The sequence below is a fragment of the Cervus elaphus genome, chromosome 33 (genome assembly GCF_910594005.1).
Source record: "Cervus elaphus chromosome 33, mCerEla1.1, whole genome shotgun sequence".
NCBI lineage: Eukaryota > Metazoa > Chordata > Mammalia > Artiodactyla > Cervidae > Cervus > Cervus elaphus.
In genome coordinates this window covers 78,038,606-78,110,694 of record NC_057847.1, presented here as the reverse complement: position 1 = coordinate 78,110,694, position 72,089 = coordinate 78,038,606, and positions in this window count along the sequence as shown.

Below are 72,089 nucleotides of genomic sequence, written 5' to 3'. Positions count from 1 at the left end.
GTGTCTGACTCTTAGCGACCCCATGGACTGCAACCTACCAGGCTCCTCCGTCCATGGGATTTCCAGGCAAGAGTACTGGAGTGGGGTGCCTGCCTTTGCCTTCTCTGAGAGTAGGACTTATTGATAGTCTATTTTGTATATTGTAGTGAAATGCAGTACTTGGATGCAGTCTCAAAAGTGACAGAATGATCTCTGGTCGTTTCCAAGGCAAACTATTCAATATTACAGTAATCCAAGCCTATGCCCTAACCAGTAACACTGAAGAAGCTGAAGTTGAATGGTTCTATGAAGTCCTACAAGATCTTTTAGAACTAACACCCAAAAAAGATGTCCTTTTCATTATAGGGGACTGGAATGCAAAAGTAGGAAGTCAAGAAACACCTGGAGTAACTGGCAAATTTGGCCTTGGAGTAGGGAACGAAGCAGGGCAAAGGCTAATAGAGTTTTGCCAAGAGAATGCACTGGTCATAGCAAACACCCTCTTCCAGAAACTCAAGAGAAGTCTCTACACATGGACATCACCAGACGGTCAACACCGAAATCAGACTGATTGTATTCTTTGCAGCCAAAGATGGAGAAGCTCTATACAGTCAGTAAAAACAAAACCAGGAGCTGACTGTGGCTCAGATCATGACCTCCATATTGCCAAATTCAGACTTCAATTGAAGAAAGTAGGTAAAACCACTAGACAATTCAGGTATGACCTAAATCAAATCCCTTATGACTATACAGTGGAAGTGAGAAATAGATTTAAGGGACTAGATCTGATAAACAGAGTGCTTGATGAACTATGGACAGAGGTTCATGACATAGTACAGGAGACAGGGATCAAGACCATCCCCATGGAAAAGAAATGCAAAAAGGCAAAATGGTTGTCTGAGGAGGCCTTACAAATAGCTGTGAAAAGAAGAGAAGGGAAAAGCAAAGGGAAAAAGGAAAGATATACCCATTTAAATGCAGAGTTCCACAGAATAGCAAGAAGAGAAAAGAAAGGCTTCCTCAGAAATCAATGCAAAGAAATAGAGGAAAACAACAGAATGGAAAAGACTAGAGATCTCTTCAAGAAAATTAGAGATACCAAGGGAACATTTCAGGCAAAGATGGGCTCAATAAAGGATGGAAATGGTAGGGACCTAGCAGAAGCAGAAGATATTAAGAAGAGGTGGCAAGAATACACGGAAGAACTGGACAAAAAAGATCTTCACGACCCAGATAATCACGATGGTGTGATCACTCACCTAGAACCAGACATCCTGGAATGTGAAGTCAAGTGGGCCTTAGGAAGCATCACTAAGAACATAGTAGAGGTGATGGAATTCCAGTTGAGCTATTTCAAATCCTGAAAGATGATGCTGTGAAAGTCTTGCACTCAATATGCCAGCAAATTTGGAAAACTCAGCAGTGGCCACAGGACTGAAAAAGGTTCATTTTCATTCCAATCTCAAAGAAAGGCAATGCCAAAGAATGCTCAAACTACCGCACTCCTCTCACATGCTAGTAAAGTAATGTTCAAAATTCTCCAAGCCAGGCCTCAGCAATACATGAACTGTGAACTTCCATATGTTCAAGCTGGTTTTCGAAAAAGCAGAGGAACCAGAGATCAAATTGCCAACATCTGCTGGATCATCCAAAAAGCAAGAGAGTTCCAGAAAAAAGATCTATTTCTGCTTTATTGATTATGCCAAAGCCTTTGACTGTGTGGATCACAATAAACTGTGGAAAATTCTGAAAGAGATGGGAATACCAGACCACCTGACCTGCCTCTTGAGAAACCTATATGCAGGTTATGAAGCAACAGTTAGAACTGGACATGGAACAACAGACTAGTTCCAAATAAGAAGAGGAGTACATCAAGGCTGTATATTATCACCCTGCTTATTTGACTTATATGCAGAGTACATCATGAGAAACACTGGGCTGGAAGAAGCACAAGCTGGAATCAAGATTGCCAGGAGAAACATCAATAACCTCAGATATGCAGATGACACCACCCTTATGGCAGAAAGTGAAGAGGAACTAAAAAGCCTCTTGATGAAAGTGAAAGAGGAGAGTGAAAGAGTTGGCTTAAAGCTCAACATTCAGAAAACTAAGATCATGGCATCTGGTCCCATCACTTCATGGGAAATAGATGGGGAAACAGTGGAAAAAGTGGCTTTATTATTTTTTTTTTTTTTTGAGCTCCAAAATCACTACAGGTGGTGATTGCAACCATGAAATTAAAAGACACTTACTCCTTGGAAGGAAAGTTATGACCAACCTAGATATCATATCAAAAAGCAGAGACATTACTTTGTCAACAAGGTCCGTCTAGTCAAGGCTATGTTTTTTCCAGTGGTCGTGTATGGATGTGAGAGTTGGACTATAAAGAGAGCTGAGCACAGAAGAATTGATGCTTTTGAACTGTGATGTTGGAGAAGACTCTTGAGAGTCCCTTGGACTGCAAGGAGATCCAACCAGTCCATCCTAAAGGAGATCAGTCCTGGGTATTCATTGGAAGGACTGATGCTGAAGCTGAAACTCCAATACTTTGGCCACCTCATGGGAAGAGCTGACTCATTGGAAAAGACCCTGATGCTGGGAGGGATTGGGGGCAGGAGGAGAAGGGGACGACAGAGGATGAGATGGCTGGATGGCATCACCGACTCGATGGACATGAGTTTGAGTAAACTCTGGGAGTTGGTGATGGACAGGGAGGCTTGGTGTGCTGTGATTCATGGGGCCACAAAGAGTTGGACACAACTGAGCGACTGACTTGAACTGAGTGTGGATATGTTAATCCGAAACTGCTAATTTATCCCTCCCACACCCCCTTTTCCCTTTGAAACCCATAAGTTTGTTTTCTATGTCTATAAGTCTATTTCTGTTTTGTAAATAACTTCATTTGTTCATTTTTTTAAGATCCTACATATGAATTATATCACGTTTGTCTTTGTCTGATTTACTTCACTTACTATGATAATTCCCAGATCAATCCATGTTGTTTTGGATGGCATTATTTCATTCTGTTTTATGATGATACATATTACATGGATGATAATATTACATCCGTATACCACTTTTTCTTTATCTGTTCTTCTGTCTATGGACATTGAGTTTGCTTCCATGCCTTGGTGATTGCTAAAAGTGCTGCTATAAACACTGAAGTGAATGTGCCTGTCTTTTTGAATTAGAGTTGTCTCTGGGTAAATACCCAGGAGGATGATTGCCAGATCATAGATAGTCTTACTTTTACTTTTAATGGACCCTCCATACTGTTTCCATAGTGGTTGCCAATGTGACTTTTAAACACAGGTTTAAAGTATAAAGCGAAAAAGAACTACAGTGCCTCTTGATGAAAGAGGAGAGTGACAAAGTTGGCTTAAAACTCAGCATAGAGGAAACTAAGATCATGGCATCTGGTCCCATTATTTCATTGCAATTAGATGGGGAGACAGTGGAAACAGTGAGAGGCTTTACTTTTCTGGGCTCCAAAATCACTACAGATGGTGACTGCAGTCACGAAATTAAAAGACACTTGCTCTTTGGAAGAAAAGCTATGACCAAAATAGGCAGCATATTAAAAAGCAGAGACATTACTTTGCCAACAAAGGTCCATCTAGTCAAAGCTGTGGTTTTTCCAGTAGTCATGTATGGATGTGAGAGTTGGGCTATAAAGAAAGCTGAGTGCCGAAGAATTGATGCTTTTGAACTGTGGTGTTGGAGAAGACTCTTGAGAGTCCCTTGGACTTCAAGGAGATCCAACCAGCCCATCCTAAAGGAAATCAGTCCTGAATATTCACTGGAAGGACTGATGCTGAAACTGAAACTCCAATACTTTGACCACCTGATGGGAAGAAATGACTCATTTGAAAAGATCCTGAGGCTGGGAAAGGTTGAAGGCAGGAAGAGAAGGGGATGAAAGAGGATGAGATATTTGCATGGCATCACCAAGTTTTTGGACATGAGTTTGAGTAAGCTCTGGGAGTTGGTGATGGACAGGGAAACCTGACATGCCATAGTCCATGGGGTCGCAAAGAGTTGGACACAACCGAGTGGCTGAACAGAACTGAATAACATCATTTCTTGGTTCACAACTTTCCAAGATATGGCTTCTCACCTGCTCTTAGTTTTATTCTCTCCTCTATACCTTTACTCTCATCCCTGCCTTGGCTTATGCTATTTTTGCCATTCTGCACTCCTGATGTTCCCCCATGTGCTAGGGATATACCTACCCTAGCCTGCTCACTTAACTGTTTCTCTGCCTGCAATGCTCTTTCCTTGAAGCCATAAAGCTATCATTCCCAGCTGCAATAACAGTTTAGATGTGATGTTCTAAAATAAACCAACTTTGACTACCTCATTTAGTATGACAACCTGTCCCCCCATTATCACTCAGAATTCCCAATCCACCTAAGCTTGATTTTTGCCGTTGTTTATCACCTTTGAAAAGTGTAAAATACCTGAATTTTTAATATTTTGTTTATTGGCTATCTGCTATAAAACAACATAAGACCCACAAGGAAAGAGTGATTTATTTATGTATTTTTTTTTTTACTGATGTCATGTTCATTGAGAAATGCCTGGAAAATAGTAGGTGCTCAATGAGTATTTTTGCATAAATAGAAATTATTGAATTTCAGTGTGATTAAAGGACAGCCCAGTGATGCTTTATCCACTTTCATTCTACAAACCAAACTGACATCAACTCATTAATAATTATTTGGATATACGTGGTGATCATGTATAGTGCCAGTGCGGAATATAAGTTACATGTTGGAGCAAAAGTAAAATTTGAAGAAATAAGAAAGGAAGGTTATACTTTTCAGTAACGGGAACAAATTTATGAAATGGGCAGAGGTTGAAAAAAATAAGGCGTATCAAACATGGTGGAATTTGCCTATAATGTAAAGTACACAATATACAGAAATTGGAATATTTCCTTTCATTTGTATCAGTTATTTTTATTTTTTTTTAACATTCATAGTGAAGAAATTGGACTTAACCCAGGTTGTGATTAGCAGATGTCTAAGGTGGTCCTGGTGGAACTGGGGAATCATGGAGAGGAGGTAGAGGGGTAATCAACCAGAAGTCCATTTACAAACAAGTGTCCTGCAACAAAGTTCCAAGTTGGAGTGCGATCTATAAACAGACTCAAAAATCAAAGAGGAGTGATGGTCTTGAGGAGCATCCTTTTTCTTGCTCAATGTGTCTCCCATGTCAACATAACTATAATTATGTCTGGGTCTCATCTAGGGTAACGGGACACAAAGTAAAACTAAAATTACCAGTCTGTCAATATTATTTAAAGAGAAGTAAGAACCACTCATGGATCCTTCCAACAGAGTGTAGCACATTCACTCATACATTATACACGCACAGTCTCGTCTACCTATTTTAGCTACACATGACAACTAGCACAGGTGAGAGGGATGATGCCCAGCAGAGGGAAATTTTGCGGTTGTCATTGGGCTGTCATGTTTTGTGGGGCTAATGTGGAATGTAAGCAGCATGTTGGAGGGTATGTAAAGTTTGAAGATTATTCATCAGATATAGGGGGTACCCAAGTGGGAAATGGTAGCATCAAATACATATCGTGATACTCAATGTTTGAGACAAGGTCACGTCTGATGAATTCCTCTGTGTCAGGTAAGGCAGTGGTGAAGCCTGTGTAGGAGAGGTGGTGCTTTGCAGGTGTGCCCCACCCAGTTCATGTCCAGAAAACAGTAACGAGAAACATATTAATCCTCACTGGAACCCATCCAAGGAGTAGTGATTCAAGGGGAAAATGGAGATTTGATTGTTAAAGGGATGTTGGCTTATAATACACAGCTCAGTAACTCCAAACAAATCAAGGATCATTGTAAGGGACTGAAGTTGTTTAGAAGCAAAGGGGGTCATTAGTAATATTTGGATTAGAATTTTTTTTAAGTGACCATAAACACAAAATAAAAACAGAAAGGCTCTTTAATATGAAGAGTTAAATAAAAAAATGAGCAAGCAGACTGCATATTGGAAGACTAGAAGGTTAACATATTGCAAATGGGTGCAACTCACTCATAACAAAGTAAATAGATTTTAGTTTGACAAAGAAAACAAAATTCAGCAAGATGTAATAGAGAAAAAAGTTCTTATGATTAAAAAATTAGAAAAATATAAAATAAGCACAAAAAAGAAAACAGAAGTAACAGTACTGATATCTCAACAGCAGTGATATATCAACAGTATTGATAACAGTAATAGAATTAAGACTAGAGAGTTAAAAAAGTTAAAGATGGACATTTCATAATGGTTAAGTCTAAAACTGACCATAAAGAAATACCAGGTATTCATATTCATGTATCCAATTAACACAGCAACAGTTTTTATAAAAAAAAATTTTTCTTGAGAACCAAAAATCAAAACTCATATAAGACTTTAAAACATCTCTATCAACCTAATACAGACTCAAAGCTCAAAACGAAAATGTATAGAAAATATACACCACATAATCAATAAAGTAGATTTTATAGATTTTAACTCTGGTAACATCAAACACATCACTTTTTCTGATTGTGATAAAATTTACATATTCTCTTGTAAACATCAGCTCTCTTTCTGTTTAATGTAAATGCTATTTAGAACTACAAAATATTGCTAGTGTTGTATTACTTAGCATTTAGAGTCCTATTCATATTGAAACTTATTTTACAAGCTTTAATTGGAATAATATTAGATATTAAGGCATTCTTGCACTTTCTGAAAGGTACTCGTCCAGAGATGTTTGTGTTGAAGAGGATAACTTAATATTTTTCAACTTTATTGGTATATTTTGGAAAGCTCTATTTTATTTCAAATATGTTGTGCTCATTCTAAAAAGGAGAGAAATGCTTTTTCTTTTTGGTGATTCCTTCATCAGGCAATTGTTGTTCTGTGGCTAAGTCATATCCAACTCTTTGGGATCCCATGGACTGCAGCATGCCAGGTTTCCCTGTCCTTCACTATTTCCTGGAGTCTGCTCAAACTCATGTCCATTGAGTCAGAGATAACACCCAACCATCTCATTCTCGGTTGCCCCGTTCTCCTCCTGCCCTTAATTTTTCCCAGCATCAGAGTCCTTTCCAATGAGTAGGCTCTTCATATCAGATGGCCAAAGGATTGGAGCTTCAGCTTCAACATCAGTCCTTCCCATGTATACCACTGCTAAATCACGTCAGTCGTGTCCGACTCTGTGCGACCCCATAGATGGCGGCCCATTAGGCTCCCCCGTCCCTGGGATTCTCCAGGCAAGAACACTGGAGTGGTTTGCCATTTCCTTCTCCAGTGCATGAAAGTGAAAAATGAAAGTGAAGTCGCTCAGTCGTGTCCGACTCTTAGCGACCCCACGGACTGTTAGCCTACCAGGCTCCTCTGTCCATGGGATTTTCCAGGCAAGAGTACTGGAGTGGGGTGCCATTTCCTTCTCCAGGGGATCTTCCTGACCCAGGGATCGAACCCTGGTCTCCCGCATTGCAGACAGACGCTTTACCGTCCGAGCCAGCAGGGAAGCCCCGTATTCTCATCTATAATCAGGGTGACTTTCCTTTAGGATTGTGATTTGATCTCTGTGCTGTCTAAGGGACTGGCAAGTATATTCTCCAGAATCAAACATCTCCAGTTTGAAAGCATCAATTCTTCAGCACTCAGCCTTCTTTTATGGTCCAACTCACATCCATATATGACGGCTGGAAAAACTATAGTTTTCACCCTATGGGCCTTTGTTGGCAAAGTGATGTTTCTGCTTTTTATATGCTGTCTAGGTTTGTCAATAGTTCTCCTTCCAGGGTGCAAGTGTCTTTTAATTTCTTGGCTTCAGTTACAATCCGCAGTGATATTGGAATTTAGTGATTTTGGAATCAAGCACTTAAAACCTGTTATTTCTGTTTAAGAAGCACCAGAGTTTGAATCCAGATCAGAATGACTCTCCTCCTAAGGCTCCACAATAGCATATTATCTTTGGATTCTTTGACTATTAAGCCAAACTCAAGTAAATCATCGATAGGTATAATTTTTCTGACATAGTTGTTGTTTTGATAATATCAGTAAGAATAGCATACTAACTGATATGGGGGAGTGGAAGGTACAAACAATTGGGTATAAGATAGGCTCAAGAATGTACTGTATAGCACAAGGAATATAGCTATTTTGTAATGACTGCAAATGTTAACTAGAATAGGTTACAACTTGCAGTTGCCTTTTATTCAAGGCCACATATGTGCCAGAAGAAAGTAGCTCTTTTGCCCCTCACCTGTTTGCCCATGTCTGTTGCCCTTTAATCTTAAAAGCACCTAATTATAGGAATGAAATCACAAGGCCATTTGACCTAACTGCTGATTTATGCTCTCTTGAATGCACACCATGCCTTGCTTAATCTGTTTTTCTAGATAAAAAGAAGAATGAAGAATTAAACAGTTAAAGAATAACCAGCTCTCTACCCCTACCACCCCCCTTAGCAATTCTGTAGGGGGATCACAAGGGCAAAATTACATCTGAAAAGAGATTCAACTAGTCTGCACACAATGGAAAATAATGCAGACAGAAATTAATTCCCTGACTCAATGATTCAGAGATTCTTCTCTCTCTCTTTTTTTTCCTTTTTAAAAACTGTCATTGCTGAGCAGAAACTTGGGAGTTGGTCTCAGGACAGAAGCCCACCTTCCCTCCAGATTGCTGGCGTTTCTCATTAAAGCGCCTTTCCTTTCCACTGGTACTTCCCTCTCAGTCACTTGCTTTGGAGCGGCAAGCCACTGAACCTGAGTGTGGTACTGAGTTCAGTACCACCAGTACCTTCCCATACTTCTGTGCCTTCCAACACTAGAAAAACCCCGTGGGATATTGATGTAGGATCCTTTTACTGAGAAATAAAAACTAAACTGATAAGTAACATCTAAAAGTACTTCTTTAAACCTGGCACCATTTTTTTTTTTTTAATGATATGTAAATGAAGGGTGATTGTCAGGGCCAGAATATAAGACTGGTTCTTTTTAGATACAAAAGCCATGCTTTTTGTCTCACGGGACAGCCTTGCAGGTTTCCATATCTGCCCTACTTATCATCTGCTTGCTTTGATCATGAAATGATATTGCCCTTCCTGATGGACTGTGTCCGTATTTTCTAAAGTTGGCCAGCACAGTTCTTCCCATCTCACATACTCTTCTGAAAACTTGTCGGTGCCACACTTGGCTATGGAATCTAATAGTCTTTAACAGAACGCAGTGGGAGTATCAGTGGGTGACTTTTGAGGCCAGGTTATAAAACCCACTTCAGCTTTCCCTTTGCTGGCTGGAACACGTGCTAGCCCTCTGAGAGTGAATGTAGGCGGTTCAGCACCACCCCTGCTGCTCCGGGGTCAAGGAGCCTGACGATCCACCCCGGTAGGCTGCCTCCAGCTGCGACAGCCCCGGCCACCATCTGACCGGCCGTAGCTCAAACCCTGAGTGACAGCAGCCAGGCAGAGTCCTGACCCACCCAGACTGTCAGCCTTTGTTGCTTTAAACTGAAAGTTTTAATGTGGATTTATTTTCAACAATAATTACTGGAATAGAAACTCATGGCAAGGGCTCCCCTGTACGCAGGCAAAACCTCGTACAATACCTGTTTTTGTATGTAATGGTTTATTAGAATAGCTATACCCGTTTATTTATATATTTCCTGACTTATTCAGTGCTAAACATCAGAGTTTAGTAATTTCAACAGAGACCATCTAGCTTGCAAATTCAAAAATATTTTCTATCTACTCTTTTACAGAAGATGTTTGTCAATCCCTAGCCAATGGAGTTCTACATTTTTTCATACTCTTGGACATGCACAGAGCACGATCTAGCCTCTCAATCTTAATTTGCTAGCCTATTATATAATTTTTTAAGTTGCCACATCTTATTTAGGTTGTAATTGTGATGCCTTTTTGGTTAGCATGAAACGATTCATTTTTCTCCATGCGGCATGAGGGATCTTAGGTCAACAACCAGGGATCAAACCCAAGTCCCTTGCATTGAAAGAGTTAAGTCTTAGCAGCTAGAATATCAGGGAAGTCCCTTGTAGAATATTTTTTAAATGACATCTTTATTTTTCTCTTTATACCCATACCCTCGTGTGGGTCCCACCCACACTGATTCTGAGTTGCTTTATGTGATTTTCTTCACCCAGTTGGTCTTTAGCAAGCATGATACAAACAGAAATTTGAAAAGTGATTAAACATTGGCACTTGTGATTTCTCAGTACTGGAAACACCTGTATGAACCTCCTAAAAATGCTTGGGCTCACTTCCTAGAGGATCAGAGACCGTGCCCCGGTTGTAGTGAGGATTTCAACTGTCTCGACGTCCCAATTGTCCAGACCTACACCTGAAAACTCAAACATGTTAATGAGTCCATGTTAGAGTATCCAACCCTTAAAGCAAGTCCACAGTCATGACACATGTTAATACCCACTGTTTACAGATAGAGGATTTTGAGGTTCTTTGATGCACAGCAAAAGCTATTAAAGTCTACTTTGATATTCTCTGCTCATACTCTTTTCATACAGTGGCAAGCAAATTCAGGGCAATCATTAGTCTCAAAAGTAACACAGGTTAGGACTTCCCTCGTGGCTCAGATGTAAGGAGTCCACCTGTCAACACAGAATATGTGAGTTCGATCCATGGGTCAGGAAGATCACCTGGAGACGGGCATGGCAACCTACTTCAGTATTCTTACCTGGGAAATCCCATGGACAGAGGAGTCTGGTAGGTTACAGTCTATGGGGTCACAAGAGTCAGACGTGACTCGGTGACTAAACAACAACATAGGTTAAAAAGATACAAGAGTCTAACAAAAAATTATCAAACTATACAGTGATTCATTATTCTTTAATAAGAATTAGGAGTCTGGGTAGAGAACACTAATGTTTTACATCTCCAATCTTTTAGTTTGGTTTTAATTACAAAATCCTGGAAGAGAGGGCTTTGGCTCTGGCTTGGTGTGATCTAACTTGGGTTCTCATTGACTGGAAGAGACAAGAGAAAAATATGAAAAGAATCAGGAAGAGATGGCGATAATCAGATTCAATGAATATTAGAATAAAATTTTAAGGAGCAAATAATTTTAAAACCACCTGAGTTCAGTCAGTCCATGATAGGTGAGTTAGCATTAGAATCTAGGGCATCCAAACAAGTCTATAGCTTGGTGAAAATTCTCTCCTCCTCACTGCCTATGCTTTTTTGTGTTTTTGTTTTTTACCTTCATAGAAGGATATTTATACACACACACATACACACACACACACATATATATATATTTATTTATATATATGCTGATACCACACACCTGAATAAAATAATCCTTCAGCAAATTTCATTTTCTAGCATTTCATTTCCCAGTGGTAATGCCAAATAAAATGTAGATAAAAACGTTAAGTGTAGCTACCTGCTGCTTTAGCACTGGGCAAGATTCCATCTGTGGGCATTCTAATAAGCTCAAAATGAGTGCTTTGTCTGAGGCTGTACAATCAGAGGATAATTTAGAACAAAAAGTAAAGGTCAGGCATTTAATGCTGCTATGAGTGACCTTTTCACTGCCAAGTCTTTGTGAAAGCAGCAATGGTATTAGCAAGTTTAGATGCATCTTTTAAAAGAAGTGGCACAATTTCCTCTAGGAACCTTGTTTCCACTTTGGAAGGACTCCCATGGGGATGGAATTCTGCTGAAAATAGTCACAGGAAAGCAAAATCCTCCTAGTCCTCTTGAGAGATTCTGTGAGGATGGAAAAGCTAAAAACCAGAGCCAACAACTTCCGTGCTAAATATTAATGCTGAGCATTCAGGTACTGACTTTGAAGCTTGAGTCCAGCAAGAACTTCTCTTTCCTCCTCGGAAAGAAGGTGGGGTCTGCCAGAGGTCAGCTATGTTATTAGCCTTCAGTCCATAAACTACCTAACTGGCTATTACGCTCCTTTTATTACATGACCTTCAGCTGCAGAAAGAAAACTTCCTCTTTAACCCCAATTCCCAAGGTCACAAGAAATAAAATTAGCATCTTGTAATAGTGGTTGGACTAAGCTCTTTTCGCATAATGAATGTTTAATAAATGATATTTGAATTAAATAAATTAACTTCCATTTTAGAGAAGGCTCTGTGGATTAACACTTTGAAGAAAATAATGTGAAAAACTGGGCTTCAGTTCAGCAAATGGTACAGAACACGCACTGTGGATCCTCAGAAGCATCAGGCTCTTTTACTCCCCACGTCTCTTCACAGAAAGCTCCACGCACAAAGTCCCTAGTTCACCAGTTTAGCAATGACACAGTATATTCACTACAATTCCTCAGTTTTTTCACTATTTTCTTTCACAGTGGAGCCTTGTTAGTTATCTATTTTAAATATAGTCCTGTGTACATATCAGTCTCAAACTTCCAATCTATCCCTCCCCCAGGTAACCATAAGTTCATTCACTAAAACTGCGAGTTACTCTATTATTGTTGTTATTATTTTTGCTTCCCTGAGGCTCATCAGAGACCCACTGTTTTCCCATATCCAAAGGACATAACTATGTTTTCAATTCAGCCCATTTTTTCAATACCATTTGATAATACTGATTTTTTTTTTAATCTGGATGTACCCACATCCTGACTTAGTGAACCCCTTTCTCAGTCTTGACCTCTGGCTCCATCCCCCACCGCCCTGGGCTCTGGCTTTGGAGTTAGGGGTAGGTTGGCTCCCCACCTCCACTTTCCGTCTTCTCCGGAATGATCTCTGGGCTTCCTTTGCTTTCTTTAGCACAGAGATCTATCTTGAACCCAGAAGCCACTATGAGTACATACTTGGCCTTCATTCATTCAGGAAACATGAGGGAAAGTATATGTTTCTCCAGATGTTAAATCAAGAAGCAAAGGTGCCTTCTGGAATTGTAGAAATGAGCTGCCAGAAAGAGTTGAAAGCAGAGAGCTGATTGGAGGTTGACTCTGGGAAACAAGAGGAGGTGAAGTAGTAATTCTTTCTTTTCTTTATAGACTCCTCTGTTCTAGATGATTTTGAAAATGTCACTCATGGACCATCTCATGACAATCAACATGGTTAGTTGTAAAAAGATGTATCTTCAAGACCCTAAACCAGGCTAATCAAATCAGAAATTCGGGGTTATTGCATGACATGGTAGATAATGCTTAGAACTATAATTTTAAATATTAATTTGGCATCATATCCTAGGGATTTTTGTGGGTTTTTATTTTGTTAATTTTCATATCTAGTTTTTGAATTTTGCTTTTGCACTGAAACAGCCAATATTTGTTTCTTTTTAATCTGTGTATTTTTGTTGATTTTGTTGTTTTAAAATATTTAAATTTTTATGTTGAACTATGACCAGAATCTGAGACATTTGTATATTGTTAACAGGTTTTTATTTATTTTTTTTTTTGTATTTTAAATGTTTAATGTCTTAAAATTCAATCTGTTTATTTGAATATAAGGTTATTTTGTTTGGCATAGATTTTATGTTATAGCATTGATATTATACTTTAAGAATTTCCATTTCTTAGTAATTTCATGTAGTATTTCTCTATTAAAGATATTAAAATCTGATAAAAGTATATAAAATTTCTCATTTACAAGTATGAGGTTTTTTCAATCTAACCTTATAATTCTAACAGGTTTTACTTTATATATTTCACTATCATATTCTTGAGTGCAAAAAGGCCCATGACTATTATATCATTTTTAGAGATCTTACCTTTCATAATTATAAAATATTTCTCCTTGTCCTTTTTAAATGGTTTTCACCTCAAGAACTACTTTCTATGTTATTAATATTGCCATATCTGCTTTCTTTTCTTTCTTAAAGTTTTTAATAGCCCCCAAACCTACGTCTATCTGTCCAGTTCAGCCTTTATATATGCCATTTGCTTTTAATGTGTCCGTTGTAATAAGCATACATGTACATGTTAACTCTCAGAATCTGAGATTCCAAGTTATTTAAACTATATTTCTTTCTCCTGTAAAAACTGATGTATTTGTTCTATTTTCACCCAACATCTGTTTTTTTTTTTTTGTTCTGTTTTGTTTACAGTCCATTAATATTTCTTGGTGGGTCTTATTTTTTCCACTCTGATAATTATTGATTTTAATATGTTTTATCTGATTCTTTATTTATTTATGAGTATTTCTATTTCATTATATTGATGATGAAATTTATGAAGTATTTAAAACATTTGTCCTTATAAAAGATATTTGGGAATCCTTTTGCTGATATAGCCTCCTTTCTGACCCTTATTATCCTCTATCCACTGAATGTCTTTGATGGGGGGGGGGAGTGTTGCTGTTTTAATTTAATTTTAGACATCTTTATTATTGTAAATAAATATAATGCAACATTTTATTTATTTAAATCTTACTTTAAGCAAAATAATCTTTTGCATTAAAGTCTATTTTTGTTTGGACAATGAAGTAATCTCATTAATTTCTTAATATGTTTTTGTTTACATATTTCCTTGATATTTTTCTAAACAATTGTACTTTTCCACCATGCGTGTTTAGTAGGGGCTAGCTTATACAGTTGCTTACCTTGGTCCATCCTCTTGAACTTTGGATCCTTCTTCAATGCCCAGTGATATTTTCTTGTCTGATATAAACCACAAGTCAGAAGAAAAGAATGTTTGCAAGGACAGTAAATCAAAATGGTTAAGAACTCAAACTTCAGGGTTAGGCTCCTGGAGTTACTATACATAAAATATTTAGAACATTATATAATAAGAGATGTAGCAGTAATAACTAGTGTTATATACTTCTCTTTTGTAACAGCTTTATTGAGATAAAAGTTGTATTTAATGCAATTCAGTTCAGTTCAGTTGCTCAGTCCTACTGTTTGCGACCCCATGGGCTGCAGCATGCCAGGCGTACCTGTCCATCACCAACTCCTGGAGCTTGCTCAAACTCACGTCCATAGAGTAGGTGATGCCATCCAACCATCTTACCTTCTGTCATCCTCTTCTCCTCCTGCCTTCAATCTTTCCCAGTATTGGGGTCTTCTCCAATGAGTCAGTTCTTCGCATCAGGTGGCAAAGTATCAGATCTTCCAATGAATATTCAGGAAAGATTTCTTTAGGACTGTCTGGTTTGATCTCCTTGCAGTCCAAGGGAATCTCAGGAATCTTCTCCAACATCACAATTTAAAAGCATCAATTCTTTGGAGCTCAGCTTTCTTTATAGTCCAACCCTCACATCCATACATGACTATTGGAAAGACTATAACTCTGACTAGATGAACCTTCATTGGCAAAGTAATATCTCTGTTTTTAATATGCTGTCTAGGTTGGTCATAGAAATATATATATATATATATATTTTTTTAATTAATTGATTTTTGTCTTCCCTGATGGCTGAGCTGGTAAAGCATCTACCTACAATGCAGGAGACCTGGGTTCAGTCTCTGGGTCAGAAAGATCCCTTAGAGAAGGAAATGGCAACCGACCCCAGCATTCTTGCCTGGAGAATCCCGCAGATGGAAGAGCCTAGTAGGCTACAGTCCATGTCCTAGTAGGCAAACAGTAGGACACGACTGAGCGGCCTCACTTTCATTTTACTTTTCAAATGATTTTTAGTACATTCGTGAGTTATTTTACCTTTATCACTATCAATAAGAAATCCTGTAACTCTTAGCTATGACCCCCTCCCCTCTCATTCAAACTCCGTAGCCCTAAGCATACCATTAATTTACTCTTTTCCTATTGAATTGCTTATTTGGGCCATTTAGTATAAATAGGATTATGTAATATGTGGTTATTTATGACTGGCATCTTTAAATTAGCCTAACGTTTTCAAGTTTTGACCATGTTTTAATGTATATTAGCATATCACTTCTTGCTGAATAATATTCTGTTGCTTAGAAATACTACATTTGTTTATCTATTCATCAGTTATGTATATTTGGGCTGTTTTCAATTTTGGGGTATTATGAATAAAATTGTTATGAATGTTCATATACAGGTTTCTTTTTTGTGAGCATCTATTTTTCATTTCTCTAGTATATAGACCTAGAAGTGGAACTGCTGGGTCAAATGGTTACTCTAGGTTTAACTTCTGGAAGAACTGAAAAACTATTCTCTAAAGTGGTTGCATCATTTTACTTGCCATCAGCACTGTAAAAATGTTCACATTTCTCGATACTCTCATCAACTTCTGTTAATAACTGATTTTCTTGGTTATAACCACCCTAATGTGTGTGTGTTTTAAAATGTAAGTTTTGGTATTAGAATGTAGGTGAGGTGAACAGATCAGGAGATGACTGTTGTTGAAAAGAGTTTGTTTTTCACAGTTCCCATGAGGAGGAGGTGCACTTGGCCATGCAGGCCATATGTGGAAGCACGAGGTTTGGTTTTCACAGGAAAGAGAAGGCAAGGATTGGCCCCTGAGAATGATTTCAGAGGACCCTGAACTTCCTGGGGGGCACTAGTGATAAAGAATTTACCTGCAATGCTGGCGGAGACATAATGAGACTTGGGTTCTAGGTCAGGAAGGTCCCAGGTCAGGAAGATCCCTTGGAGAAGGGAATGGCAACCCATTCCAGTATTCTTACCTGGAGAATCCTATGGACAGAGTAAGACTTAGCATGTTAACACCAAATTATAGGGCTCTCCCTAGTTATCTGTTATCCTACCCTGGAATAATTAGGACATGTGATAGTGCATTCTGGCCTCTAAGAGCCAGATAGAAGAGTTGGCTATTGTGTAAACTCTGGATTGGTTGGTTTGCATATGAAAGGCACAATTACAGGAGAGTCTTTTTTTTTTTTTTTTTTTTTTTTTAATCTGTAAGAATTAGCCTCTCCTGGGAGGATTAGTCCCTCCCAGGTCGACAGACCCTCAGGTGCCAGAACACTGAGAACCCAGAAAAGAATTTGCTCAGATGCACGTATCTAAAGAACTGTCGCTCCACATTTTGTTCATGTGTCCTTTTTTCATACTACCAGCTGCTACAGGCCTCCTTGCATGATTTCAAATTCCATGGACAGGTCGAACACATCTAGAGGGTATAAGGCAATGGTTATACTGAAACCATTCAGTAATAATCTGCATTATGAAAGATGTTAGATGTATGAATCATTGGTCTTTAAGACATTGGACCTGTTCTTATTTTCACAGTCTCAGTCTGTCCTGAAGCCTGTTTTTGACTTCCTTGGTAGACTGAGGGATGAGGAGGCTCTCTTAAGTTTCTCTCTTTCCCCGTCTCTCGCTCACACACACACAGAAATGGACGCACACACACAGTTTAAAGAACCTTAAACATGGCAAAATCCGTGTCTTTGTAGAGCACTGAAGGGTCAAGAACATGCTAAGATACACACAAATACTATATCTTGTGGAAATTTAAAAATGTTAAAAATGTACAAGTTGTCAAAAAGAGTCAATGCCTGATATTAGGTTACTGTTCATCTTAGTTATATGTCATTAATATAACAACAAATAACGTTATTGTTATTAAATATCACCAATAAATATAAACAATAAATAAATATTTATTGTTAATAAATAAAGTCTTTCAAACTTTGTAAGGATAGATAATAGTAAATAAATTATTTCAAAATATGAATATGTAGAACTCCATTTATTTTGTAGTCTTATTTTAATTCCTATAACAAATCTAATACAGATGACCCCCCCGAAAATCTTATAACTAATGCTTTTTCTCAATAAGATGAAATGAGTAAAATATAAGTTGAATTCATTGGTGACACACCATGTCCAACACAGTTTAAGCCAGCCATGCAAACATGGTTTAATACTAAGAATGGTGACATTATATCCCATCAATACCCCAAATGTTTACTAATAATGGTAATTCCTACTTGCACTTTTATGGGGCAGTTTTTCTGTCATTATGTAGCATAGCTATCTTTTATGTGTCCCTGAGGTAAGCCTTTAGGGTGCAGAGACATGGAGGAATTCATACACCACTTTCTGAGGGTTGGAGGTGAGGGAATATCCAGGTAGTCACAATCTGTACTATTAACATTTGTCTTATTAAAAATCACTTGTAATCCCCACTGTAACTTTAATAAAATGCTTAAATCTATGAATCTATATTTTCATAGATGAAGCTATAGATTCATAGATTTAAACATTTATAGATTTACAATCTATAAAGTGCTTCAAGTGAAGGCGCATATACTGAGCTTGACAAAAAGTAAAATAATATGATAACCTCAAAATAAACAGCTTAATACTGAAACTGTTGGAATTAAAACACTCAAAAATGTGAGTTCCTACATATAACGTCTTAAATAACCAGCCTGGCAATTCCAGACAATCACATGAAGCAAAAAAGTGTAATTTTTAAAAAAGATTCATTATATATTCAGATCAAAATTTAGGTGTGAAACCAAGCAGCCCCCTTTGCGGCCCTCCAAGGTTTGAATACAAAAGGCTTCCTGTGCCCCCCATTTCTCATTTTTAGGGAACAGGCTTCAAACCCCTGGAGTTTCCCTGGATTCCAAAAGGGCAGATTCCAAGTTTCTGATTAGACACAGCAGGCTATGTAGAAACAAAGGAAGAGCAGTTAAGAAACAATAGTGCAGCCTTGGGGCAGTTCTGGTCCCTCCTCAAGGGATGCATATAACAATATAACTACCAAGTTTTTCTGCAGGAACTAAGGTCTATAGCCAGGTAGAGGATGATAACTTCAGGCTGAGCAAAAGATTCCTGAAATGAGGCCCTGTCAGAAGAAAGTCCAATCAGAAAAAAGTCACACACCCTCAGACCTCACTCCAAGAGTTTCTAAAGACTTTTAGAAACTCTTGAAAACCATCTGAGCACCCAGGTCTTTTGAGTACAAGCCATCTGCACTCCTTGCTTAACCCTGAGATAAAACTTTCTCTGCTCCAAATTCCAACATTTCTGTTTGTTTCACCACACTGAGTATCAGACACACACAAACTAGTGTTAGATGAGGATAAATTTGAGATTTCAGTTCAGTTTATTTCAGTTGCTCAGTTGTGTCTGACTCTTTGCGAACCCATGGACTGCAGCACACCAGGCTTCCCTGCCCATCACCAGCTCCGAGAACTTACTCAAACTCATCCTTGCCATCCAACTATCTTATCCTATGTTGTCCCCTTCTCCTCCTGATTTCAATTTTTCCCAGTGCCAGGGTCTTTTCCAATGAGTCAGTTCTTCAGATCTGGTGGCCAAAGTCTTGGAGTTTCAGCTTCAGCATCAGACCTTCCAATGAATATTCAGGACTGATTTCCTTTAGGATGGACTGGTTGGATTTCCTTGCTGTCCAAGGGACTCTCAAGAGTCTTTTCCAACACCACAGTTCAAAAGCATCACTTCTTCAGCGCTTAGGTTTCTTTATAGTCCAACATTCACATCCATACATGACTATTGGAAAAACCATAGCTTTGACTAGATGGACCTTTGTTGGCAAAGTAATGTCTCTGCTTTTTAATATGCTGTCTAGGTTGGCCATAACTTTTCTTCCAAGGAGCAAGCGTCTTTTAATTACATGACTGTAGTCACTATCTGCCATGATTTTGGAGCCCAAAAAGATAAAGTCTGTTTCCATTGCTTCCCCATCCATTTGTCATGAAGTGATGGGACTGGACACCATGATCTTAGTCTTCTGAATGCTGAGTTTTAAGCCAACTTTTTCACTCTCCTCTTTCACTTTCATCAAGAAGCTCTTCAGTTCTTCTTTGCTTTTTGTCATAAGGGTGGTGCCATCTGCATATTTGAGGTTATTGATAATTCTCCCAGCAATCTTGATTTCAGCTTGTGCTTCATCCAGCCCAGCATTTCTCATGATATACTCTGTATATAAGTTAAATAAGTAGGATGACAATGTACAGCCTTGACATACTCCTTTCCTAATATGGAACCAGTCTATTGTTCCATGTCAAGTTCTAACTGTTGGTTCTTGACCTGTATACAGATTTCTCAGGAAGCAGGTCAGGTGGTCTGCTATTCCCATCTCTTGAAGTATTTTTCACAGTTTGTAGTGATCCACACAGTCAAAGTCTTTGGTACAGTCAGTAAAGCAGAAGTAGATGTTTTTCTGGAACTCTCTGGCTTTTTCAATGATCCAACAGATGTTGGCAATTTGATTTATGGTTCCTCTGCCTTTTCTAAATCCAGCTTGAACATCTGTAAATTCATGGTTCATGTACTGTTGAATCCTGGCTTGGAGAATTTTAAGCATTACTTTGCTAGCCTTGAGATGAGTACAGTTGGACAGTGGTTTGAACATTCTTTAGCTTTGCCTTTCTTTGGTATTGGGATGAAATCTCACCTTTTCCAGTCCTGTGGCCACTGCTGAGTTTTCCAAATTTGCTGGCATATTAAGTGCAGCACTTTCAAAGCATCATTGTTTAGGATTTGAAATAGCTCAACTGGAATCCCATTACCTCCAATCCAGCTTGTTCATAGTGATGCTTCCTGAGGCTCACTTGATTTGCATTCCAAAATGTCTGGCTCTAGGTGAGTGATCACACCACCATGGTTATCTGGGTCATGAAGATCTTTTTTGTATAGTTCTTCTGTGTAAATAAATTTAGATTTATTAAGGGGAAAAAAAGGAAAATACAAATAAACATCTATTTGATACAAGGTGAAGAGGATTTTGTAAACTCAAAAATTAGAGATAATAGTGACATGATTATAATTAATTATAAAAGAATTTGCTACATTCTTTTTTCTAAATAACACAAATTAAAAGTTAAATAACTAGAATATATATTTATGTAAGTTAAAAATAAAAGGAGTGATATTGTAAATTTATGGGGACTTTTCTTGGTGGCTCAGACAGTAAAGAATTCACCTGCAATGCAGTAGACCTGGGTTTGATCCCTGGGTTGGGAAGATCCCCTGGAGAAGGGATTGGAAACCCAATTCAGTATTCGTACCTAGAGAATTCCATGTACAAAGGCTCCTGGAAGGCTAAAGTCCACAGGTTCACAAAGAGTCTGATATGACTGAAGTGACTTAGCACTAGCACTATTTTTAATTTATAAATATCTTACAAATTGATAAATAGTATCACCTCCTCTACAGACAAATAAGTAAAAGTCATAAATATTATTTTACAAAAAAAATAAAATGGTTAATATATGTAAAAAAAGGTTTAGGCTTACAATCATTTTAAGAAACAAATTAGTACTACACAATGTTAAAACTTTTTACCTATCAAGTTTTCCCTGTCCCCAGAAATAAATCACAAGAATACATAACAGTAGGTAATTTCATGTGGTTAATTAATAAGAATGACAAATTGGAAGCACTTTAATTGCTCAAAATGGGAAGTTGATCAAATAAATGATTATCCAGACAATGTAGTAATAGGCATTTGATATAATATTTAAACTCCTAACAATTATGTTCTTTAATGTGGCTAAGAAAAATCTTAGTCTAATAAATTATTACATGCTGGTATGATATGTGCCTATGCTTATACATTTTGCAATATTTAATCTAATATTTTTACCATAAATTGAATTAATTGTACAGTATAAAAACAAAAATGCCACCCTATATACACACATATAGCATATATTATGTATATTTTAGGAAACTAATAAATAAAAGTAATGAAATCCAACTGTAATTTCTAACATTTTTTGGATGCTTTTAAATCTTCTTGGTTGCCTAACTGTATTTTATAAAGTATCCATAGTAATAATTTTAAAAGAAATGCAGAGAATGATAGATGTACAAAAACTGGTCTTTACTAGTAGAAAACTGAAATAATGAACTTCTAATCAATGTTACTAGAGTTTTATGATGTATTATATTTAGAGACATAAACATATTTCTACCTATCTACACATAGGTATGTCTCTATGTGTGCATGCATACTAAGTCACTTTAGTCATATCTGACTCTTTTTGACCCTGTGGCCTGTGGCCCAACAGACTCTTTTGTCCATGGGATTTTCCAGATGAAAATAATGTATTGAGTTGCCATGCCTTCACCAGGATATTTGTATACCTACATATGAATATGTAAATGTATATATGGAACCACGACTCAGGATTAAAGAAATTGATGACTAGCAGAAATTCTTAATTGCTTCCTTCAGAACAGCAGAGAAGAAAACAGCTTGTTGAAATTCCTTTTCCTTCTAAGACAAGGAATTTGGTTGATGCCAATTAGAACCACTATGACTGAGCAGAATGCACCTGCTTCTCTGATGGGTGATCTTTAGAGGTCACAACCTAAATTTCTACCACATGTTTTACACCAACATTTCCCAAATTTTCATATGACCCATGAAGAAACATGAAGCTTTCTTAAATCAGGTAAACAACCACAATTTCTCTTTCTTCAACACCCCGAAACTCTGAAATATCTACTTCATCTTCCTATAGAGGAGAACATTTGAACTGGCTTCCTGTCTCTGCTTGCCCCACTTGCAATGGACCTTTCTTTCTGAGAAAGTCTGGTGCTTCAGTGTTTGACTTTTCATCGTGTACTGACAAATTACTCAGTGTGGTACACATATATGTATATGCATATAGATCAGGTGGGGATCAGGTATCTATCAGATAGATCAGATGGGGAGAGACTTCTACTCCATTAGGCAGGATAGCACCCACTCTCTGCAGGAAATAGTTACAGCAGAAAAAGATCTCTGCCTCAATTCCCAAGGAGCATCTTGAAGATGAAGTCTCTCAGAGGGGAACTGTTAGGGAACCTACTGACTAAAATCACCTATCCTGACCAGTCAAGATAGTAGTCACTTGCATGAATTATCATAACAACAAGAGGTCCTGGTAAGGAATGCAGAACTAATGAGCTACCACCGACTGGAAGAATTCAGGGAAAGTCAAAAGGAGAGAGGAGATGCCAGTCCATATGCCCTACCAGCTACACAGAATCCTTCCTGTTGGAATCCATCCAAATGCACAGAATCATTGCTGTTGGAATCCATCTTGAATGAGTGATGCATGTACCTCCAGAAAGGACTTTAAGTCAGAATGATCGACCAGAGACAACCTGGAAACTCATCCTATCACCCTAAAACCTGAGACTGCAAGCCATGTGGCAGGGCGGTCTTCCTGGGTTCCCGTTCCTGCTTTCCACCTGGAGCCCCTTCCCAATGCGGTCCTGCTTTGTCAGTAGATGTAGCTCTGCAGGCAATTTATTTTTGAGTATTAAACAAGAGCCCACTCTCGAGCCCTGAAAGGGGTCCCCTTTGCAGTAGAGCAGCCAGAAGAACCAAAGAGGGTAGAGGAGAGTGCCTTCCCCCCTGGAGATAGAGAACAGCTGAATGAAATGATTAAAAGATACCAATAAGAAACTTACTGATATGAAAAAATTACTCATTTTTCAGAAAACATAGCAAAGTCATATTGGTTTTTATGAATATATATTGAAATAAAGCCTTATTGTTTCCCAATGTTTATTCACATTCCCCCAACCTAATTGTTTTCATTTTTATGTTTGGTTTCAATGCTTGATCTATGTTTCTACATATTTTTATTTTATTACAATAAAATATGCAGTTTTCTGTTTTCTAACTCAATTTTATGTTTTTTAAATTTTTCATGTTGTTTATAATCTTTATATTTATTATTTATTAACTACATGATACCACTGTGAGTTAATATAGGACATTTACTGAACCTAGGTGATACTGTAGTTTTAGCTGTTTTTTCCTTTATGTTTTTACCCTTAAAAATTACATGGCTATGAAAATCTATTTAGATACAAATTATTTCACTTTTTTCTGATTTTTTCCTTAAAACAGATCTTCAAGAATGTGTGTATGATGTTAAATAGTAAAAAAAAATTCTTTTGGCTTCCAATAACTATCATACTCATAGTTTCTAAGGCAATTGCTCTGATTCACTAAGTTCTTGGCAATACAAAAGTGTTTTAAGCAATTCTGAGCTTTACTAAGATTAAATATCATAAACATTTCATTTTTCAAATAATTGTTAATGTATGTTACCTCAATAGCATTAAGTATTTCTTTAACATATCACCTTACTATTGTTTCAATTTGCAGAGATTGAATATTTGACATTACTTTTTCACTTTAATATACTGTCTTATTTGAATTCTTTATTTAAATTATTTACTAATTTATCATTTTAAAACTTTATATAAGCATTTTTGAAAGCTGATTGAAAAAACAACTATAAGGGCACATTTTGAGAAATATATTTTACATAGTAAATATGATATGACAGGAAATTATGTCAGGCAAAACAACAGCATTGTGGTTTTGTAAGAGCCTATGTTTTCAAAGGATGCTTATTGAAATATTTAGGAGTTAGTGGTTTTTTCAACTGCTTTAAAATGCTTCCTCAAAAAAAAAATAAAGTAGAAAAATAAAACAACATATAAAGCAAAGCAAAAGTGCCAAAATCATGATACTTATTTCTTATTTATGATGAGTTTATGAGTTTTCATTTTACCATAGTCTCTATTTCTGTCTTTCCCAATGTTTACATGCATTTTTAAATACATTAAAATGGATATATAGATAAGCAAACACTTAAAATATATTTTAGGTAAGTGTAACTTTTGTCATATTTCTTGACTAATATTCTCTTTCATTCAAATTTGCAAATTTGATGTGCTAAACATCATGTTTTAGTTTTTATAAAGAGAATTAGTGACAAAGTTTAAGGTCCATGGATAATGTCATCCCTTGCTTTTTCTAAGAGGGCCAAGCAGGTCTCTCACCAGTAACCTCTCCACAACAAACACGTTCGCCTTCCTGTCTTGACTGTTCACTCTCTCTGTGATTATGACAGCTCACAGGGTTAAATTATCCGTGTATTGATTTGGACGTGTTGCTTGTTGTGCTCTGATTGAAAGAAACACAGTTCTCCCTCTGCAGTGGTAAGGCACGGTGGACAGATGGCATCATTTTCACAAAAGTCATTTCTAAAGTGCTTCCCCTCTGCTGACAACCATGAGTATATTTCCTCTTTTGAATTATAAAGTGTTGCCACTGAATAGAGATGAAGAAGATAATCTTTTTCCTTTGGTTATAAAAGGCCAACTAGATCTTTAAACTCAAAACAGTTCATGAGGCATCAGTTTAAGTGTAGCTCTGCAGAAATCTCAAGGATTGTTTTTTAAAAAATGTCCTTAGTAAAGTCAATTAATAGGCAGGAGATCAAAGATTCTATTTTGATTTTTAAATATATGTGCAAATGAACCACCATTAGTAGAGAAAAGAAAAAAAAAATTACATTTATTTAAAGTGTAAATTGTGAGCTAGTCACACTCACAGATATCATCTCATCAAATGTGCTCTTGAGAGTTAGGCGTTGAAGGCCAATTTAATGAGGAAGAAATCTGGAGCTAAGTGATGGGTCTGTGTTTTGAGTCCTACTTCTGTCTCATACCAGGATCCACTGTGTTCCTCCAGACACTGCTAAGCAATGTTTTGTAAGCAGGAGGGTCTGGGTGGCATGCACCACACTCACTCCCTTGGGAATTCATGCCCCCAAGTAAATGACTGTGTTAAATCACCTTAAATGAGATGCAAATGCTTTACAAGGTAAGTGAACCAGCCCTCCTATTAAATGTAAGCAGAGAAGAATGAAGATATATGTTCATAATCGATTTTCCAGACAGTAAGCACTAAATAAGGAAGCCGTATCTATGTAGAATCTTCTTTTTTTGTATTTCAAAATTTGAAAGAAGACTTTGAAATCTTTAATAAAAATCCTCAACATAGTCCCTCAGCAGTAACTGATTCTGTTTTCATTTTTAGAATAGGATGAATCTCTTCCCTTCCTAACCTTCAACATTGCTGCAAGGCTCAAAATGAAGCAAAATATTAGATGTGAAAATCTCTGCAAAATATAAAGTCATTTATGAATATAAGAATTGGTTTCACTGCTAGCCCTGAATTTTGGCTCAGTTAAGTGTTTGGCAAAGAAACTACTTTGATCGCTGCAAAAGTTCTGGTTCCAGTATTCTCCTATATTATATTCAGGATATAGCCAGTGAATTTGGGGAATAAGAGATAAAGACGAATTCGGGTTTAGAGGTCACTCTTTATACCCTAAACTCTGTAATCTTACAGGAAGAGCACTCAGTGTGGAATGTGAGTCTCACCCTAAACCGACCTTCTCACAGAATGCCAAAAGATTCTTTGACACATTGCTATTCATCTGAGTGTGGATTTCATTAACCAGACCTACTGTGCCAGAATTAATGTAACCCTTCTCTGGACCCTAAAGTGTTTCTCATTTTCAGGGGATTCTTGCCTTTGTTGAACTGTCCCTGAATGTTCATTAGTTTCGATGAGAGGTAAATGTCAACTTGAAACGAAAGGTGACCTAAATGCCGCAGCACCCTATGAGTATTAAAATAGAGCGCTCATGAATTAATGAGCCCGGTGGACACTTATTCCGGATGTGGAACAAGAGGCCGCGGTTCAGCGTTGACCTCATCCGCATGCTCGGGAAGCGGCATCGCAGCACCGGGTCCCAGTGCGTAAGAGAGCTGCTCGGTTGTGGGTTACAAAATGAGTTGGCATTATCATTTTAAATGTTAATCATGCACCTCGAAAGAACATGGGCCGCTTCCCAAAATAATATAATTCTAGCTCAGTGGGAGGCAGTGCGTGTGGTATAAAGAACACAGAAATAGAAATGGGAATGCCCAGCTTCGTTTATCACCTTTGGCGTTAATTCTTTGTGTCAATTCAGAAATATGACTTAAATCCTCAACTGTTCCCCCTACTCCTTGCCTCCTTCCACCTCATGCTGCTGCCAGGGAGAAAAAAAAAAAGTGTATTATTTTTATCAATGTAATATGTTCAGCAGGTTAATGATAAAATGGGGAAGAACAGGGTTTAAAATGAAAATTGAGTCACTTGTCCCCAAAGCTTCCTTTATCCACTGTCCCCAGACTCTCAGGATAGCCAGCTCCCAAGCATCTACCACCCCCAGACCAACACGCAAAGACAACCAGCTTTCATGGGCCCTGCACTGGATTCTTCCACCTCTCTTTCCTTTTCCTTTTTCTCTTTTTTGGCAATTGTCCACTTATCTCTAAACAATGTGTCTATCCCTTTATTTTAAGTTGTTTCAGCTTTGTAGACTACAAATTCATATTTTACAAATGGGGTACCAAGTGTTCCCCATTTTTGTAGTACTCCCCTTTCGCTCCAAATTTTTGAAAGATATCTTACTGTTTTTCCTTCTACTTTAGGTAACTTGGAATACCTTCTAATTTAGGTAACAACAATCTCAATTCTCTCTCTCTCTCGGAGTCTCCCTTCATTTCAGAGTTGGTATAAACTGACACTGATTCTGTCACTATCCTGCTGCCAAAAACTTAAATTATATATTATTTGTACCTTAAATTATTTTTCAACATTACTAAGGTATATGAAGAAGAGGCCAAAAATTCACTTTCTGTTCTGTATTAATTAAGTTACCAAGCTTTTATCTAAATCTTTATTCTAAAAGTTATCATAATATCTGCAATAAGTATATGATATTATTTATTGCAGATGCTATTCACTAGAAAGGGAAGAAGTTACCATTTCCTCTGCCAAAAGGCCTACCGTGATGACACTTGATGGGGAAAGCAGACGCCCGTTTCACCACATCGAGACGTCGCTGTCCCCTTGACTCTCAGCGGTTAGGTTCCTCCACTTTTCCGTCAGATGTTCTCTTTGGGCCACGCTCATTCCCTGTGCTACACTAAACCACCTGCCTTTTAAGCCTGTCGATTATCTATTTTACTGACATTGCGTTTCAGTGCTCCTGGGGTTGATAGGCTCTTTCTTATAGTATTTCAAACTTTTCTCTCTTTTGGTATTTTCTGCTTAACTTTTTTCTCAATTAATTTTGTCAGGAAGTAAACCTAAACTTCTTAGTGTTTTCATGTTTGACTTTTCCCTCCCTCACACAATTGATTTTCTGGCTTGGGTGTAGGTTGTCTGGCAGACCCCTTTGTCACTCTGAAGGCCTCTGACTATTCTCTTCTAGCATCCTCCTGGCTGAGGGACGGCTTCCTGATGGCTCAGATGGTAAAGAATCCGCCTGCAATGTAGGAGACCCGGGTTCAATTCCTGGGTAGGGAAGATCCCCTGCAGAAGGGAATGGTAACCCACTCCGGGGTTCTTGCCTGGAGAATTCCATGGACAGAGGAGCCTGGCAGGCTACAGTCCACAGGGTCCATGGGATCACAACTAAGCAGCTAACACTTTCACTCTCACTGGCTTGAGAGATATTAAATGCCCCTACACTTCAGCCTTATGGCTATATCACTCATTTTGGTCTATGCCTGAATATTTGAGCTTTGTCTCAACTTCTAGGACTAAGACTTGCTCTTGCACACTTGTTGGACTCCATGAAGTAGCTTCTTTGCCTAACAGAGCCTTGGATTTTGGCTTTTATTCTCAAATCTAAACCTACCCTGTCATTGTCTTGTGATATGAATTCTAACACAGAACAGGCTGCTATTAATTACCTGTATTTTCCTGTTTTTTAACTGATAGGGGACTCGGAATATCAAAGGCCTTAAGAATCTGTATTTTGAGTCAAAGTCCCTAATGAGGTCTGTGTTGTCCTGTGAGGGTTGTGTTCACTTTCTCTTTCTCTTACATAATGACTTAATCACACTCTGCCTATCACTGTATTCTGCCGTTTGTTCTACAGTCTTGTACCATTTCTCCTAACATCTTGCTTTTAAATTTCATTCATCCCCATGGATCTAAATTTGTCTCCCTTTGTTTGGCTTTCCCCTGGCAACAGCCCCTATGATAGATTTCAGTCTCTACAATTCCTATTACAAGGGCATTCTCTGGCGGTGGCTACCAGTGCATTAACCTCTCCGGAGCCTCATCTCATCTTTGGAGGAAGGAAGTGTAGGAGGGAGGGCAGAGAGAAGACTGACGACTGAGAGACAATAAACCAGCTTTGTTTTCCCCTTTTTCCCCCCAATCCTCGTGAAATGATCTTAACTTGTGTCCCTGCCTCCAGTCATATCCCTGATCATTCATACACCAAACTGATGCCAGAATTATTTGTGAAAATCATCCAAGCCATTATATTTGCCTGCTCCCATATTGCAAACATCAAAAATTGCCACACCTGATTAAGAGACAGTTTTGCGTGAAGAGGTGAAGAAGGTTTTTCTGAGATTTCAAGGGGCCTCAGTAAAGAAGACCAGATTATTAAGACTGTCCTGTAAGAAAGTGGATGTGATAGGAAACGGCTGGACTGAACTCCAAGGAATGAAGGAGGATGTAATGGTATAGGTGATATGGGGGGCTACAGTGGAGGGTGATGTGGCCCTGCCCCTCCCACTTTTTAATAAAGTCAGTAAACAAGACATTCTGAGTGGGATTTGATGTGCCCCAGTAAACAAAGAATGAGATTTCTGTGCTCATCTGATATGATTCAGAAACAAGAAGGTTGTTTAAATTCAGGAGTAGAATCTAAGTGCAGGATGTAAAGTTCAAGTATAAAATTGGCAGAATGACTGAGTTTACACAGGAATTGGAACAGAGGGTTAGGACAATTTATGTTCCATATTACTACAGAACCAGAGACCATGCTCACTCGTGTATTTCCTCATCCAGCCTCTAATTCAAGGATTCTGTCTGTAGCATCTCTGTACAGGGAGGGAAACATCGGTGTTGAAGTCTGACAGAGTTGGCCTCAAAAACAGTTCACTTTATAAACTGTGTGATGTTGAGCAAATAATTTTACTACTCTGTGCCCCAGGGTGGCTGTAGGGTTGACTTGAGACAAATTTAAAAGTCTTGATAACATTTTACCTGATTTGTATTTTGTTTTATCAACTTTGCCTAACTTGTATCTTTCTAATGATTAAGAATATTTCCCAAATTCCATGATAAGCAATTATGTTGACCAAGGAGTTGACCAAGGATAAGCAATTATGTTGACATAAGGAATTATGTCATTCCAAAAACTGTATCCCCACAGCTTTCACTCACTAGCTGGGTAGAAGTTTCTGGAACTGAGAAAAGTCAGATCTTTGAACTAGGTCACAAGATATGTGGTCAAGAGGAGACATTAAACTTGAGTCTCCCATGAATTTCTCTTCTCCTAGAGGCAGTATTTTTCCCTGCTGAGAGTTCATTCTAGGTAGGTAGATGTATTTTTCTCTAATATTCTTTGAAAATGAGATAGCAATAAGTATGTAGCTATATAACTATATCTTATTCTACCTTTAGAGTGTTATTTTGATTGCCCTTCATGACAGATAGACAGTGCCAACAATGGGCTATACAAACAATTTAATATCCTCTTTGAAGTAATTAGAATAGATCAACCTCATCTCCCTGCAACCTTTTAGAAAACTCTCTAAGACTTTCTCCAAACCTTGAAAGCAGCTGGGTCAACATGAGCTTTAATCCAGGGAGCAATATAGTCTCCTCTGTATGCATAGGGAGCAACCCACTTACCTTTGTAAAGCTTCCCTATTAGGCTGCCATATTTGACAGTTAGCTGTCTCAAGATGGATGTGTTTTCACAAGTGCCTTAAGCTTTGAGCATTTAAGATAACTCAGTAATTTTAAGTGAAAACATGCATTACAGAAGCAATTTTACACTTGCCATGCTTAATAATATTTAAGAGTGTACAATCACATTTATTCTTGCTTTCATTTCAGCAGACACACTATAGGGAATACTAAGTAGTTAGACTTACCATTATTATTGCAATTCATCTGATTCTTTTCCTTGTAAATGAATCTTTAATTAGTTAAGTTGCCACCACTGTGCTCATGTTTACAAAGTGAAGCTCTTTAAGACTAAGTTCTTGAAATTTGAAATAAACAATAAGCCCTGGCTTTCTGTTGCTTCTCTGTAAAATAGTAAAGGTATACCTTACTTGCTGCAAAGTTTTCTTTTAGGCTTCATGAGCAACAAGAGTCAAGCATTTAACTTTCTAACTACTAAACTGGTGAACCCTAAAGAATGCCTGATAATGAGTTATCACAGAGTGTATTGGGTGGATTTAGCAATGAGAACCCCTGAGAGTTCATGAGAGTGGACTGTAGGAGGGGGCAGGTCACACAGCAGAAACAGCCCAGAATTTGGGAAATTTGTACACAGTTGATGTTCAGTCACTCAGTCATGTCCGACTCTTTGTGACTCCATGGACTGTAGCATCCAAGGTTTCCCTGGCCTTCACCATCTCAAAGACCTGCTCAAACTCAAGTCCAATGAGTCAGTGATGCCATCCATCCATCTCATCCTCTGTCATTCCCTTCCCCTCCCGTCTTCAATCTTTCCCGGCATCGGGGTCTTTTCCAATGAGTTGGCTCTTCACATCAGGTGACCAAAGTATTGGACCTTCATATTCAGCGTTAATCCCTCCAATGAATATTCAGGATTTACTTCCTTTAGGATTGACTGGTTTGATCTCCTTGCCGACCAAGGGACTCTCAAGAGTCTTCTCCAACACCACAGTTCAAAAGCATCAATTCTCTGATGCTTGGTTTTCTTTATGGTCCAACTCTCACATCCACATGTGACTACTGGAAAAACCATAGCTTTGAATAGACGGACCTTTGTCAGCAAAGTACTGTCTCTGCTTTTTAATATATTGTCTAGGTTTGTCATAGTTTTTCTATGACAAAGAAAGCAAGGAGCAAGCATCTTTTAATTTCATGTCTGCAGTCACCATCTGCAATGATTTTGTAGAACAAGAAAATAAAGTCTGGGGTTGTCAGGGAATGTTTGACGGGAGGATTCCTACATGCTGTCTCTCATGAGTCCTTTGTCCCTCTTCAAGCAGAACAGCACGCTGCTCCCAGGGACTGAGGTCATTGTGTGAGGCAAGCATGAGTCTCCTTTAGTAAACATTCTCCTTAGGACAAAACAGCTTAATCTCCTTCCCCTTTCTTGAGATATGGATTGTCTCCTGACCTTGTGACTAACATTACCCCTTGTTCCCTTGGTAACAGTTGCTGTACGTTTGGTTTCTGATCTCTATCATTCCCGAAAGAAGTTTCTTGTACTGCAGCCTATATATACTCATAGAAAAATCATTAAAGCACCTTTGCTCCATCAGAGCTTAGGTCCCCGGGTCTTTCTTGTCTCTCTCTCTCTCTTTCTCTTTCTCTCTCTCTTTTTCTGGCTGACTCTCTGGAGCGTGGAGACCTGTCGTGCTCACTTTTCTGCCCGGGCTTCTAAGACCCCCTTGAGAGGGCGCCTGGTGCCTTCATGAACGATGCAAGTCCTGTGTCAAGGACTTTATTGGTCCTCTGCATAAACCAAGGGATATCAGCCTCTTTCTCTCTTTCACTTTCTTATCATCGACTCCGTACCACAAGGTTCCGGTCCATTAAAGGACCCCAACAGTTTCCACTGTTTCCCAGTCATTTGCCATGAAGTGATGGGACTGGATTACAAGATCTTAGCTTTTAGAATGTTGAGCTTTAAGTCAGCTTTTTCACTCTCCTTGATTCATCTTCATCAAGAGACTCTATAGTTGCTCTTCACTTTCTGTCATAAGGGTGGTGTCATCTGCATATCTGAGGTTATTGATACATTGATTGTACACTGATTTGTACATTGGCCTTCAACAAATGTTAGTGCCTTTCTCTCTTGGGTGAGGATAAAGATGGTGATGATGGTGATAGTAAAACAATAATAATAATCATCATAATAGAGGCTTAGGAGAAAATAATTTAATTTCCTAAGGTAAAATCTAGTCTGAAGAGTATCTTAGAATTAAAATTGAGGCAGTGAGTTTTCATATATTAGTCCTTCATCAAAACCTGACCACCAGACCAGGACACAGAGTTATGATATTAAAGACTTCTAAATCAGTGAGAACTGTTACAACATAGTAAACTCCAAGTTGATCTTTAAAAAAAAAAATGTATTTGTCAGTTACTAAACTCAGCAAAGTAAAAGATATATAAAACTGGCCTTTGCTCTAGAACATCAGAAGTTGATGGAAAGATGATACACACACACATACATGTTAATTATGGAATATTAACTTCCAAGACCTTGGAGTTAAAGACATACCTTTAATAGTATAATATCCATTTTATTACATCATTTCAGTTGCTCAGTTGTGTCCAACTCTTTGTGACCCCATGAACCGCAGCATGCCAGGCCTCCCTGTCCATCACCAACTCCCAGAGTTTACCCAAACCCATGTCCATTGAATCAGCCGTCTCATCCTCTGTGGCCCCTTCTCCTCCTGCCCCCAATCCCTCCCCAGCATCAGGGTCTTTTCCAATGAGTCAACTCTTCGCATGAGGTGGCCAAAGTATTGGAGTTTCAGCTTCAGCTTCAGTCCTTCCAATGAGCACCCAAGACTGATCTCCTTTAGGATGGACTGGTTGGATCTCCTTGCAGTCCAAGGGACTCTTAAGACTCTTCTCCAACACCACAGTTCAAAAGCATCAATTCTTCGGCACTCAGCTTTCTTTATAGTCCAGCTCTCACATCCACACATGACCACTGGAAAAACCATAGCCTTGACTAGACGGACCTTTGTTGGCAAAGTAATGTCTCTGCTTTTTAATATGCTGTCTAGGTTGACCATAACTTTCCTTCCAAGGAGTAAGTGTCTTTTAATTTCATGGCTGCAGTCACCATCTGCAGTGATTTTGGAGCCCCCCCCCCCCCCCCAAATAAAGTCAGCCACTGATTTCCCCATCTATTTGCCATGAAATGATGGGACCGGATGCCATAATCTTAGTTTTCTGAATGTTGAACTTTAAGCCAACTTTTACTCTCCTCTTTCAGTTTCATCAAGAGGCTCTTTAGTTCCTTTTCACTTTCTGCCATAAGGGTAGTGCCATCTGCATATCTGAGGTTATTGATGTTTCTCCCAGCAATCTTGATTCCAGCTTATGCTTCCTCCAGCCCAGCATTTCTCATGATGTACTCTGCATATAAGTTAAATAAGCAGGGTGACTATATACAGCCTTGATGCACTCCTTTTCCGATTTGGAACCAGTCTGTTTGTCCATGTCCAGTTCTAACTGTTGCTTCCTGACCTGCATATCAGTTTCTCAAGAGGCAGGTCAGGTGGTCTGGTATTCCCATCTCTTTCAGGATATAATAGCTTGCATCTGCTAATACCAAACTCTTCATCCAACCTTCCCCTTTGAAGTCTGTTCTCTACACCCATGAGTCTGTCTCTATTTCATAGATAAATGCATTTACATCATGTTTTCGGTCTCACATGTGAGTGATGGCATATGCTATTTGTCTTACTTCATTTAGTATGATAATCTCTATGTCCATTCATATTGCTGCAAATGGTGTCGTTTTATTATTTCTTATTGCTGAGTAGTATTCCATTGTATATATGTACCAGAACTTTATCCTTTCTTCTACCAATGGACATTTTTGTGGTTTCCACATCTTAGCTATTTTAAATAGTTCTGCTATGAACATATGGGTGCATGTATGCTTTTTAGAGTTTTGTCCAAATATATGCCCAGGAGTGGGATTGCATGATCATATGACAACTCTATTTTTAGTCTTTTGAGGAACTGACTCAATGGACATGAGTTTGGGTAAACTCCAGGAATTGGTGATGGACAGGGAGGCCCGTTGTGCTGTGGTTCATGGGGTCACAGAGAGTCGGACATGACTGAGTGACTGAACTGAATTGAGCTGTTGCATTCTCCTCACTCTCTGCACCAGTTTGTATTCCCACCAACAACGTAGGAGTTTCCTTTTTTCTCCCACACCCTCTCCAGTATTTGCTATTTGTAGACTTTTTAATGATGGGTATTCTGAGGTGGTACCTCTTGGTAGCTTTGATTTGCATTTCTCTAAAAGTGCAATGCTGAATATCATTTCATGTAACTATTGGCAATCTGTATGCAAAAAACAAGTTTTCTAATGTGAATGGCGCATGATGTAACTTGATTTATCTTTACCTCACACTAAATAGATATGTAACATGTCAAAAGTCTTTCCAGCCTGATATACATTTGGAAATTTCTAGTAATGCACACAAAGAAGCAGATAGGAGTCCCACCCTCCCATGAAAAAGAAAATCACTCAGCTCCAGTCAAATGCCAGCATTTCAATGGCAACACTATAGGAAAGAGAAAACACGGTAATGTGGTCTATTGAGCTGAATATTGCAGAGAAAAATGTAGCGTAAAAGAGATCCATGCGCATGTTTGTGTGTGTTTCAGAAACTAACTTAGAAAATGGCCGGCCTAGAAGGTATGTTCCCTATTCAATACTGAATAATAGTTAATACTTTAAACATAGGATTAATGACTAAAATCTGTAATAATTTTCTCTATATCTATAAGAAAAAAAATAGAAAATATTTTTTGAAGATCATTGAATATAGAGTTTTAAAAAAGAAAAATCCAAATGAGTAATAACCATATGAACAGCTTTCCTATGCATTATTTTTCTTTTTTAATTCACTAAGAATAAGAGTACAATAATAGCTACTATAATGAGATGCCACATTACTGTAGTCATATTGCTGAGAATTAGGAAAACCAGTAATTCCAGGGTTTGTTAGAGTAGTGGGAACCAAGGACCTTCATGCAATGCTGGTGTGAGGGAAATGTGGGATGACAAATAACATTCATTTTGTTAATTGTGCCCATAACCTAAGACCCAACAATTTCATTTCTGAACATAAATCCTAATTAGGCATACGAAGTCTATAAAGACATGCACAAAGATAATTATTAAAGCATTGTTTGTTTTCAGGAAGGGTTAAAGACAATCTGGAGATTGGATAGTTAATACAAAGTAGATATGAAGAATATTACACAGTATGTAAATGCATTAATGTTTATGTGGTGTGATGTGTGCTTTTTAAATATATGAAAATGTGAGATACAGGTGTCATACAGTCACTATCAGTCAGATAAAGTAGAAATAAAAACACAGAACAACACTAATAATTAGTCTGAGCAATATATACATATTTATATTTGCATGCATGTTCACTCAGTCATGTACAACTCTTTGAGATGCCCATGAACAGCTCTTTTGTTCATGGGATTCTCTAGGCAAGAATGCTGGGGTGGGTTGCCATTTCCCACTCCAGAGGATCTTTCCTCCTCAGGGATTGAAACTGTGTCTCCTGTGGCTCCTCCATTTGAAGGCAAATTCTTTACCACTGAGCCACCTGGGAAGCCATATATATATGGTATATATATATCACATTGAATTCATCCAAGGTAAGGAGACACACTGTGAGTCCTATTGGGGCTCATTTCCTTCCTCATGAAATGTACGGGGGAGTTAGGGACTTCATCGTCACTGCGCATCATTTCAGCAGCCGCTCGGCCGGGGTGGTTTAAGCAGCGCCCAGGGCACCGCGCAGCTGTGGCTTACACGCTGTTGCTGCAGCCTCAGGGCGATCGCTCGGTCTCCTCCGCCGCCGCCCTCACACTGAGCCCGTTACTCTCGGCCCTTGTTTCTGCTCTACCAGCTGCTGCCAACTCGCTGGTTCCGTGCCTCAAAATCAGATTCCTGAGAGAAAATCTGACTGTCGCCCTCCATCGGTCTGCATTATGCTGGGCGTTTTTCTCAAGGCAAACAAGCCCCTAGACTGCTGGGTGCCTCCCACATCGTGACTCTTCACATAGCTCCTACTTCTTGGTCCAATCTTCTGTGAACAGAACTATCATTTCTGGCTATCTTCTGCCTTGAACTCAATGGGCACATCCAAAGCCATGAAATTTAAAGACGCCTGCCCCCTGGAAGAAAAGTTATGACCAAAATAGACAGCGTATTAAAAACCAGAGACATTACTTTGCCAGCAGAGGTCCGTCTAATCAAAGCTGTGGTTCTTCCAGTAGCCGGGTACAGAGGTGAGAGCTGACTGGGAAGGAAGCTGAGCGCCGGGGAATCGACGCTTTTGAACTGTGGTGTTGGTAGTAACGGTCACTATTTCCAGAACTGTATTCTAGGGAGAGGTAACCCAGCGGAGCTCAGAGGCGACCCTGACTTGAGGAAATGAAGCTGCAGGTTCAGAAGGTCGGTTGGTTGGGTTTCGCAGGGTAGCATGCCAGTGAGGACGGAGATGCTCGGACAGGGAGCTCCGCGCAGCGGTGGAGGGTCCCTGCCGGGCACACACAGACAGCCTGGCTCCTGAGTGAGGGAACTGCCGAGGGCCGGGGAGGAGCAACCCGGGAGAACGGGAACAGGACCTGGTATTCAGAGAGTTCTGGAAATAGTGACTGTTACTACCATGCCAGCTAGAAAACTGTATTACTCTTGGGATATACAGATTTAGAAAATAGGTTGAGAGGAGCATTCCAGAAGTGAGGCACCCAGGGAGAAAATTTAAGGGGACATTGATTTTCAAGTTTCCAAGGGCTGGCACATGAAAAATGACTACCTCAAAGTGACTACCTCTCGACATTTTTCAGTCTGGGACCTTGCTCTTAAGTAACCCCCAGCAGGTCCTTGCAGGATCCTGAACATGAGTGCACCCTTATTTTGTACCCTGTGTTCCTCACTTGCCTCACCCAAGTCTCAGTTCTTCTGGGAAGACAGGAACAATTTATTGCAGACTAAACACAGCTGTGGTCCTTCCTCAAAAAATAAAATAAAATAAAGCAAGATCAAAAACAAAATCCCAAAGAATTTACCTGTGCTTTAGACCAAAGATCAAATATATTTATAGAAATACAAAAATAGCTGGTTCTTACCTAAAAAGAGAAAAGTTGACAAGGCCCGGCAATCAAATATGACCAGACAAGTAAAGAACAGAAAAACATAATCTGCATCAATGAGTAAAACCAAATGAGAGTTGATACAGACTTAGAATACCAGAGTAGGATAGTAAAGCAACTATTTTAATTATTTTTTCATATTGTCAAAAGTGAAAACAGGAAGGAATCAGAAAAAGATCCAAAGCATCAATATAAAGTATAAAAATCCAGCACATAGAGGAAAAAAAAAGAATTTAACAAAATGAGAAAAGCATCAGTGAGTTTCTAGAAAAATTCATATGGGTTTAATGTACATATAAAGAAGGAGAAGATGGCAAAAAAAAAAAAAATCAAGACATAGTGGGTGAAATTTTTCCAGATTTGACAAAAACTATAAATTCAACACTCATTAAACTAAATGAACTATAATTTTAAAAATATGAGGAAAATAACTCCAAGACACATGATAATCATACTGCTAAAAAAACACAAAGGGTGATCTCTTAAAGAAGCCACAGATGGGAAAAAAACACACATTACATACAGAGGAAATAGAGGTTAGGAAAGTGTAGCTTTCTGGTCAGAAGTCAGTCAAATAGAAGACACGGGCTCCATGGGGTTTCATGTTTAAAGTACATGAAGAGAGAGAATGAGAGAGAGAGAGAGAGGGAGGGACGGAAGGAAGCCAAGAAGGAAGGAAGGAACTATTAGAGTTCTAAACAAGGAGAGTCATCCATCAAAAACTAAAGGTGATGGACATCTTAGACTTATAAAAGCTGAAAAAATTCATTACCATTAGGCCTGGACTATAAGAAACATTGAAAAGTCTTTTTTATGGCAACTAAGCATGTGAAAAGATGTTCATCAGTGTTAATTAGCAGGGAAATGCAAATTAAAGCTCAAATACATGCCACTACGTATCTATGGCTTCAAATGTAAATTTGAAATCTGATGACATCAAATGTCATCAAGTATGTAGAACAAATGAAACACTCATCATTCTTAACGGGGATTTAAAATGGTACAATATCTTTGGAAAAGAGTTTTTGACAGCTTCTAAAATGTCAAACATACAGCTATACTGTGATCTAGCCATTCCATTCTTAGGTATTTACCCAAGAAAAAAAGCATATATCCATGCAAAGACTTCTACTCAAATTGTAGAAAATGTAAAAAGAAAAAAAAAAAATTAATGTGCTATGGAAATGTGCTATTTCCAAACTAGAAATAACCCAAATATGCATCAAGAAGAGAAGGTATAAAGAAAATATGATATATGTTGATACACACAAAGGATACTATTCAGCAATAAAAATAAATGAACTATTGTTACCGTCAACTACATGGATGAATCTCAAAATAACCATATTGAGTGAAAGAAGCCAGGCAATCCTGAATACATACTACATTTGTATGTGATTTCAATTGTATAAAACCTTTATAAAATATGATTTCATTTGTATAAAATTTTACACAACAAACTATTTAGCGACAGAATGGAGATCTGTGGTTGCCTGAGGACAGATGAGCTGAGAAAGGGGTGAAAAATTACAGTCATGAGTGAACTTTAAAGAATAAGTGGGTATGTTTATTACTCTGAATGTGGTAACACTTTCACAGGTATGCACATATACTGTAACTTATCATCTTATTAATGTATATAGTTTATTTCATGTTAGGTATCTCAATAAAAATGTTATAAATACAATTCTAAATTGTGAAACTCCAGGAACACTTTTTAAATTTAATTTCTAAAATTTTACTTTTAATGAAGAGTAATTGATTTATAGTACTGTGATAGTTTCAGGTATATAGGACAGTGATTCCGGTGTACATCACAGTTCAGAATTATTTCATTCTTTGTCATTCTTCCCCCTATGTTGTTACTAAATATTGAGTCTAGTTCCTTGTGCTATACAGTGGGTCTTTGCCGGTTGTCTGGTTGTTCTGTTTCCAGGAACAATTGTAATTGTAATATGCTTACAGTAGTGTATTATTTCCATATCATGATATACTTCACATACTAGACTGTTATGAAATTATTAAGAAAAATGTTTTAGAATTAAATTTTTTGACCTCAAATAATGTTTCTAGTATTGTTCAGTTAAAAAGAATATTGATTAGTACAATATTATTTGGTAACAGAATAACATATCCATATGCATTAAGATAAATTTAGAGATTATATACTCAAAATAGTTATCTTTGAGAACATTATGAGTAAGTTTTATTTCTTCTTTATAATACCTTGCATTTTCTCATTCAACTGTACTATATACTTTCATAAAACTATATTGGTATGCAAAAATGTTACTTCAAAAGAGTTTCAATGACTACTGTCAACAGGCAAGTGATGATTTTTCCATTTCACAGAGGTGAAAATGATATTCCACAGGGACAACTCACTTATTTGTTGCCACACTATCATTATGCTTTTGTATCCCTAAAGTAGACAGATCAACAGAACTTACTCATTTGTATCTTGGTCTAATGTAGCTTCCACGATAACAGATACGTCCTATGCAAGATAGATTTTTCTTTCATGCTTAACATTTTAATTATTTAGACCATCCTTAGAAATCCATCATGTATCTGAAAACTTCATAGAGAAGATCTACAGAGTGATTTATTAGCCACTTCATTCTGGTCTAAATAATGTAAACTAGCCTAAACATTTGCCTAAGAATATTGGTTCCTCTAATCCAATGTCCTTATTTTTTCCATCTGTACTAAGCCAAAGGGGTTGGGGGGAACACAGTCAGTAGGTATGCTGAGAGAGAAAGACATCCATTTTAATGATGGCTTAGACCTCTCACTGCATACTCCAACCCTGTATTTCAAAGGGAGCAATGAAATGGTGTTGACTTCTATATGATTTCCATGTAGTATCTTCTGAGCAGGACTGAGATATCCAAAAACATTGAAATGCCACTAAAGGTCACTATGTTCATCAATGCCAAGAAATGCATGAAGACTGCATGACAGCCTATGTTTGCTATATGAAGATGTTTAATAACTGTTTTTTATTGTTTTGCTGTATCAGAGCCAAGGATGATGTTAACATATTGGTCATTCTGTACTTTATATTATCTTGTCAATTTTCTACTCCATGTGTGTTAGTAAACATAAAACTAGGTATCAATTAAATCATATTACAATTATTCATTAGTGAATTTCAGAAGGTTTTAATATTTTCCTATATACAGAAAATATTATCGTCATACAAAAATCTTAGAATACAGAGTGATATGACATTTATAAGTCATTATACAATTGCACTTACAAATTCAAACTCAGAGAAAGCTACTGGCAGAAACAATGACATAACTTCAGTCTTCTGAATTTCAATTCTTTATAAAGTCTTTCAAAAGATACTATCTGACTTTTCAGAATAAATGTGCACAAAAAAGAGTTACCAGTTCTTAAATTAAACAAAAGTTAAGAGCCGACTCTTCATTGTATGTTGACCATTTTGCTAATAAACTATCTTGGGCTTGTTGAAAAGTTCAGAATGTTAGACTTTCTTAACACAGAGTAGGTAATGAAAAACAAATTAATATTTACATCAGAAGAATGAATAGAATTGTACATAAAGATTAAGTGGATAATATTAATAGCAGTAGTAAAAATGACTTTATTGTTCACAACCAAGATAAAAATGTATTAATAATTCATTAAGTTGGCAACCTTTTTCTCATTATGTCATGAAATAGCATGACTTATAGATCTCCTCAATTAATTTTAATTATTTTGAAACAGTCATATATTTTTGAATTGGTCTAAAATCTAAAAAAAAAAAAAGTTAGAACATACTTTTACAAGTAAGTAAACATTGACGGAAGATTTTGTTTAAACACAGTAAATTGAATACAGAGAGGCATACACATCATTGACAGAAGTTTTTGTTTAAACACAGTGAATTGAATACAGAGAGGCACGCATGTCAGCTGGCTGTTTTCTGGCTCTTTTGTAGTTCTACTGTTTCATTTTTTCTGTCTTGCTGATTTCCTTACTTATTCATGATTGCTTCAATTGTAAAAAATGTAAATGGTTTAAATTTTACAATCACGAGACACAGAGTGACTGAATACATGAAAAAACTAGACCCAGTTGCCTACAAAAGGCTCATTTTAGCACTTAATATCCATGGGTTCAAGTGACTTGATAGAAAAAGATACCACATGCAAGTAGAAATTCAAAGAAAGGAAGGGATAGAAATATATCAGACAAAATATACTATAATTCAACAGCTATAGCAAGAAACCATATATTTATATAATGATAAAAGGGATCAATTCATGAAGAGAAAATAACAATAAAAAATATACAAGCACCCAACACCAGATCATGTACATATATCAAGCAAATACTAAAATTTATGCAGAAAGAAATAGACAATACTCCAGTAATGGTAGGGGACTTTAATACCCCACTTTGCTGCTGCTAAGTCGCTTCAGTCGTGTCCGACTCTGTGCGACCCCATAGATGGGAGCCCACCAGGATCCCCCTTCCCTGGGATTCTCCTGGCAAGAACACTGGAGTGGGTTGCCAGTTTCTTCTTCAATGCATGAAAGTGAAAAGTGAAAGTGAAGTCTGTCAGTCATGTCCTATTCTCTGCGACCCCATGGATTGCAGCCTACCAGGCTCCTCCATCCATGGGATTTTCCAGGCAAGAGTATGGAGTGGGTTGCCATTGCCTTCTCTACTTTAAACAATAGATAAATCCTAGACAAAAACTCAGTAACGAAACACTGGACTGAAACTGTACTTTAGTTCCAAAATAAATACAGACATTTATAGAACATTCCTTCCAATAGCAAATAGAATACATTTCCTGGAGAAACATTCTCCAGAATAGAACATATGTTAGATCACAAAATAAATGTTAGTGAAGCTAAGAAGATTTAAATTATACAAATATATTTTTCTGACCGCAATAGTGTGAAATTAGACATCAATAACAAGAGGAAAACTAGAATCAATAACAAGAAGAAAAGTGGGCAATTAATAAATATTTGGAAATTAAACATCAAACTCTTGAATGATTAATGGGTCAATGAAAAAAGCAAAAAAAAAAAAAGTCTTGCAAAAGAAGAATACAATATATCAAAACTGCATAAAAAGCAAATCTAAGAGGGAAATTTGTAGCAGTATATGTCTACACAAGAAAAAAGAAAAATCCCAAATAACCTGACTTTACAACTCAAGGAACTAGAAAGAGAAGGACAAAGGAAGCCTAAAGTTAGAGAAGGAAAGAAATAACAGATCAGGGCAGAAATAAATGAAATATTGACCAGAAAAACAATAAGATAGGTCAAAAAATCAATAAAATGAACAACTGATTTTTAGCTAGACTAAGGTGACTCAGACGATAAAGAGTCTGCCTACAATTCGGGAGATCTAGGTTCGATCCCTGGGTAGGAAGATCCCCTGGAGAAGAAAATGGCAACCCACTCCAGTATTCTTGCCTGGAAAATCCCACACAGGGAGGAGCCTGGTAGGTTACAGTCCATGGGGTCACAAAGAGTCCGACAGGACTGAGCGAATTCACTTTCACTTTCAAGAAAGATCAAAGTCTCAAATAGGTAAAACAAGAAGTGAAAGAGGAGATATTGCAACTCTAAAGAAATATAACTCTCACTCAGTATGATCACATTTACTTAACTGGACTATATTCACAAAGACTTCATTTCCAAATAAGGTCTCATTTACAGGCATCTTGGATTAAGACTTCAGTATATTTTTTTAGGAAACACAATTAAGTCCATTATAAAAGCCATGGCCACCTGAAGTAATAATTTGGCCACCTGATGCCAAGAGTCTACTCCCTAGAAAACACCCTGATGTTGGGAAAGATTGAGGGCAGGAGGAGGAGAAGGTGACAGAAGATGAAATGGTTTGAGAGCATCACTGATTCAGTGGACCTGAGTTTAATCAAACTCCGGGAGATAGTGAAGGACAGGGAAGCTTGGCGTGCTGCAGCCCATGGGGTTGCAAACAGTCAGACATGACTGAAAAAATAAAATTCATGACAAGTAAATACAAAAGTGATTTTTATTAAATGTACAGTTTTAAGTAAATTTTTAAAGTGGTAGTATAACTTAACAAACCTAAATACCTAAACTGTCAATGAACAATTCATTGAATTTAGTTACTAAACAAATCATATATGCAGCCAAGTTAAAAAAAGGAGAATATTAATAAAAGTTCAGTGGTTTCCCTTATGACCTACCCAGACATGCTCTACCCAATCGGAAGTTAGCCACTATTCTGATTTCAATGATCACTGGAGAGTTTCACCTATTTTGAATATTTTATAATGGAATTACACAATGCTCACTCATTTCTGAGAACTTTCACTGAATGTTATGTTTATTAAACCTTCCTTATTTTTGCACATAGCATACGTTTCAGGAATGACTCCCCAGATGGTATAGAACTGACGCAGGAGGGGAGCTACCACCATGAATGTGTCAAATTACTGAGTCCAAAAGCAGATTATAGTAGGTGTGATTCTGGACCTAAAAGGGTTGAGTCAGGAAAGTCTGACCATCATCATCATCACCCGACCTCAGTCTCTCTATTTTTTTGGCTGTGCTGGGTCCTCACTGCGACGTGTGGGCTGTTTACTCTGGCATGCGCCATTCCCCAGTGGCTTTCTTGCTGTGCTGTGTCAGCTTAGTTGCCCCATGCACGTGGGATGCTGGCCCCCTGATCAGGGGTCAGATTTGCATCCCTGCACTGAAAGTGGTCTTCTCAGCTACCGGACCACCAGGGAAGGCCCTCGCTTAGAGTCTTTGGGGCACCCAGAGAAGAGAATGGATGTTGCAACACTGCAACACTGGTGCAGAAAAATCTTACAACTCCCTACAAGGGCTTCCGGATAGCAAAACCTACTTAGCATCAAGAAACAGCTACAAAAGGAGCCTGGGAAGTTAAATTTTAACTTCGCATTCTCTGAAGCAGCAGAAGGTCCCTAGGAGGGGGATGGACAAGAAACCTATAGCATCAACCACATGGTGAAAAGAAAAATACACATGAAGGAGCCAAAGATTGCACTGGGTTCTGAGATTCAAGAGGCGTATTGGTGGGGAGGGAGATGAATAAAGAATATTTCAAGCAAATAGAAAAGAAAATGCCTGGGAGGTTCTGAAAATATAGTTTAGTTTGAGATCATAAGAATTACAAAAATGACACTGTAGTCAAGTAAAAGACATTCTCCACTTTGATTCTCATCTCGTTTTTGTTTTAATGACCCTTGTCTCTTTACAGGATTAAAGTATTACTTTGATGTGGCAAAAATCTGAACTGAGCAAAAGTATAGACAATGTAAACACTCCTCTCATCCTGTCTATCCCTCTTGTCTTCCAGCACCACTCCTCAGAGTCAACTCTTGCGTTAGAAATATTGAAGTGTGTCCACACATATATCTATATGTTCAGAAAAAGAGAGTGCATTCTACTCTGTATCTGGGTTTTATCCTAGAGAAGCTTCCTAAATAGCACGTGCAAAATTAATAATTCATCTCAATATGTTTAATCAACAATCCATTCTGGTCATTTAAGTTGTTTTTGTATCTATGTTTCTTCTACCTATACTTGTACCTGTATATAAAGATATACATCTGTGTATATACATGTGTATACATATACATCTGTATAATATGCATGTGTATGTAATAAAAGATATATAAATGTATTTGTATGATATATACATTCTAATTAAAGTTTTGTTTTGTTTTGTTTTTTTAAAGAAGAAATTTTACTGGGTCACATATGTTTACTTTAAAACATGAGGTGTATTGCTAAGTCTTTCAGAGAGATTGTTCTAATTTTTCCTTACAACAACAGTGCCTCAGGGTGTCTTTTTTTTTAACATGTACATCTACAAAATAAGACTTTGCTATGCTTAATAAATTGCCTGGATTAATAAACATGTCAAGATTAATAAAAGGGTAAAACATAAAATTTATTGTATTTCAACTTACAATTTTTGCTTATAAGTGATATTGGATCTGGCCAGTTTAAACCCTAAAAAGATGTCTCTGGAAGGGCTGTATGGTGGATGAAGGTTAAATTTGAGCTTTATAGAGTAGTCACACAATGGGACAAATTAGAAATCATTTTCAATTAACAAAAAATAAATATTTATTCTGTAGATGGGAAGGGGATGGGATATGTAGGAAAGGATAGAATATTTACCTATCGACTTCTCCAATTCAGCTATCTATTTGGCTTAAGGATGTTGAGCTTCCTAATTTTTTTTTTTTAATGATAATGACTTTACCTGACACTATGTTGGAAATTAGTCCTAAATACCATAAGAAACTAACGGTTGAGAATCTAGAGTCCCTCTGCTAATCTGCAAATCTACATATGTGCCTGGAGAATAATTTGTGACACAGGGGATGTTGCTACAAAGTCATCCATTGATTTTGGAAATGAAAATATACATAATATCATTTTAAGAGGTGGTTCTTCAACAAACAATGGAAACAGAGGTATAATTTAGAGACAATAATAATAATAATAATAATAATAATAATAATAATAAAAGAAAGCTAAACATCAAAATACAGTAACAGCTGGTAGTTTGGAGGGAATAACACACAGACTGACCTTTACTTGTAAATAACTCTAATAATGCCTTTATCTGGAATGAGGCAGTTTTTAAACAAAATAGGTTTCTGAGAAGATGGCTTGTTTGTCTTTGTCTGACAAAGGCCAACATCTGATTTTAGTCCCTAGAAATACTACATGTCCTCCAGGAACATCATGGTACACATTTGAGAATTTCCTGACTAGGAGAGACTAGAGTTAACCTATGTGGACTGCTTCTTATTTGGATAGAAAATGACACAAGTGGTGAAATTACTAAAAAATCACACAGCAAATCATGAAAATAACTGGGAAATGGCAGTACATTTTGACTCCTAAGCTAGTCCTCATAGTCATATTAATAATTATCATACTGTTAGTGATACCAGAAATAGCATAGCATTGTAGAAATTTAAAGAATCTATAAAACAGATGTTATGGCTGTATTGACTATGGCATTAATGGAATATCTGATGGTGACCATACTTAAACTATTAGTTATAAAGACAATGCATATTCAGCAAGCTAAATATTAGATGACACAGTTTTGTAAATATAAAACCAAAGCTACTAATTATTTTCCCTCTAAAGAGCAGAATAAATCTTCTGTAGTCTGAATTATAAATATATATTGGCCAGAAATATTTTAATCCTTTACATCTTTCCCATCTTTTTATGCTGTCTAATGCCCCATGGGACAGAGATGGTGAAACGAATGGTACTTTCTTAAACATCCAAGTTTTACCCTGAGTGAGGCTGTAATCAGACACACTTACATGGGATGTACATCACAGAATGAATGCACTGTATTCTTAACTCTACAATGCTTGCTGCTGATGTTTTAATCTTCAAGGCATCGATAGAGTCATAATCATTTAAGCACCTAATAAGACAGTAATTACAACAGAAAAAAAAATCTTAACCATTTAAGCTACTCAAGTATTTATGAATGATTCATGATGGTCCAACTGAAAGAACTTGAAGAATGAAATACATGTTTTTCATTAATCCCATTACATTATTGTTAAAAAAGTATTACTAAGCCATAAAAAGGAACAACGTTGGATCATTTGTATAGATGTGGATGGACCCAGAGTCTGTCATACAGAGTGAAGTAAGTCAGAAAAAAAAAAAAAAAAGGCATCATATATTAATGCATACATATATGTGGAATCTGGAAAAATGGTATAAATGATCTTATTTGCAAAGTAGAGACAAAAATGTAGAGGACAAACATGGACGCCAAAGGGCGAAAGGGCCTGGTCGGTGAACTGGATGGCAGGGATTGACATGTACACTATTGATACTATGTATGAAATGGATAACTATTGAGATCCTACTGCATAGCTCATGAAATCCTCATAGTATTCCGTGGTGACCTAGACGGGGAAGATATCCACAAAGAGGGAATACACGTCTTCACTTTGCTGTAGAGCAGAAACTAATCCGGCATTGCAAAGTAACTGTGCTCCAATAAAAGCTAATTTAAACAATAAGCATTGATGATGGAATTGAATATCAAAGCTTTCCATTGTGTCTCTGTTGCTTCTTCCTTACGTCTAGCCCCAGTTCATTGCCAGTGAAGTTGCTGGAGTATAAAATTTAACACTGTGTGCATTCTAAGTCACTCATCATGTTCAACTCTTTGTCACTCCATGGACTGTAGCCCTCCAGGATCCTCTGTCCATGGGATTTTTGAGTCAGGAACACTGGAGTGGGTAGCCATTTCATTCGCCAGAGGATCTTCCCAACACAGGGATCAAACCTTCATCTCCTGCAATGGCAGGTGAATTCTTTACCACCCAGCCACCTGGGAATCCCTTTAAAAAGGCAAATCTTCCTAAAATCCTTCAAGGGCTTCCTATTGAACATGGGACTAATTCTAAATTCTTAAGCACAGCATGCAAGGGCCCCAGGGAAAGCTGCTGAATTTTTTCTCCAGTCTTGGTTATGATGATCCCATCAGTTCAGTTCACTTCAGTTCAGTCACTCAGTCGTGTCTGACTCTTTGCGACCCCATGAATCACAGCACGCCAGGCCTCCCCGTCCATCACCAACTCCCGGAGTTTACTCAAACTCATGTCCATCGAGTCGGTGATGTCATCCAGCCATCTCATTCTCTGTCGTCCCCTTCTCCTCCTGCCCCCAATCCCTCCAAACATCAGGGTCTTTTCCAATGAGTCAACTCTTCGCATGAGGTGGCCAAAGTATTGGAGTTTCAGCTTCAGCATCAGTCCTTCCAATGAACACCCAGGACTGGTCTCCTTTACGATGGACTGGTTGGATCTCCTTTAGGATGGACTGGTTGGATCTCCTTGCAGTCCAAGGGACTCTCAAGAGTCTTCTCCAACACCACAGTTCAAGAACATCAATTCTTCGGTGCTCAGCACTTTTTATAGTCCAACTGTCACATCCGTACATGACCACTGGAAAAACCATAGCCTTGACGAGACGGACCTTTGTTGACAAAGTAATGTCTCTGCTTTTAAATATGCTATCTAGGTTGATCCTAACTTTCCTTCCAAGGAGTAAGTGTCTTTTAATTTCATGGCTGCAGTCACAATCTGCAGTGATTTTGGAGCCCCCTCAAAATAAAGTCTGACACTGTTTCCACTGTCACCCCATTTATTTCCCATGAAGTGATGGAACCAGATGCCATGATCTTAGTTTTCTGAATGTTAAGCTTTAAGCCAACTTTTTCACTTTCCTTTTTCACTTTCATCAAGAAGCTTTTTAGTTCTTCACTTTCTGCCATAAGGGTGGTATCATCTGCATATCTGAGGTTATTGATGTTTGTCCCAGCAATCTTGATTCCAGCTTGTGCTTCTTCCAGGCCAGAGTTTCTCATGATGTACTCTGCATATAAGTTAAATAAGCAGGGTGACAATATATAGCCTTGATGTACTCCTTTTCCTATTTGGAACCAGTCTGTTATTCCATGTCCAGTTCTAACTGTTGCTTCCTGACCTGCATACAGGTTTCTCAAGAGGCAGGTCAGGTGGTCTGGTATTCCCATCTCCTTCAGAATTTTCCACAGTTTATTGTGATCCACACAGTCAAAGGCTTTGGCATAATCCATAAAGCAGAAATAGATGTTTTTCTGGAACTCGCTTGCTTTTTTGATGATCCAGCAGATATTGGCAATTTGATCTCTGGTTCTTCTGACTTTTCTAAAAGCAAATTGAACATCTGGAAGTTCACGGTTAACATATTGCTGAAGCCTGGCTTGGAGAATTTTGAGTATTACTTTACTAGCGTGTGAGATGAGTGCAATTGTGTGGTAGTTTGAGCATTCTTTGGCTTTGCCTCTCTTTGGGATTGGAATGAAAAAGGACCTTTTTGAGTCCTGTGGCCACTGCTGAGTTTTCCAAATTTGCTGGCATATTGAGTGCAAGACTTTCACAACATCATTTTTCAGGATTTGAAATAGCTCAACTGGAATTCTTTCACTTCCACTAGCTTTGTCCGTAGTGATGCTTTCTAAGGCCCACCTGATTTCACATTCCAGGATGTCTGGCTTTAAGTGATTGTTCACACCATCGTGATTATCTAGCTCGTGAAGATATTTTTTTTTGCAGTTCTTCTGTGTATTCTTGCCATCTCTTCTTAATATATTCTGCTTCTGTTACATCCATACCATTTCTGTCCTTTATCAGACCCATCTTTGCATGAAATGTTCCCTTGGTATCTCTAATTTTCTTGAAGAGATCTCCTCACCTATCAAAACTTCTGCCACACTAATTGCATTCCCCAAGAAGGTGCTTGCCTGCTGTATTTTTGAAAATTAATTAATTAATTTTAATTGGAGGCTAATTACTTTGCAATATTGTAGTGGTTTTTGCCATACATCGACATGAATCAGTCAGGGACACACATGTGTTCCCCATCCAGGACCCCCTCCCACCTCCCTCCCCATCCCATCCCTCAGGGTCATCCCAGTGCACCAGCCCTGGGCACCCTGTCTCATGCATAAAACCTGGACTGGTGATCCGCTTCACATATGATAATATACACGTTTCAATGCTACCCTCTCAAATCCTCCCACCCTTGCCTTCTCCCACAGAGTCCAAAAGACTGTTCTTTACATCTGTGTCTCTTTTGCTGTCTCACATATAGGGTCATCATTACCATCTTTCTAAATTCCACATATATACGTTAGTATACTGTATTGGTGATTTTCTTTCTGACTTAACTTCACTGTGTATAATAGGCTCCAGTTTCATCCAGCTCATTAGAACTGATTCAAATGCATTCTGTTTAATGGTTAAGTAATATTCTAGTGTGCATATGTACTACAGTTTTCTTACACATTCATCTGCTGATGGACATCTAGGTTGCTTCCATGTCCTGGCTATTGTAAACAGTGCTGCGATGAACATTGAGGTACATGTGTCTTTTTCAATTCTGGTTTCCTTGGTGTGTATGCCCAGCAGTGGGATTGCTGGGTCATATGTCACTTCTATGTCCAGTTTTTTAAGGAATCTCCACACTGTTATCCATAGTGGCTATACTAGTTTGCATTCCCACCAACAGTGTAAGAGGGTTCCCTTTTCTCTGCATCCTCTCCAAAATTTACTGTTTGTAGACGGTGATAGCACCTATTCTGACTGGTGTGAGATGGTACCTCATTGTGGTTTTGATTTGCATTTCTCTGATAATGAATGATGTTGAGCTTCTTTTCATGTGTTTGTTAGCCATCTGTATGTCTTCTTTGGAGAAATGTCTGTTTAGTTCTTTGGCCCATTTTTTGATTGGGTTGTTTATTTTTCTGGAATTGAGCTGCAGCTGTTGCTTGTATATTTTTGAGATTAATTCTTTGTCAGTTGCTTCATTTGTTATTATTTTGTCCCATTCTGAAGGTTATCTTTTCACCTTGCTTATAATTTCCTTCATTGTGCAAAAGCTTTTAAGTTTAATTAGGTCTAATTTTTTTTGTTTTTGCTTTTATTTCCATTACTCTGGGAGGTGGGTCATAGAGTATCCTGCTGTGATTTATGTCAGAAAGTGTTTTGCCTATCTTTTCCTCTAGTAGTTTTATATTTCTGGTCTTACATTTAGATCTTTAATACATGTTGAGTTTATTTTTATGTATGGTGTTAGAAAGTGTTCTAGTTTCATTCTTTTACAAGTGGTTGACCAGTTTTCCCAGAACCACTTGTTAGAGAGATTGTCTCTTCTCCATTGTATATTCTTGTCTCCTTTGTCAAAGATAAGGTGTCCATAGGTGCATGGATTTATCTCTGGGCTTTCTATTCTGTTCCATTGATCTATATTTCTGTCTTTGTGCCAGTACCATACTGTCTTGATGACTGTGGCTTTGTAGTAGAGTCTGAAGTCAGGCAGGTTGATTCCTCCAGTTCCATTCTTCTTTCTCAAGATTGCTTTGGCTATTCAAGGTTTTTTGTATTTCCATACAAATTGTGAAATAATTTGTTCTAGTTCTCTGAAAAATAGCATTGGTAGCTTGATAGGGATTGCATTGAATCTATAGATTGCTTTGGGTAGTATACTCTTTGGAGGTCTCCCTCCCCCTCAGACTGCTCTGTCTTTGTGATCACCTATTTGTCTTTCAAGGTTCAACAGAAGCACCATCTAATATGTCATGTATGTCCCAGGTAACCAAGTAAAATCAGTCTTTCCTTCTTTCTGCCCTAATCATATGTATTTGATATTTGTGGCTGCTTTTTCCTCTTACACCCTTTCCCCATTTGGGATACTCCACCTGGTTGGGATCATGAGGACTAGGATTCAGGGCTCTCCTGAATAACCAGGTGTTATTACATCAAGTGGTTTCCCAGGTGGCTCAGTAGTAAAGAATCCACCTGCCAATGCAGGAGACGTGGGTTCGATCTCTGGGTTGGGAAGACCCCCTGGAGAAGGAAATGGCAACCCACTCCAGTATCCTTGCCTAATAAATTCCATAGACAGAGGAGCCTGGCAGGTTACAGTCCATAGTGTGGCAAAGAGTTGTACATGGCTGAATGACTAAGCAACAGCAGTTGCCTCAAATGCTGAGCAGGAGGATTCTTCCAAGGAATCAGTAGGGGAATGATTATAGGCAGTGTTTTTACTAGAGTGGTGTTACTAGATATTTTTTGGTTTTCAAACAAATGGTGAGAGACACCTGGAAAGGTGTGAGACCGGGTGAGCTGAAAGCCAGGATTCCATCTTCATGGATTAAATGAATGACAAAGAGTGAACACTCCTGAGGATAGGATCAGAAAAAGGAAACAGAAAGAGTCACAATTCAACTCCCACCCCTGATTCCTATGTCTCTTCTCCTTTTTTGATTTTCTATATAACTCCTTTTTCTACTTTAACCTAACTTGAGATGTGTTTTTAAAAAACCCAACAAATATTCATGGCACCAGACTATGGGGACTTCTATCATAGTTATTATAAGATTTTACTCAAAAGTAAAAATAAAAAGATTTTACTCAAAACTTTTATTTCTATGCTACTGACTCTCAGCATTTTGAAATCTAAATTTAGCTACTCACTCATTTTAAATGATGTACTCCTTTCTGAAAGAAAAAAAAAAAAAGTAGTTAAAGGAGCATGCCTCTTGTCACACAGATGGTTATACTCAAGTGGCTATATTGAGTGGTAGAGTTTAAGGGTGGACTTAGGCACCACAATGTCATTTCCTCTGAGACCTCACTTGAAAACAAACTGGGATAGTCAACAAAATAATTGTGGGAATTTAAAAAGGTGAAAATTTTAGTTCTGCTGTTGCTTTCTCTGGCTTATGGTAGAATCTACTTTGCTAAGCAGGTGCAACAGGAGTGTCGCTAGAGTTTTTGCTGCTAGGCCAGGGCAGTCGTCTTGATAAAGGGGATCTAACATGGGGATGCTTGTCTGGTCTCTGTTTCTTAATGGGGATATCTGAGATTTCAGATTCTCAGATGATAGTCAGAGGAGGAAAGGGCCTCGACATAGTGGTCAGCAGGTGCCAAGGGCAGCTGGAGGAAATCATAAACCTTCTGTAACCCTTGGTGCTAATTAGCTTCCTCCTCATTAATTACCTGAAGTTACCCACAGTCCATTATGTTCTGTAGTTAAGCTTACAGAGAGCATTTTGCTGCATTTTTTGTAATGTAGTCATAGTGCCATATAGCTTGGGGGAAAACTAACCAACCAACCAACAAACAAAAAACCCTAAACATGTCCTGGCCATGCTTGTTTGCTTTAGAATATCAATGCCTTTCTAAACAGGATGAGTGTCTGTTGAAATGATGCCTTCTCTATTCAAGTTCAACAGAAATGATTTCCAGGGTGTGTCTCCTGGGGAATGGTGAAGTAATTCACTAGACGATAAATATGAAGATCCAGAAGGTGACAGTGCTTCCTAATTCAGACTGTTGACTAAGATCCCAGTGGAATCTCACGTCACTGTCAAAACAGCCTGAGACATCGGAAATGGTCTTGGGATAAATAGCAATTAGGGCAAACGGTTGCACAGTGTTCTCTAAACTGGTGCTGATTTTGCCTGCTTTGAGAGAAGTATCTTTATTAATATCCAGACTACTGTGACTGATTCATGTTGATACTTGGCAGAAAACAATAACATTCTGTAATTATCCTTCAAATAAAACACACACACACACACACACACACACACACACACACACACACACACACACAAAGCTCCAGACTAAGTCTCACTGATCATGTAATTCAAACTTTTGTTATTACAAATGGGGAAGAGTCATAAATAAATTAAGAAGATGGGCCCATGTGCACATAGCTGACTCACAGAATCCAGACAAAAAATAAACAACTGACAAACAATATACTAGCAACACCTCTTCATACCTATTTTGGAAGCATGCTGCTTTTTATTTTTCTTTTTCTAAGTTGAAATTTACAATGTTGTATTAGTTTCAAGTATACAGCATAGTGATTCAGTTATATACCTATATATGCACATATATACATTATTTTTCATATTCTGTTCCTTTTTAGATTATTATAAGATATTGAGCATAGTTCCCCCTGATATATAGTAAGTCTTTGTTGTTAATCTATATTGTTTGGAGAAGTATCAATAACCTCAGATATGTGGATGGCACCACCTTCTGGAAGAAAGTGAATAAGAACTAAAGAGCCTCTTGTTGAAGGTGAAAGAGGAGAGTGAAAAACCTGGCTTAAAACTCAACATTCAAAAAATGAAGATCATGGCATCCAGTCCCATCACTTGTGGCAAATAGATAGGGAAACAATGGAAACAGTGAAAGACTTTATTTCCATGGGCTCCAAAATCTCTGCAGATGGTGACTGCAGCCATGAAATTAAAACACACTTGCTCCTTGGAAAAAAAGTTATAACAAACCTAGACAGCATGTTAAAAAGCAGAGACATTACTTTGCCAATGAAGGCCCATCTAGTCAAAGCTAGGGTTTTTCCAGTGGTCATGTATGGATGTGAAATTTGGACTATGAACAAAACTGAGCGCTGAAGAATTGATGCTTTTGAGCTGCGGTATTGGAGAAGATTCCTGAGAGGCCCTTGGAATGCAAGGAGATCCAACCAGTCAGTCCTAAAGGAAGTCAATCCTAAAGATTCATTGGAAGGACTGATGATAAAGTTGAAGCTCCAATACTTTGGCCACCTAACGCAAAGAGCCAGATCATTAGAAAAGACCCTGATGCTGGGAAAGATTGAAGACAGGAGAAGAAGGGGACAACAGAGGATTACATAGTTATGTGATATCACCGACTCAATGGATGTGAGTTTGAGTGATCTTAGGGAGATGATGGAGGACAGGGAAGCTGGGCATGCTTCAGTCCATGGGGTCACAAAGAGTCAGGAAAGGTTATGCAGCTGAAACACAACATATAAAGTTGTAAGTGTATGTTAATCCCAAACTCCTAATTTATCCCACTCTCCCTCCCTCTTTTGGTGACCGTAAGTTTGTTTTCTATGTGAGTCTATTTTTTTTTTTTTTTGGAAATAAGTTCATTTGTGCCATATGATACATGTAAGTGATATCATATGATATTTGTCTGTCTCTGGCTACATATAAGTGACATCACGAGATGTTTGTTTTTCTCTGACTTCACACAGTGAGAGAGTCAATTCCTAGGCATGCTGATAAGAAATCCCGGGTCCCCAAGGAGGAGGAGAAGGAGGAGGAAAAATGTGTCTGGGGTTCTCAAGGAGGAGATCGGGGTCTGGAATTCTTAAGGAGGAGGAAACGACACTTCCCCCCACCCCCACCCCCTACATTCCATAGTCTTAGTAAGGAATATATAACAACAATGTATCCTGCTTGAGGTCGTGTTTCTCCTTCTTGAGAACCTTCTGACTAATTATGTTATCTTAGAATGTATATTATGGGAGTGGGTCTAGTAAGATCTTTACAACCATGAGATAGTCTTTTGATTTATTGTAATAACCAATTTAAAAAGTATATAACTACCTTGCTTAGACTAGTGAGGGGGGCGCTCTCTGTCCCCACTCTGATGCCTATGTTAGAAGCTTTCTCTGTCTCTTTTACATTTTAAAAAACCTCTGCTACACAAAAACTCTTGAGTGATCAAGCCTGGTCCCTGGTCCTGAAGCTAAATGTTCTTCTTCAGAGATAACAAATCTGATATCATTCACTGTAAGCTATCATCTTGGGGGATGGCCCGGGATCTTCAGGACAAGGTAAGAACACCCAGCGCTGTAGCCTCTCTGCTTTCTCAATGTACATGTTTTCTGCTTTACTTTACTAACTCTATGGTTGCACTTGTGTGAATAAATGCCCTCCCCACCCCAGACAAAGCATGTGATGAGCCCTGCTCTGCAATTTTGCGGTGTCACATAATGACTGAAGGCAGCCCCCAAAAGGGGAGCTTTGTAGGGGTTTGTACCAACTTGTCAATGACAAGAGACACCCAACATCCCTATGAGGGGAGTGGCAAGAAATGGGCCAAACGTGTGAGCCGAACTTTCCTTTCTGCATCACCATTTCCTGGTCTCTTTGCCCATTTTATAATTATGTGGGGAGTTAGAACTACTGAACTAGCCTGTCGGATCAAAGACTTTCAGTGGATTTGTGATCATGCCATCACTATGTACTTTTATTAGATCCCAAGTATGGAAGCACCTAGCCTTGCTAGGAGCTGAAAGTTATGTGAGCACGTTTGGGAGGGAAGCGGAGCTCCACCTCCAGGAACGTCTCTCAGGCTAGAGGTCACTCTCTTGGCTGACTGCCTCGGGGACCAGAGTCCTAAAAGTGAGTCCTTGTCATAGCTGTGCCTCTAAACTATTTGGCTGGAGGCATTGCTGGTGACCATGAGGCTTCTGAGGACACAGATCGGGAATTGCAGGATGTGGTTAGATTGGAATTACAGTGGGCTTTTTTCTTTGGTAGTGCTAGCTCTTAGCAGACCAGAGAAGGCTCTCTGATGGCTTCTGTCTCAACCCCTTAGACATTTCTTTTGTGGAAGCTGTGGAAATGAACCGGAAGGACTGACCCTCGTAGCTTGAGGACAAAAATCACTTTTCCTCACTGGCTGACCCTTTTGCTATCACATATGCTGGCGTGGTGACACTCAAGGGACATTGTTGTTTGTCCCTTTATGACTCAGTGTTTCCACTGTGGTCAGGACTGTGCTCGGGAATGTGCCCTGGCACACGTCAATGGATGCTTCCCCGAGTAGTCCTAGCTTGGGAAACATTCCAAAAGACTGCTCTGCTCCACCATGAGCGGTATCAGAGGAAAAGGGGAAATCAAACGAAGGTCTTGGTGGTAAGGAACTGGAAATCAACCTGGGATGCCATCAGGTCTACCCCTGGTGCGTCTCCACTCTACCTCGGTGGTAGAACTGGGAGGGGCAAGTAAGGCGCCTGCATTGGCAAGGGACAGACTAAGTCTGAGTAGGGAAGGGAAGCTTCAGTGGAAAGTCCGTCTGCACCCCCATCTAGAGCAGGGAGGGACGCCTCTGTGGAAAGAAGCCACAGCTGTGGATGCAGCTTTTTCCCCCTCTTACAGATGGGAGCTGGCAGTTCCAGAACCACTCCTTTAAAATGTATTTTAAAAACTAGAACCTTTGATCCCCGGAGTTTAAAAAGACATGCCTGATTTTCTTCTGTGATACTGAATGGCCATGGTATTCTTTGGAAGATGGGGAAGGCTGGCCTGCTGAAGGGTCTCAATTATAATACTGCTTTGTAATTAGATTGGTTCTGTAGAAAACAAGGGAAATGGGTAGAAGTAACATATGCATTGCTCTTTACCTCTCCATGAGACATGACAGACTTATGTCCTACGGGTCCAGATTTGGGTGTGAAACCTTCAACTATCCTCTTACTTTGTCCCTGTATGCAGGGTTCCCAACTAAAAGGCTGAGAATTAGGTCACTCTTCCAGGAGGGGTTGACTCAGCCTCGGTAGAAATTCTAACAGTCCCAATTGTGGTTCCAAAAAGTACATAGAAGTCTTTATGGGACTAACTTTACTCTGTGACCTTACTTGGAGAGATGTAATGCATGTCTTAGGATAGACACTGACTCCTGACCCGAGAACTTGAGTTTTGGGGAGCTACTGCTTTTGGAGATGAATGGTTTGAATGTGAGACAAAGGGAAAGAGGGAACATGCAATAGCCTTCCTCTTTACTGGAAGCCAAGCAGTTCCCACAACAGAGCCACTTTGCTGGATGTATTCTTTAAGGACTCAAGAGGGCGCATGCTGAGACATTATAGACTATGCTAAGTTGGCTGACATAGAACAGGGAGAGAAGGAAACTCCTGGTAAATTTCTAGACAGACTATGGGAAGCTCTCTGCAAGTTTACTGACATTGCTCCCAAAAGTGCAAAGGAGGAATGATCTTAAAAAATAGATTTTTCACACAGTCAGCTCCAGATATCTGCCATAAGTTATGAAAACACTGTTTGGACCAAGTCAATTTAAAAACAACAACAACAACAAAACTGTTACAGCTGGCTCAGATGGTGTATTATGGTAGATAATATGAAGACGAAAACAAGAACAGAAAAGAACCAGGCAACAGACTGAAGCCCCAACAATGGCTGTTAGATCCACTCTTAAACAGTCTGAGAAAAATGCCCAGAGGGACCCAGGTGAAAAGGGGTGGACTTGCTATTACTGTGGAAGGGAGGGGCATCTCGAATGGGATTGCCCTCAGGCATCTAAGCTGCCCCCAGCTCCATGTCCAGTCTGCAAGGACCACACTGGAGAAAAGACTGCCCCCCAAGGTGTAGGCCCCAGGGCTTGGACTCTGAACACAATAGGGACTGAAGGTGCCCGGGTCCCCACACGAGCTTCCATCCTAATTACACCTGAGGAACCTGGGTATTAATAACTGTGGCGGGCCAATCAGCCGGCTTCTTTTGGACACTGGGACAACTTTCTGTGTGCTCACTGAAGCCCCTGGTCTGCTTTCCGCCTGATCCACTACCGTAATGGGACTGTCTGGATGAGCCAAATGTTATTACTTCAGTTGTCCTTTAAGCTGCAAGTAGGACTCTGTGCTATTTTCTCGAGTTTCTAATCTTGCCAGAATCTCCCTCACCCCTTCTGGAGAGTGATATACTGAGCAAGGTCCAGGCCTCTGTTTTCATGAAGATGGAGCCTGCTCTTTCTCTCCTATTAATTGAACAAAATGTAAATCCTAGAGTGTGGGCTGATGGAAAAACCGTTAGTTGAACACAAAATGCTGTTCCTGTCGTTATCAAGCTCAATGACCTGCACCTATTTTCACATCAAAAGCAGTGTTCACTAAAGCCCGAGGTTAATGAATGGGCAAAATCTTACTGTACTGACTTCTTATGATCTAAGTGGGATCTTAAACTATAAAGTTCAGAGCGACAGTGGCTCCACCTTTAAAGCTGCTGTAACTCAAGGGGTGTCAAAAGCTCAACAAATAGAATATCACTTACACTCTTCCTGGAGACCCCAATCCTCAGGAAAGTTGAAAAGCCTAAGGACATTACTAAGAGGCATCTGCATAAACTAACTCAGAAAACACAGGACAATTGGTTTAAAGTTTTACCCATAACTTTAATGAGGGCTCAAACTGCCCATAAGAAGAAGGGACTGTCTCTATGACAGACTGTTTTTGCTCACAGATATTGTCATAGATCCTGAAGCCTTAGAATTAAGTATGTGACTCAGTTTTCAGCTTTTCAACCTCCTCATCAATTGAAGGCTTCCCATGCTGGGTTTCTTCACTTCAAGGAAAGGACTTCAACTCTGCAAATACCTTTACCACCAAAAACCAGTGACACTTCTTCTTGATCTGATGACATCTAACAATCCTAAGATGGACTGATAAAACACTTTGTACCTTAACTATGGACATAATGTGACTTTCAACTTTGATTATACATTATCTTCATTTAATGACTATTTTGTGGCACATAAAAAGTTAAATGGGTCTACATCTGGTGGTTTTCTACATGATGTTTATCAAATATGGGATGAGGTCATATGGTTAACTCCTAAAAAGGAACACCTAGTATCCAATTCTTCCATATGCAGGGAACCAACAGATCCAGCCCCAGAAGTTAGCTGACAACTTAAGTATAATGACTGGAAATAATTGGGATTTTTTGTCTCAAGAAATATGCGATGTAATCATTGCTGTGTTTTCCAGTCCCAGTTCATGTCCTCCTTTTGCCTGGTCAGGCGCTGACTGAGGCTAGATCCCTCAGTCACGTTGGCTTGCTCCAAACGGCACCTACTGGGTATGTGGCTCTTACCTATGGGCGTGGCTTTCCCTCGGTGGATAGGGAGATGAACTCTAGGTCTAGCTTTTACTCATGGCTTCATATTTTCGGAGTTTCCAGAGAAGTCAGCTAACCTTCCACACCTTAAAGCGTGCTGAGCAAGGTCTATATTTCACTGGTATGATTATCTGGCTTCAATGATCATTCCCTCTCTGGGATCTACAGATGTTATGCTACGAGTTGATGCTCTGACTAACTTTGCTGAACAGGCTTTACAAGATTCTCAAAAAGCTATTTCAGCCCTTAATGCTGAACAAATGCAAATTAGAAAGGTGGTTTCACAAAACAGACTGGCTGCACAAGGAGGTACTTGGGCATTATTCATGCCCAATGTTGCACATATACACCAGATAGGAACACTAATGTTACTCACTTTCCTAAACACATGGACAAGCTGATTCAGGCTATAGATTCTACTGAAACTTCAGTCACCTCACTTTGGGAAATGTTAACTAGTTCCCCATGGTGGAAAACTATATTAATCATAATAAATCTAATTGTTCTGTTGTTACTGTTTTTTCCTTCATCTGTAACTGTGTAACCAGATTTGTTTCTAACAGTCTGAAAGCTTTTAAGTTACAAATGACTGTCCAGGCTCCTACAAGTGCCACAGCCTCCTCCATCTATTATTTGGAGCCCCTGGATTGGAGACGGTCAATATGAGGGTTAGGAGAATATGTTGCCACAACAATTTGGGGCAGTGCCCCATCACAGCAGGAAGTAGTCATGGAAAGAAAATGGACCCCTTTCCCTTGGCAACATCATTCTAAAAGAAAAGGGGGGATGAGAGAGTCAATTCCTAGGCAGGTTGATAAAAAGTCCAGGGTCCCTGAGGAGGAGGAGGAGGAGAAAGGGGTTTGGGGCTCTCAAGGAGGAGATAGGAGTCTGGAATTCTCAAGGAAGAGGGAATGACAAATGTCTTTTTTTCTACATTCCTTAGTAAGGATTATATAACAACAATGTATTTGGCTTGAGGACATGTTTCTCCTTCTTGAGAACCTTCTGACCAGTCATGTTATCTTAAAATGTATATTATGGGAGTGGGTCTAATAAGATTTTTATAACCATGAGACATTCTTTTGATTCATTGCAATAACCAATTAAAAAATATATAACTACCTTGCTTAGACTAGCAATGGGGGCACTCTCCATCCCCCTTCTGATGTCTGTGTCCCTTTTTCACTTTAATAAAACTCTGCTACACAAAAGCTCTTGAGTGATCAAGCCTGATCCCTGGTCCCAAAGCTAAATCTTCTTCTTCAGAGATCATGAATCTGACATCATTCACTGAAAACTGTCAATAATATGATAATCTCTAGGTCCATCCATGTTGTTACAAATGTCATTATTTCAATCTTTTATAGGCTGATTAATATTCCATTATAGATATTTACCATATCTTCTTTATACATTTATTGGTTGATGGACACTTATGCTGCTTCTGTGTTTTGGCTGTTGTAAATGGTGCTGGAATCTTGCTCTGTTAATTATCAACTGTTTTTTTATAACTGAATTTTTCCTTCTCTGCCTGAGACTCCTCAGCCTTCTGACACACTCAAAAATTTAAAATCAAATCAACTTTAACCTCGTATGCTTCTCCCCCAGCTCTGTTCTCTTCATGTGTTCTATTAGTGCTTTTGCTACTCCCATTAAGCCCTTGCCTTCTCCTCCTGCTTCCCTACCTGTCCCCCAAAACACACTCAACACCTTTACTTACTGGGGTCAGTCTTTTGTCACAACCTCTGACTGTTACCAGGGTCATCAGTGATTATGAACTGTTAAAATTAAAAACATCTTGTAAATTCTTTCTGGATTTCCTTATAGCATTTATGGGAATTCTGATTACAGCTATCTTAAACATTCTCCTTGGCTTTCTGCTGCTATTTTCCCTTGGGTCTTCTCTGAGAAAACTTCCCTCTGATTCTTTTTCACAGACATCATCAGTCCCTCTTCCTCTGCCTTTAGTACTAGTTTCCCACATTCCATTTTTAGCATTTTCCCCACCTTTTGCACTCTTGTTACTTTCATCCATGCTACCCCAAATTTCAACAATGCACACATGTCTCTGAAACCTGGAGACCTTCCTGTGACTGCTAATCGGCCATCTGCACGTGGACAGTACTCATACACACACATACACACTCACATATCCTACAAACACAGAGGACCCCAAACACCACTCACAAGATGAGAGTTGTTAAACCTCACCCCCTACCTTCAAGCTACCTTCTTCTCCTCTGTATCAGCTTTGTTAAATAACATCTCTATTTAGACAACTGCTTAAGTGAAGCAACTGGCAAGATTCTCTGAGTTCTTCATCGCTCTTCTTCCCATCACCCACTCAGTCCAGTTCAGTTCAGTCATTCAGTCATGTCCAACTCTTTGCAATCACATGGACTGCAGCATGCCAGGCTTCTCTATCCATCACTAATTCCTGGAACTTACTCAAACTCATGTCCATCGAATCAGTGATGCCATCTAACCATTTCATCCTCTGCCATCCCCTTTTTCTCCTACCTTCAATCTTTCCCAGCATCAGGGTCTTTTCCAAGGAGTCAGCACTTCACATCAGGTGACCAAAGTATTGGAGTTTCAGCTTCAGCATCAGTCCTTCCAATGAATATTCAGGACTGATTTCCTTTAGGATTGACTGGCTTGATCTTGCAGTCCAAGGGACTCTCAAGGGTCTTCTTCAACACCACAGTTCAAAAGCATCAGTTGTTTGGCACTTACTTTTCTTTATAGTTCATCTCTCACATCCATACATGACTACTGGAAAAACCATAGCTTTGACTAGATGACCTTTGTTGGCAAAGTAATGTCTCTGCTTTTTTAATATGCTGTCTAGATTGATCATAACTTTTCTTCCAAGGAGCAAGTGTCTTTTAATTTCATGGCTGCAGTCACCATCTGCAGTGATTTTGGAGCCAAAGAAAATAAAGTCTCTCATTGTTTCCATTATTTCCCCCATCTATTTGCCATGAAGTGATGGGGCTGGATGCCATGATCTTAGCTAGAAGAGGTGGAAAGAATACAGAGAAGAACTATGCAAAAAAGATCTTCATTACCCAGATAACCATCACCCATTGGTCCCCATATTTTGCCAGTAAAATATCTCTTGAATTCTGTCTTCCTCTCAAGTCCTACACCCAAGCTCAGACAATGCCTCACTACAGACCTCTGTCATGTCTTGCCTACCTATCTTTACTTCCTAATGGTTTTCCTATTTTTATTAATCTTTCCCCAACTTCCATTTCCTGTAAGAAGATTTTCTACCATAGAAAGAAATGGAGTTAGGAATTATATAATGTACCCACCTGAAACCTTCAGGTCCAGGTTTTGGGTTCAGTTCAGTTTCTCATACCTATAAGCAGAGCTTTGACTTGATGTCAAAAATGAATGCTTGTAAAGCTTCCTCAGTCTAGAAACACTAGGCCCTTTTCTTGAATTTCTGTGCAGGAAGAATTGACCACCTAATGCACCTTGAGGACACCATGTAGTTCTAGAAGAGCCCACGTGCGTTGGTGTTTGTGTGTCTGTCTCCTTTCCTCGGTACACTTTATGTCTTGATGGGTGGAACTCTGTATGTGTGTATGGGTCTGTACATGTGTGTGTAAGTTTACATGTGTGTGAGTACTCAGTCACTAAGTCCTGTCTGACTCTTTGCAACTCCATGAACTATTGCTCACCAGATTCCTCTGTTTATGGGATTTCCCACGCAAGTATACTGGAGTGGGTTGCCATTTCCTCCTCCAGGGGATCTCCCAGACCCAAGGATCAAACTCGTATTTCTTACATCTCCTGCATTGGCTGGCAGGTTCTATAGCTGAGCTACCTGGGAAGCCTATGTATGTCTACATATTTTTCCTATTTCCAAACACAAAATTCACAAAATTGTTTTAGGTAAAAAAAAATTGTTTTAAGCCTATTTCAATAAAATGTTTTAGAAAAGATAGTCATGTGTATCTACACATATATGGACATATCATATTGTATGCAAATCTATATCTGAATATATCAGTCAACTCTTGTGCACCAGTTTATCTCAACTTGGCTTCTCCTATCTCTTATTCTAGCCAGCATTGTGGAGACCAGTTCTTTGTGGGTTCCAAGTAAATTCAAAAAGGTCAACCCATCAAATTACTGCCTCATAGGCTAAGCTCCTTGTTCTCCCACTGTGGAAAACTTCTAGGTACCCATGGATGCACAACATGGAAACACGGGTAAGGGGATCTTAAGTTCTCAGACAGAAAACCGTGAACTAAGACAAGAGGGAAGGGGGCAGGACACTAACTTTAAAAGAATGGCATAGCCCATTCTTTTAAAACATTAAAAACATTTAATGTTTTTAATGGACATTAAAAACATTTAAAAAAGCTTGTTAGAACAAACAGATCCAAGATGGGACTTCCAGAGGACCTTCAGTTCAATTCAGTCACTCAGTCACGTCCGACTCTGTTACCCCATGGACTGCAGCACGCCAGGCTTCCCTGTCCATCACCAACTCATGGAGCTTGCTCAAACTCATGTCCACAGAGTCAGTGGTGCCATCGAACCATCTCATCCTCTGTTGTCCCTTCTCCTCCCACCTTCAATCTTTCCCAGCATCAGGATTTTTCTAATGAGTCAGTTCTTCAATCAGGTGGCCAAAGTATTGGAGTTTCAGCTTCAGCATCAGTCCTTCCAATGAATATTCACGACTGATTTCCTTTATGAATGACTGATTTGATCTCCTTGCAATCTTCTTGAGAATCTTGAGAGAAGACTATCAGGAGTCTTCTCCGGTACCAAACTCAAAAGCATCAGTTCTTCAGCAGCCAGCCTTCTTTATGGTCCAACTCTCACATTAGTAGATGACCACTGGAAAAGCAATAGCTTTGACTATATGGACATTTGTCAGCAGTGATGTCTCTGCTTCTTAATATGCTGTCTAGGTTTGTCATAACTTTCCTTACAAGGAGCAAACGTCTTTTAATTTCATGGCTGCAGTCGCTGTCTGCAGTGATTTTCGAGCCCAAGAAAATAAAATCTGCCACTGCTTCCACTTTTTCCCTTTCTTAGTTTTTTCTTTTCTTTTTTTTTTTAAGTTGAATTTCAAGCCAGTTTTTCACTCTCCTTGATTCACCAACATCAAGATGTTGTTTAGTTCCGCTTCACTTTTTGTCATTAGAGTGTTTTCATTTGCATATCTGAGGTGGTTAATATTTTTCCAAGAAATCTTGATTCTGGCTTGTGATTCATCCAAGCCAGCATTTCACAGGATGTTCTTTGCAAAGAGCTGGACATGACTGAGCAGGGACACACACGTTTATCTTCTGCATCTGGACTCAGAAGCCACAGCTACACAGCACTGGAGTGGTGTTTGCATTTTGTAAGCTTCTAAAACAATGAAGCAGTGGCTGTGTGGTGCTGAGGTGGAGGCTGCACAGTGCAGGAGTGCCTGTGAGGAGATACCCCACCACAGAGCCACCAGAACTTACACAAGACAGGGGAAACAGACTCTTGGAGGCACAGACAAAATCTTCTGTGCACCAAGACCCAGGAGAAAGGAGCAGTGACCCCACAAGAGACTGGCCCAGACTTGCCTGTGAGTGTCCAGGAGTCTCCTGCTGAGGTGTGTATCAGTGGTGGCCTGCTTCAGGGTCGGGGGTGCTGAGTGCAGCAGTGCCTGCATGGGACCTTTTGAAGGAGGTCACATTATCTTCATTACCTCCACCAAAGTTTGGCCCCAGGTAAACAATAAAGAGGGAACACAGCCCCACCCATCAACAGAAAATTGGATTAAAGACTTATTGAACATGGCCCCTCCCACCAGAAAGTCTCTCCAATCAGGAAGCTTCCACAAGCCTCTTATCTTATCAGAGGGCAGACAGACTGAAAACCACAATCACAGAAATCTAACCAATCTGGTCACATGGAACAGGGCCTTGTTTAACCCAATGAAACTATGAGCCATGCTGTGTAGGGCCACCCAAGATGGACAGGTCGTGGTTGAGAGTTCTGACAGAATGTGGTCCACTGGAGAAAGGAATGCAAACCACTTCAATATTCTTGTCTTGAGAACCCAATGAACAGTATGAAAAGACAAAAAGATAGGACACTGAAAGATGAACTTCCCAGGTTGGTAGGTGCCCAATGTGCTACTGGAGATCAGTGGAGAAGTAACTCCAGAAAGAATGAAGAGTTGGAGTGAAAGTATAAACAACACGCATTTGTGGATGTGACTGGTGATGGAAGTAAAGTCCGATGCTGTAAAGAACAATATTGCATAGGAACCTGGAATGTTAGGTCCATGAATCAAGGCAAATTGGAAGTGGCCAAACAGGAGAGTGAACATTGACATTTTCAGTTCAGTTCAGCTCAGTCGCTCAGTCCTGTCTGACTCTTTGTGACCCCATGAATTGCAGCACACCAGGCCTCCCTGTCCATCACCAACTCCTGGAGTTTACCCAAACTCATGTCCATCAAGTCGATGATGCCATCCAGCCATCTCATCCTCTGTCATCCCCTTCTCCTCCTGCCCCCAATCCATCCCAGCATCAGGGTCTTTTCCAATGAATCAACTCTTCTCATGAAGTGGCCAAAGTATTGGAGTGTCAGCTTCAGCATCAGTCCTTCCAATGAACACCCAGGACTGATCTCCTTCAGGATGGACTGGTTGGATCTCCTTGCAGTCCAAGGGACTCTCAAGAGTTTTCTCCAACACCACAGATCAAAAGCATCAATTCTTCTGTGCTCAACTTTCTTCACAGTCCAACTCTCACATCCATACATGACCACTGGAAAAACCATAGCCTTGACTAGACGGACCTTTGTTGGCAAAGTAATGTCTCTGCTTCTACTTTTAGGAATCAGCAAACTAAAATGGACTGGAATCGGTAAATTTAAATCAGATGGCCCTTATATCTACTACTGTGGGCAAGAATCCCTTAGAAGAAAAGCGTTAGTCATCATAGTCAACAAAAGTCTGAAATGCTGTGCTTGGACGCACTCTCAAAAATGACAGGATGATCTCTGTTTGTTTCCAAGGCAAATCATTCAATACCACACTAATTCAAGTCTATGCTACAACCAATAATGCTGAAAAAGCTGAGGTTCAATGGTTCTATGAAGACTTACAAGACTTTCTAGAATGAACACACACTCAAAAATGTCCTTTTCATTACAGGGGACTGGAATGCAAAAGTAGGAAGTCAAGAAACACGTAGAATAACAGGCAAATTTGGCCTTAGAGTACGGAATGAAGTGGAGCAAAGCTAATAAAGTTTTGCCAAGAGAACGCACTGGTCATAGCAATCACTCTCTTTCAACAACACAAGAGAAGACTCTACACATGGACATCACCAGATGGTCAGTACCGAAATCAGATTGATTATATTCTTTGCAGCAAAAGATGGAGAATCTCTACACACTCAGCAAAAACAAGACTGGGAACTGACCATGGCTCAAATCATGAACTCCTTGTTGCCAAATTCAGAGTTAAATTGAAAAAAGTAGGGAAAACCACTAGACCATTCAGATATGACCTAAATCAAATCCCTTTCAATTTTAAAGTGGAAGTGACAAACAGATTCATGGGACTAGATCTGATAGAGTGTCTGAAGAACTATGAACAGAGTTTTGTGACATTGTATAGGAGGCAGTGATCTACACCATCCCCAAGGAAAAGAAGCGAAAAGGCAAAATCGTTGTCTGAGGAGGCCTTGCAAATAGCTGTGAAAAGAAGAGAAGTGAAGGGCAAAGGAGAAAAGGAAAGATATACGCATTTGAATGTAGAGTTCCAAAGAATAGCAAGGAGAGATGAGAAAACCTTCCTCAATGATCAATTCAAAGAAATAGAGGACAGCAGTAGAACGGGAAAACTAGAGATCTCTTCAAGAAAATTAGAGGTACCAAGGGAAAATTTCATGCAAAGATGGGCACAATAAAGCACAGAAATGGCATGGACCTAACAGAAGCAGAAGATATTAAGAACAGGTGGCAAGAATACACAGAAGAACTATACAAAAAATATCTTCAAGACCCAGATAATTATGATGGTGTGATCACTCACCTAGAGACAGACATCCTGCAATGTGAAGTCAAGTGGGCCTTAGGAAGTATCACGATGAACAAAGCTAGTGGAGGTGATGGAATTACAGTTGAGCTATTTCAAATCCTAAAAGTTGATGCTGTGAAAGTGCTACACTCAATATGCCAGCAAATTTGAAAAATGCAGCAGTGGCCTCAGGACTGGAAAAGGTCAGTTTTCCCTCCAATCCCAAAGAAAGGAAGTGCCAAAGAATGCTCAATTACTGCACAATTGCACTCATCTCACACGCTAGTAAAGTAATGCTCAAAAGTCTCCAAGTCAGGCTTCAACAGTATATGAACCATGTACTTCCAGTTGTTCAAGCTGGATTTAGAAAGGCAGAGGAATCAGAGATCAAATTGCCAACATCCATTGGATCATGCAAAAAGCAAGAGAGTTCCAGAAATACATCTACTTCTGCTTTATTAACTATGCCAAAGCCTTTGACTGTGTGGAACACAACAAACTGTGGAAAATTCTTCAAGAGATGAGAATACCAGACCACCTACCTGCCTCCTGAGAAATCTATATGCAGGTTAGGGAGCAACAGTTGTAACTGGATGTGGAACAACAGACTGTTTCCAAATCGGAAAAGGAGGACATCAAGGCTGTATATTGTCACCCTGCATTTTTAACTTACATGCATAGTACATCATGAGAAAGACTGGGCTGGAGGAAGCACATGCTGGAATCAAGATTGCCAGGAGAAATATCAATAACCTCAGATATGCAGATGACACCACCCTTATGGCAGAAAGTGAAGATGAACTAAAGAGCCTCTTTAGGAAAGGGAAAGAGGAGAAAAATTTCGCTCAAAACTCAACAGTCAGAAAACTAAGAAATTACATCTGTTCCCAACACCAGATGGCAAATAGATGGGGAAACAATGGAAAGAGTGAGAGACTTTATTTTTTTGGGCTCCAAATTCACTGTATGTGGTGATTGCAGCCATGAAATTAAAAGACACTTGCTCCTTGGAAGAAAAGTAATGACCAATCTAGGCAACCTAGGTTTAAAAAGCAGAGACATTACTTTGCCAACAAAGATCCGTCTAGTCAAAGCTATGGTTTTTCCAATAGTCATGCATGAATGTGAGAGTTGGACTATAAAGAAAGCTGAGCACTGAAGAATTGATGCTTTTGACTGTGGTGTTGGAGAAGAGTCTTGAGATTCCCTTGGACTGCAAGGAGATCCAGCCAGTCTGTCCTAAAGGAGATCAGTCCTGAATATTCACTGAGGGACTGATGGTGAAGCTGGAACTCCAGTACTTTGGCCACCTGATGTAAAGAACTGACTCATTTGAAAAGACCCTGATGCTGGGAAAGATTGAGGGCAGGAGGAGAAGGGGGTGACAGAGGATGAGATGGTTGGAATCACTGACTCTATGGACATGAGTTTGAGTAAGCTCTGGGAGTTGGTGATGGACAGGGAAGCCTTGCATGCTACAGTCCATGGGGTCACAAAGAGTCAGACCCATCTGAATGACTAAACTGAACTGAATTGAACATTCTTTATCACTGCCTGTCTTTGGTATTGGAATGAATACTGACGTTTTCCAGTTTTGTAGCCACTTTTGAGATTTGCAAATTTTTGACATATTGGGTGCAGCACTGCAACAGTATCATCTTTTAAGATTTTAAATACCTCTGCTGGAATTCTGTCACCTCCACTAGCTTTGTTCATAGAAATTTTTCCTAAGATCACTTACTTCACAGTCCAGGATGTCTTGCTCTAAGTGAGTGACTGCATCATCAGATAAACCTCATTACATGCTTATTGTAATGCATTAACATCTCAATGACACACCCACAGGCACAATGATAGTTCAGAAGCCAACCACAGAAGGCCAAAACGTGGATGGTGGCCCAAATTCTGGAAATCTTCACTGTTCCCCAAAATAATTGGAATAATCCCCCCACTATAAAATTATCTAGCCCATAAAAACTAAATATGCCATATTTCAGGGCCTCTCGCCATCAAAGATGGCCCACCACACAATTCACCCTGTCTATGAATTGTGTTTCTCTCAAAATAAATTCACCACTTACCTATCTCTTTGTCTCTCAAAGAATTCTATATGTGTCGGGATAGCAAGAACCTCAGATTCACTGGAGACACAACCAGTGGAGTTAGAGCCCGTGGATGTGTCCCTTTGTCATCTGAAATTCATCTCTTGGGCTTCATTCCATGTGTCTTCATTGAATGTCTTGGACAGCATATAGACTGTGAGCACAACTTCAGCTGATACTTCTATCAATCCTCCATTCTCTGTCCACCACCTCCTATCTCCTACTTCTGCTTCCAAGAATTACATTCTCCATAAAATTCAGACCTAAAGTGTCATTCCTGACTGTGGCTTTTGGGGGGTGATAGACTGAAAGGGTGATTAATGGTACAACAAGCAAAAATAACTTCAGATTTTATTAGGTTATCTTTCTCATACTAGTTTTCCAGAAAAAATAACTTCCTATTTTTATGCTGCTGCTGTTTCTGCTGCTAAGTTGCTTCAGTCATGTCCGACTCTGTGCAACCCCACAGATGGCAGCCCACCAGGCTCCCCCGTCCCTGGGATTCTCTAGGCAAGAACACTGGAGTGGGTTGCCATTTCCTTCTCTAATGCATGAAAGTGAAAAGTGAAAGTGAAGTCGCTCAGTCGTGTCCGACTCCTTATGACCCCATGTACTGCAGCCTACCAGGCTCCTCCATCCATGGGACTTTCCAGGCAAGAGTACTGGAGTGGGTTGCCATTGCCTTCTCCGAATTTTCTCTGAAAAATATAAAATTTTCAAAGAATCTGTTAGCTCAATGCAGTAAATTTATAAGTGGATATAGATATATAGTCAGTACGTGATTTGAGTCTGTGGGGAAAAAATACATTATCCTCTATTGTGAGTTCCTCTGACTGATCAAATAATTAAATTGACATGAGACAGATCAACAAGAGAAAATCAAACAAAAGTTTGATAACACATATGTATGGGAAAGACCCATGAAAACTGGGAAACTCACCAAAATGGCCAAAGTGCTCCCCTTTTCAGCAAAAGAAAAAAAGAGGTTGTTAGAGGTAGGGTTTTGGGACTTTGGAAGGGAGGAAGGCAACTGACATGAAGATGGAAAAGCAGATGTTTGGTAAATAAGTGATTGTTGGACCGTCAGAAAGAATGGGACTCACAAGGAACTCTGAGTTTGAAGAGTTTCTTCATCACACCTGGCTCATATTCTCTGCAGGTATTTCTGGTGATAATTCTATTCCAGGAACAGGCTTTCCATTTAAACTATTTTTAGGCATTTAGAGAGAAGACAAGTGTTTCTTTATGAGTCATAGGGACCTTGATTGTTTTCAGCTTGAAATAATTTTTGTGCCAGTGACATTTGAGGGTGGCAAAATTTGAACCCCTACCTGTCTCACCTTTAATATTCAAAAGTTATTTAACATGGTCAACTTTATCATCTTAAGAAACTTCAGATTTTTTTTTTTTTTTTTTTTTTTTTGCTTTTTAAAATTTATCTTATTGACTCATAGTTGATTTACCATACTGTGTCAGTTTCTGGTATATGATGAAATGACTCATATATATATATATATATACATATATATATTTTCCAGTATGGTTTATCACAGGATATTGACTATAGTTTTCATGCTTTGCAGTATGACCTTGTTGATTATTCATTCTGTATATACTAGGGACTTCCCTGGTGGCTCAGATGGTAAAGCGTCTGCCTACAATGTGGGAGACCTGGGTTCAATCCCTGGGTTGGGAAGATTTCCTGGAGAAGGAAATGGCAACCCATTCCAGTATTCTTGCCTGGAAAATCCCATGGAGGGAAGAGCCTGGTACGCTACAGTCGATGGGGTCACAAGAAGTCAGACATGACTGAGCGACTTCACTTCATTTCACTTCATACTAGTTTGCATCTGTCAATTCCAAACTCTCAATCCATTCCTTCCCCACCCCCTTGGCAACCACAAGCCTGTTCTCTATGTCTGTTTCTGAATAAACTTCAGTTTTGTCATCAGTGAGATGGGGCTGATAATAATCCACTCCTAGAATTAAATAAAAACTCCCTGTTTTTATCGAAAATGCAATCATGGATGAAA